The sequence below is a fragment of the Quercus robur genome, chromosome 10 (assembly GCF_932294415.1).
Source record: "Quercus robur chromosome 10, dhQueRobu3.1, whole genome shotgun sequence".
NCBI lineage: Eukaryota > Viridiplantae > Streptophyta > Magnoliopsida > Fagales > Fagaceae > Quercus > Quercus robur.
In genome coordinates, this window is record NC_065543.1 from 41,295,717 (window position 1) to 41,367,805 (window position 72,089).

General features: G+C 31.9%; 2 protein-coding genes and 1 long non-coding RNA gene across 3 annotated transcripts; 2 read left to right on the plus strand and 1 right to left on the minus strand.

The window, feature by feature from the left end:
* Positions 1–7,312: 7,312 nt before the first annotated feature.
* LOC126703386 (protein LURP-one-related 11-like) lies at positions 7,313–8,312 on the plus strand. The gene is made up of 3 exons (XM_050402343.1): positions 7,313–7,627; positions 7,716–7,946; positions 8,051–8,312. Exons 1-3 carry the CDS (start codon positions 7,367–7,369, stop codon positions 8,183–8,185), a joined length of 627 nt encoding a protein of 208 aa, XP_050258300.1. The 5' UTR covers positions 7,313–7,366; the 3' UTR covers positions 8,186–8,312.
* Positions 8,313–26,529: 18,217 nt separating this feature from the next.
* On the plus strand, positions 26,530–27,983 carry LOC126704166 (stromal 70 kDa heat shock-related protein, chloroplastic-like). Its single transcript, XM_050403191.1, has 4 exons — positions 26,530–26,643; positions 27,125–27,196; positions 27,283–27,646; positions 27,758–27,983. The coding sequence occupies exons 1-4, from the start codon at positions 26,530–26,532 to the stop codon at positions 27,904–27,906; spliced, it is 699 nt and encodes a 232-aa protein (XP_050259148.1). The 3' UTR covers positions 27,907–27,983.
* A 23,264-nt stretch (positions 27,984–51,247) lies between these two features.
* On the minus strand, positions 51,248–53,218 carry LOC126702038 (uncharacterized). The gene is made up of 2 exons (XR_007647638.1): positions 53,092–53,218; positions 51,248–51,550 (listed from the first exon to the last, which is right to left on the minus strand). It is a non-coding gene; the product is annotated as an uncharacterized LOC126702038 (long non-coding RNA).
* Between the last annotated feature and the right edge of the window lie 18,871 nt (positions 53,219–72,089).

Sequence of the window (72,089 nt, forward strand, 5' to 3'; positions counted from 1 at the left end):
GCTGGAGTACTACAGGACAAAACAGGACAACTGGCCATACGGTTAACTCGCGACTGGATCTCGCGACTTGGTCAAGCCGCGAGGTCAAGCCGCGAGCCACCCCTGTTTTGGAAAAACCTAACGTTTCACATTCCTCTTCACTCCAGTATAAATACCCTTTTAACCCACGATTGAAAGAGAGCTTCCAGAGAGAATTTTGAGAGAGAAACCCTAAAGAAAAACAAGATTGTTTCACACACAATCCCTACCTTAGAGTCTCATCAAATTCCCTCACTCTCTTCCTCTCCATTGTTAAATCCTTGAGAGGCATTATACCAAACCTGGTTCTCACCATCATCATCTCTGTGAGACAGTCGTTTGGAGTTCTGGGAAGCAGTTAGGAAGGAGCCAATATTCATTGGTTGATGCTACGGTCTAGTAGCGGAATCCGGGAAGCTAGAAAAGAAAAAGGTTCGGCGCAACCTCGTTGGAGCAAGAAGCTTGGAGGGCTTAGGTGCACTGGGTAGATTAGGCTTGGAGGGTCTATTGATGTCCTTGTATCCCAACTGTATTTTCTAGTGGATTGATTACCGCTTGGAGGGTGGCGGAAAGTTTTTTCGCTGAGGACTTCGGTTTCCTCTTCGATAACACATCGCGTGTTGTCTTTGTGTTTGCATCTTCCTTCCTCTCTATCTTTGCCTTTATTTTATCTGCTGTTGTTTTATTCTGTTATGGCTTAGATAGTTGTTTAACCTATTTCACATTATAGCATATGTTAAGTTTCCGCACACTTGTTGTTTGACATATTGCTTGTGTTGGTTAAGTTGGTTTTTGGGGGTCTAAACGTTCAAAAGTGTTTTTGTACACGTTTTTGAACTTTCAGCATCAATCTTGATGCTAGAGTTTAAATTGGTGAATGGTCATTGCTTAATACTGCCAAGTAAAATAGATTTGGCACTTAAGTTTTTGCTATAGGGAATTTCAAACTTTGGTCTATGTTATTTAACCTAACTTATGGTCATCTTTTTCTATTTCTCACAGATGACATATTTTTCTTTGACGTGATTGGCATTATTAAAACAAAGGCCTTGATAAAAGAAAGTTAGTTGTTGTACATCATGTTGAGTGTCTCACATATTATTAGCATCTTTTGGAACTTCAGGAAAATTGGGAGCATGTTAGAAAATTTTCTTTCCTATTTCAGTTTTGCATTTACATACTTTAATATTTACACTCATTTTTAGGCATTGTATTTCATAATCTTCACTTGATTATTTGTTGTCTCAGTGTACTGTTCAATCAAAATGCAGAATTTAAGTTTTGGGGCCATCAAAGCTGCTGGCATGGAAGGAACATATATTCCAATCCTTCATATGTAAGCATTGAACTCATTTCTAAATATTACATGTACGTTGACATATTTTTCTTTAATATTCTTGTAGGAACTTTATGCACTCCTTTCTCACCACCACATTCATTTTCTTCTTATGCAATCCTTATAGCAACATTTTGTTTGTTTTGTTGAAGGATTCATTAAGATGCTTCTACATTATTTTATTTTCCCCCCATCTTAGAGTTATGTGCAAGTGCAGTTCATGTGGGTCAAAGAAGTATACACCTAGAAGATCAAATTCTACTTGAATTGTTATTAGGAATTTTCATTTTCTATGTTTCGTTACTTTTTTATTTTTCAATTAGGTGGCACTCTCCATATCTATGTAAAGAGGTCAGTATTTTCTTTTAAGCCTTTGTGTTTTTGGCAATCTTTACACCAACCTTGACAATTCCATTAAGACAAAGAAACCAATGATGTTTCATAGTTATCAGAAGGACAAGATCACAAGGACTCATGTTGAAGGTTGAGCAAGCTTGGATTGTAGTTGTTGACTCAGGCAGAGAGGCAGAGTATAAGAATAGAGCTATGGAAGAATTGTAGTTGTGAATGTATAAAAGACAATGTTTATATTTAAAACAGCTATACTACCTGTACTTTACGATTAGTTTAATTCATAGCTATTAGAGCTATGGAAGAATTGTAGTTGTGAATGTATAAACGACAATGTTTATATTTAAAACAGCTATACTACCTGTACTTTACGATTAGTTTAATTCATAGCTATTAGAGCTATGGAAGAATTGTAGTTGTGAATGTATAAACGACAATGTTTATATTTAAAATAGCTATACTACCTGTACTTTACGATTAGTTTAATTCATAGCTATTATTTATATACACGTGTATTAATCTGATTGGTTGTAGAGGCTAGATTTGTATATTGTGGAGTTAGTAAAAAGTTAGTTACTCTCAGACTTTGTATAAATACTTGATGTACTTTTATTTTCTTTCAATGTAATATAAAATTCTCTCATCAAATTCTCATAATAGTTACTTTGTTGTCTCAAATGACATAGTGCCTCAATGGAAGAGCCAGCAAGATGCTCTAAAATATTGGCACCTGAAAAGCTCAAAATTCCATTTTTGACAATTTTGAGTCCAACCTTAGGAACAAACTCTGGCAGCCATGGTATGACTCCACCGTGCAGGTTAACCCTATCCTTTAAGAACTTTTCCGTGTATCGCATGGGTTAGTGACTAGTATATTTATAAATGTAAACAAAACTTTAATTTTTGTACCTGTGGCCCAAAAAAATTATGAGCGTCCTCCACTCAAAAAAAAAAAAAAAAATAAAAAAATAATGAAGGTGGGTCTTTTAATTCTTATATTCAAGAGGTTTTAAAATTTTTTTCTAGAAAGAAATTTTTTTCTCATAAACAAAGGTATAAGAATATTACAAAGGCAACACAATGTCGAACTCACCTAATTATTTTAGTATAAAAATTAAGTATTTAAAGAACTATAAACCAACACCACATGTATACTGTTTTTATTTTTATTTTTTATTTTTTTTATACTAAATTTCTTCTTTTGACTTTCTAGCATTAAAATTTAAAAGTTCTAATTGAATACTATCCTTTCATCTAAGATAGTATAAAGCTCAATAATGAAAAATTGTAATTAATTTTTTTTGGTATTTTCGTAAGCTTTCGAAGAGTGGGACAATGTACGTAGAAAATTTAAATGGTTTTTTATTATTTTATTTTTAAGCAAAAGTCACAAAAACAAAAGAGGGATAAAACGTATTTTTGTCCCGGCCGCCATGATTTTTTAAAATTCATGACACCCCGATTTTCTTTTTGTAAATCTCATGACTGTGGACCTGTGGTGTTAGTTGGAACTATTTAATACAGCTTTAAAGAAGTTAACAAAAGCATTTATATTTAATCAAATTGTAAGTTCCTCTTGGATGAACTGCCATGAGTATAGAATGATAGATGTATACTTAGCATTTTGGATGGTTCCAAAATCTAACAAGCATATTTTTTCCATGGTCAATCAAGGAAAGTAATTCATCTGAAAAATTAAAAAAAAAAAAATCACTTGCTTGAAATGAAAAAAATAAAAACAAATGCAGAGCAGTATGATATGATTGAACTTTAAGGATTAAAGAAAGCAAGAAGTGTTTTATATCGTTTGGATGGAGGCAGGGCACTTGCCATTACACTTAAGTCTTAATTTTTCACAAAATGATTTAATTATCAATATACCAACCAAAGTTAGATATACAAACCAAAGTTAGATATACCAACCAAAGTTTATAGGCATGGACACCAACCAATAGGATATGGATTTACTAGTATATCTAGATTTTTCACATTAGCAGTTAAATAAGTGACATATAGAAAAAAAAAAAAAGGATGGACCTTGTCATATTCTAGACTCTTGCACCTTTTCATATACAGGCCTGAAAATGAAGTTGAAATCGTTTTATTCTAGTGCATGAGTTGGTTTTGAATAAGATATGAGAGATGAGAATAAACAAAATACTTAATTCAGATAAGCCTGCAGCCGACTAAACCCCATCTTAATTATATATGATAGTTATCCAAACCCCCTGAAATGGGCCAAGGTGACGATCGATAAGAAAAACATTCCTTACTCTCCAGTGGTACTAGGAGATAATATATCAAAACATTGAGCTCTGAGAATCCCAATAAACGTACAATTGTCAAAGTGAAATAAAACTTAAAACTATATAAAAGATATAACTAGTGGTCTAGGATTGGTGTTAGATTCAACCTTAATCGGCCACCACAGAACTGGTCTATAATATTATTCTTTACTAAAATGCCGCCAGCACTCCAGAGAGAAAGTGAGAGATAGAAAGCACATTGTTTAAAAAAAAACCACCACAACACTTGTTAATGTCTTCATCGTTAGGATAGTTCTATATCATTTCATGTCACTGCTTGTTCATATCTTAACCATTTGTTAATAAATTCTAGCCACAGGTTTCTCCAAATCTGACCTTCGTCTACTGTCCACTAGGCTGTTAATTACGTACACTAATAAAGTCATTAATGTGCAATATTGTATGGACCTCATGGTGGAGGAATCCACGTAAGATTTAGGTTTTACAACCACGTCAAAGTTTTGTGCAAAATTTTAAGTTATAATAATTTTTTTTAAGTGATAGTTTCAATCTATGACATCCACTCTTAATAATTGTTCTTCGTTATCAAACCAAGATATACTAAATAGTTTATTTTTTAGTGTAAGTAGAAATCAAATTCTTAAACTTTTATTTGGCGACAATAAACTTTATCAATTAAGTTAACTACAGCAATAAGTTATAATAACTTAGATGGTAATTGATATGACAAACTCATCTAGCTAGGCAATTGGCAGAAAGCCATGATCCATTCTAGTATGCATCGGGGAATGTAGTTCATATTGGCCAATGATACAAGGCAATTCTTAATAAGGATTCCATTGTTTTAAGTATCTGATCATACAGAACATAACAAAAATAATGTTCATCAATCAAAATACATAATACCAAAAAAAAAAAAAAAAAAAAAATCAGAATACATAGGAAGTGAATGTATATCTTGTTGGAAAAACTGGTTTTACATCTCATACAAGACGCACAGCGGAAGCAACACAAATATCTTGTTTATTCATGTGAGATAACATGGAATATCTAGAATTTTAGAAACAAAGAATAGAAAAGCTTAGGTTATGTTTGATAACTGTTTTTTCTCCTTATTTTTTGTTTTCAAAAACAATTTTCTATTTTTGAAACTAGAAAACTTGTTTGGCAACTTAAAATTGATAGAAAACAAAAACTGTTTTCAAAACTCAATTTATGAAGGAAATTGAAAACAAGCAAAAGACTGTTTTCAGTTTCTAATGTTCAAAAATCAATGGAAATACACATTTAATTTAATGAATCTGTCTCATTTAATGAGTTGACATTAGAGTTCAAATCCTAGTAACAAAATATTTTAGTATTTTCTATTTTTTTCTTCAAAAAACTATTTTTTTTTTTAATTTCAACTAACCAAACATATTTTTGATTTCAAAAATACAAGAAAATTGTTGTTTCTTTATATTTTCAAAAACAAGTTTTTGAAAATAGAAAACAAAAACTGTTACCAAACATAACCTTACCTTGATGCAGTGAAATTCAAAATAAAAGAAGTTCGAACTTGGGAAGATCTTAAATTTTCATCTCAATTCCATAAATGTCCAAGATGTGTGGTCTCTCAATCAGTTATCTACGCACTTGTTCAAGAGAGAATATATTTTAAGAAAACTGTATATCTCTCTTTTAATCGTACATATGTTTTTTTAACTATCAAAAGGCAGCTACTTTATTTAATAACTCTTATTAAATAAACAACTGATTATCTAATTGGGTTAGCCCAATTGGGTTTTAGTGTGTGGCTTGGGATGGGACCAAAGGGACAAATAAAACTCTAACTCCAATGGGTTTTGGGCTTATCTGTCAACTCTTGACAAGTCCAAAGTTATCATTAATTATATTTAATACCATTATATAAATATAATTGCATTCTAGACTTTATTAATAAAATTAAATCCCAAGACTTTATTATCTAAATAATTAACCCCTTCATGAAAATATTCGTAGTAATACAAAATCATAATGTATAACTGCCACTTTGAAAATTACTACCTCTTGATCCTTGAATACTTGGTTTAATATTTTAAGTTATTCATATATATATATATATATTTATGAAATCAATTTTCATAAAATAAAAATTTTAGTAACTATTTACTAAAGTAGTCAGGTTTAACACTCTGAAAAACCAAACTCATTAAACTTATCTCAAAGAAGTATTTTATATCTCTACAAAGAGACTATGAATTCCATCTTGAGGATATGTGTTCCTTTAGCACTATGTGTGACTGCCCAACATACTAAAATTTTGACCATTGAATTAGATCTCACTCTTGATATATCAAGACAACTTACATTTCATGATTGAGTTCACTATTCTTTCAGGATTGAGAGTTTATGTAAATTAAAGTCGTGAGATTTATTATTCAGTTGACAGTCATTAATAGAATAATTAACCTTATAGCGGTCCAGTTCAATATGTCTTATACACTTAAGACACAACAACATATCAACTAAAAGTTTTCACTTCTATGATTAAGACAAACCATCTTAGTTGACATGTTATTGTCTTCACAGATGAAATGCCCAATTTCATCACCAACTACGAACTAAGATTTTGAGTTTACAAAGAACTTGTGATTTATATCTTCTGTGACTAAATCACATATTATGTATCTCAATGACTATATGATAATGTCCAAATATTCATGTCACCATTATTTTAGATAATAAAAAAATTTCATTATTTATAACATAATGTCATACATAATATCATACATAACATCATACAATAGGATTTTAGGCACTCATCCTAACCTATCTAACTATCTATATTGCATCAAGAATATGTGGAACTAAATGTGATGCATGTGCGCCTAAGAGAACTCCATAACAGGGCCACCAAGTTCCGACCTGACTAAAACTCCAGAATGTAAGTGTGAAAGTGCCTTATGACATGGGGCATGGTCACTAAAGTGATAAGGTTGTTTAAACACATTAATTAGTTCGTAAAAGTATGCACTTTTTTTTAATATTTCCCTTTTGGGTGTGTTTTTTTAATGCTAGGAACAAGTCATGAACTTAAACAATGAATGACCAAGGAATATACTGGCTCTCCCATATCAATGTTTTAAATACAATTCAACCAAAAAATGAAAAGGACTAGTGCCCCAGGCCATATTAAACAAAGTATAAAAGCATGACTATTGGATTTCTAAGTTCTCTTCTATATGTTGTAATTTTCTTTTTAAAAAATTACATTTTTAATTATCATTAGCTCAACAAAACTATTAAAAAAATAAAATTTCCATTACTTCAAAATATGCTCTATATATAAGACAACACAATTCCTAGCCAGTTAGCTCAGCTTTTGACATCTAGTTCTATAGTCTATCTGTCTATGAAAAGTAAAACCGACTTACTTATCATGGCAAAGGTTCATCCCCAAGCAATAATTCCCTCTACCTCCTGCTACCTCACTTCAAATCAAGAAACTTTTACAATATGGATGAAATCTCTAGTACTCAGTGGCAAAGGTTGCACTGTCTTTGATGCTAATGGTCAAATCGTGTATCGTGTTGATAACTACAACTGCAAGTGTAGTAATGAAGTTTATCTTATGGATATCAAGGGCAAAGTCCTCTTTACCATACTGAGAAAGGTACAAGTTTATTAAATATCAATATATCATCATTTTGAAAAGCTGGACTATAAATTTATTTTGCTCATAATTTGTGCTCTTTGTGTAGAGATTCAAGCTGTTCAGGTTTTGGGAGGGCTATAGATCCAGTGACAAAGAGACTGTTATAAAAAAGCCTTGTTTTCAAGTTAGAAAAAGCTTGAGGATTTCAAAAGGGGACTCACCATGTGAGGTTATTGTGGGGTTAGATGAGAATCAATCACATCATTATAAGATTCAAACCTGGAAGAGCAAGTCAGTGTGCAAAATAGTAGACCAATCCGGTGGGCTTGTTGCAGAGGTGATTTTAGTCTTATACCTTTTCTCATTCATTCATTCATATAGAACTTTGAGTTGAATATTGCATAAGTTTTGTGCTAACTTTGTCATGTTTTTCATGGACAGTTAAAGAGAAAGAAATCAACATATGGGGTGGATTTAGGCAGCGATGTTTTGACAATGGTAGTGGAGCCTAATATTGATCACTCTCTCATAATGGGTCTTTTTGTTGTGTATTGTCTTATTAACTGTAGAATGTGAAACTGTGGAAGCAATAGAACGATCATTTTGAATGTAAATATATATATAGCTATACTACACGAGAATGATTGTTCTTGTTTCACAACCATGTGAAAAATATCAATGAACTGCGTTGTTGAGTGATCAATTTGTTCTATAGTTAAGATCATATATTATATACAAGTTCTCTATAATTAGGACTTGAGATTCAGAAGTTTGGAACAATTAAATGCTTAAAAAACAAGCCAAAAGCTATTAAAAAAATAATAATACTACTCATCAAGCAATATTGGGATGAGAGATATGCAAGATAATTAATCAAGTTTGAATGGTTAGAAGTTTGGAGAGTTCAAAATGTGACCACAGACGTTTTAGCCTCTTGTATGGTGAATTATTTGCAAGTTTTAGTTCGATTGCACAAGGTCTTGCTCCTAATTACCAATCTCCTCCAAGTGTCAATCGCTTTAATTATCAGCTCAACTGCTTTGGATAGCAGTGTAATTAGATGATTGTTATGTGTAAAGTCGATCAACTGATTGATCATCCTCATCACCTGCCATATGTATGTCTATAAGGTACAGAGTACCGAGCAATTCGATTGGCTAAACTTGGGCCTAGAAATGGAAAATGAGAGGGAAGTTAAAGGTGAAGTGAATAAAATTTAGGGTAGGAATTGCAAAACGGTAAAACCATATAGCATGTATAGGACTCCATGCAAATATTACGTTACATTTCTGCTAGATACCAACCTCCATTTATCTTCCTCACGTAGCAGTTAAAGAACAGTACTTAAGACAAACATAACAAATTTCGGGGAAAAAAATGATGTTACTGTTAGCGTTGGGCTCCATTTTGTGGGTAGCTATTTGTAATTGGCAGAAGATGGCCTTGTAGGACTCGGATCATTTGGATATCAAGCCCAGATCTCACAACCCGTGGACAATTATTGGCTATCGTTCCACTTTGAGCCTGCAAAACAAAGCCCAAAACCCAAAAGAGAGCATCAACAGTAATGGGAATACTGGTTTATATTTAGCAATAAAATAAGGAAAATAATTCTAGGTACAGTGGTACCCACTTCTCTTCTTCTTTTTTATTTTATTTTAGAAGATGATACTCACCTAATTTCACAATATGCCAACATGTTAATGGTGTACAATAAGTTCATTTTTCATCAAGCACCTGTTGTGGTCCCATTGGTAAATAATATTGTAATCCAATCATAAGTTAACATACAAGCATATTGTTTTGAAATTGGATGTGAATTTGAGTGTGTTTGTAATAATACCAATTTAGCAATAAGATAACACAAAATATAAAATTTGTAGTTAAATGAGAATAAGCTTGAGTGAGGAAGATCGATAGAGAGTGAAAATTAGTGTGAGAAGCATGACCCAAGAATACTAGGTTAATGTGTCTTAATGTAGATACTCAACTGATAATATTTTACTTCGTAAATATAATATAAAGGATTTTATAATTTGAAGTTGCCACTTGATTATTTAAGATAAAATCAAGGAAACCAAAAATTGACAAAAATAAATTGTTATTCTAATGAATTTAAAATACACAGTCTTTGAAAAAAAAAAAAAATCGGACTCAAGTACAACATTGGCCCAAAAGGTTGGAGTTGTTTTTATTTTGGCCCTTTAAATTTTAAAATTTTAATTTTTATGAATGGATAAAATGAATGGCCAAATGAAATTTTGAAATGTAAAGGGTAAATAGAAAATTGAATCAAATATGAAAGAGAAAAATGAGAAATTTGAAACGAAAATGGTGAATATGAAAATAGAATTAAACATGAAGGCCTAAAAGGTGGTTTTCAATCAAGTAAAAGATTAACTTTGAGTGAGAATATTGTACAAAATATGGAGAGTTCTACATGTTAGGTTTTTAGATAGGAAAATTTCATGACTTTGTAATATTTTGTCGTCTATAATGTGTGTCATAGTCCAACTTAAAAAGACCAAAACCTAAAAGAAGATAGTTGTTCAAGATTTCGATATCCATTTGATTGATACTTAATTGATCGAACAAGTGATTTTCAATGGCTACTTGATCGTTGATTGATCGATCGATCGAAAGAAGAACTTCAACTGACCTTTGATTGAAGCTCGATTAATTGAAAATTTTGAAAAGCGAATTTGACATGTTTGTATTAAAGTAGGTTGGGGCCTAGGTTTCTGTGTCACGCATGCAAACATATAAAGGACCATTATAAACACGGCTACTTAGAGGTTTTTCCAAATTGCTGCCGTGCACTACATAAAGAGAAAATAGAATTGATCAACTTGTGGGGTTAGAAATCCATATACATAATGGAGTTGCTGTACTGGTGATTAATAGCTAAAACCATAGAGTTTATAATTCCAGTAAATGTTGATGCGAAGATCAAACATTCAGGGAGAGTCATTGGAGTTCATTAGTGGGCCTGATTGTGATTATAAACGAGGTTCATGAGAAGGGATTCATATACAAAGAGTTTAGATGGTCTAGAGCTGCTGTGGGGTCACGTTAAGAAGTTTATCTACCGAATAGATATGGTCTAAGGTCATGGGTATGCACTAGAATTTTATATAGTGGATTTTCTTATTAACGGTAGAGGTATCCTCAGAGTGTAGTTTATTTTGGAGTTAGTTTCCATTGGTTTTCATTTTGTCTGCAATTTAGGTGTTCTTATTGTTGGGAAAATTGGTTTTGCATCTCATACAAAAACACACAACAGAAGCAACATAAGGATCTACTTCATTCATGGAAGATAACATGGAATATCTAAAATTTTAGAAACAAAGAATAGAAAAGCGTACCTTGATGTAGTAAAATTCAAAACAAAAGAAGTTTGAACTTGGGAAGACCTTCAGTTTTCACCCCAATTCCACTTATGCCCAAGATGTGTGGTCTCTTAATCAGTTATGTACGCACTTGTTTAAGAGAGAATAAATTTAGAGAAAACTGTATTTTTTTTTCTTTTAATCATACTTACGTTTTTTTAACTATCAAAAGCAGTTACTTTATTTAATAACTCTTATTAAATAAACAACTCATTATCCAATTGAGCTAACATTTTGGGCCAGCCCAATTGGACTTTAGTGTGTGGCTTGGGATGGGACCCAAGGGATAAATAAAGCTCTAACTCCAATGGATTTCGGGCTTATCTATCAAAATTACCATTAATTATATTTAATACCACTATATAAATATAATTGCATTCTAGGCTTTATTAAATTAAATCCTAAAACTTTATTATCTAAACAATTAACCCCTTCATGAAAATATTCGTAGTAATACAAAGTCATAATATATAACTGCCACTTTGAAAATTACTACCTCTTGATCATTGAGTACCCGATTTAATTCTTTAAGTTATTCATATATATTTATGAAATCAAATTTCATAAAATATAAATTTTATTAACTCTTTACTAAAGTGGTTAGGCCTAACACTCTGAATAATCAAATTTATTAAACTTATCTCAAGGGAATATTTTATATTTCTACCAAGAGACAATAAATTTCATCTTGAGAATATGTGTTCTTTTAGCACTACGTGTAGCTGCCCAACATACTGAGATTTTGACCGTTAAATTAGATCTCACTCTTGATATCAAGGTAGTCGATACCGTGCCAGTATGTACCATATCGGTATCGAAACACCAGCATGTCGTACTGGTTTAAATACCGTCCGATTTCAGGCATTACCGGCAGATATAGAAAAAAGTTTTTTTTTTAAATTTTTTTTTTTTAAATTTGTAATTTTTGAATTTTTGTAAGTGTAGAATGATAACTTATTTGCATTAACTTATTAGTATTATTTGTTTTCTTAGCATGCAATGAACAATTAAACTTTCTATTTTTTATATTGTGTTTTTTTTTTCTTTCTTTTAATTGATGCTAAAGTCTAAAATCATGAATAATTTGTTTTGAATTGAAGTAATATTTTATGGTAAACTTTTATATTTATTAACACACACACACACACATATATATTTATAAATATAAAAAATAATGGTAAACCTGAAACAGTACACCGGTATTGACCAGTATCGAAATATATCGTTCTACTGGTCAAATCGGTACAGCCTCTGGTATAAGATTGTCTCCCTTGCCTGATATATCAAAGGATATCAAAGTAACCTACATTTCATGATCGAGTTCACTATCCTCTCAAAATTGAGAGTTATGTAAATTAAAGTCGTGAGATTTAATATTTAGTAGACAATCGTTGATAGAATAATTAATCTCACAGTAGTCTAGTTCAATGTCTTATACACATAAGACACATCAACTAGAAGTCTTCACTTCCATGATTAAGACAAACATCTTAGTTGACACGTTATAGTTTTCACAGATGAAATGCCCAATTTCATCACTGACTACGAACTAAGGTTTTGAGTTTATAAAGAACTTGTGATTTATATCTTTTGTGACTAAATCACATAAATTACATACTATGTATCTTAAGAACTATATGATAATGTTCAAATATTCATGTTACCTATTATTTTAGATAATAAAACAACTTCATTATTTATATCATAATGTCATACATAATATCATACACAGCATCGTATAATAGGATTTTAGGGCACTAATCCTAACACTTATGTTGTTTGCTTATTTTGTAAATTTGGTTTTTCATTATGACTATGGTTGTTTAATCCAAATTGTTTTCACCATATATTTCTTAATTAATCTGCATAATTAATGAATGGTATAAATTAGAACTTTCAATACATACATATGTAATTGAATTTGCATGAAAGAACGTTAACAAGTAGCTAACTTGACCCACCCTCCCTTAAAAGTTACCATTACTTTTGAGTGGAGTTGTGATATGTCTTTGTATTAGAATCCCTTTCCCTCTCCCTTGTGTGTGTGTGTGTGTGTTTGTTTCTCCAAAAAAAAAAAAAAAAAAAAAAATCTATCACAAAGGAAAATACCTAGTCACCATTATCTTCTATTCTATTTAGTGCTGAACTTACTCCAACCAAACATAATACTCTCTCTTTTTCATAATTTAGATAATAACTTTCATAATTTATCCTTTCCTTAAAAATTGAAAACCCGATTTTCATTTCAAATTATTAAGGCTAGTTTTAAAAAGGCGTATCTTTTTTAAAAAATTTACTTTCAAACCGGTTTAGAGGAAATTTCTTTTAATTTGATAGTTAAAAAAATTACACATGTATAATTTTAGTTGCATGACATTTTTAATGAGTCATGTGATTTGTTTAATTTAAACTAGTTGTTAACCCGTGCTATGCACGAAAATTTACTTATTTGTGAGGTAGACTAAAATAATTTTATAAAATCTTAAATTGATTAAGAAACTACACCATTGCATGATTTACTCTTGTATGACTTCAATTTGTGTTACAATTTGATGAAGAAGTCATTGTTTGAACGTGCAATGGCTTACAAGAAATTGGTCAGACAATTTCAGATACTATAAAAAAATAACTCAAAAATTTAGATATTAAAACTTCTGAAAGACAAAAAAATATTAAAGAATCAGATGATTTACTGCTTAGAAATTATTTGTTAGGTTCTAAGAAATTAGGAACTAATGTATTAGAACTTCAATATGTATAAGACTTTGATCTAAGAGTTGATCTTTGACCCTTGTTGTCATGGATTCTTGGAAGTTCTTATTGCTAAAATTCCAACTTGTCTACTTTTGGTTTGTGTCTCTTGTTGCATTTGTTAAGTCTTCCCTTGAGTATCTCGGTATAATTATATGTGATGATAATTATGTGTGCTACACTACTTTAACCGCCTTAAAGGCACGTGATTCTTGTCTTTGGTATTTGGATAGTGGTTGTTCTAGGCATATGACAGGAAATAAGGCTTTATTCAAGACACTTTTTGAAAGAAAGATTGTGGCTCTTGAATGTATCCCTACTGAACGTTAGAATGCTGACATTTTCACCAAACCTTTTGATAGAAGTAAGTTTGAGACACTTCATCAAGTAATTGGTGTGATTCTATGTCCCTAGATATATTTGGCTCTCATGGTCCTTGTGCTTCATCTCACTATTCTTTGTGACCATTCTTCTTTGTTATTTTTGTTTTCTTTGTTTTTAGGATTTGCATTGCATAACATTCATGCATTTCATGCTAGGTTGTTTTTGTTATTCTTTTCCCCCCCCCAAAAAAAAAGGAGGAAAAGGAAGGAAATGTGTTTTGCATTAATTCTCTTTGATTTGAAATTAAGGTTGGTCATACTATCTTTACATAACATGTTTGTGGAGTTCAAGTCTTCTATCCCACTTTTCCTGCTTCACTCTGTACTCCACCAATAAAAACTTGCCACGTGTTAACATAATTAATTAAATACTATCATTATTGACTTATTAATATTACCATTATTAATTAATGATAGTATTTAATTAATTATGTTAACACGTGATAAGATTTTATTGGTGGAGTATAGAGTGGAGCAGGAAAAGTGAGACAGAAGATTTAAACTCATGTTTGTGTACCTTGTTTAGCTTGGATGAGCATATTTTACTACACTTTACTAGTTTTAGCTTTGTAGTGCATGTTGTGTGGGAGTTGTTTATAGTTTTTGACTAAAAAATCCTAAGAGAAAGGTATAAATAACCATCTCACCATTGTTTACTAGCCAATCATGAACAACTTAGTGCATATCATATAATTTTGTGCTCGAGAAAGTGTAACACATGCACAAAAAGAACATAAGGTGTGGCCTCGGCTTATAATAATAAAATTGGTGTGTACATTATTAAGATATAATAAATTCAAATTGAAATAAAAATAGTGTGTACATTATAGGGCAAAACAAGAAACTTACATGATTGCAAGTTTGTTTTCTAGAAGATGTGAGAGTTATATGTTGTAACTCTTTAGGTGATAGTCACTTTCAAACTTATGCGATTAATTTTGTAGAAATTGTGATTGATTACAATCTACATATCATCTCACATGTATCTCAAGTTATTGCTAGTTACACACACTACACAAGTTATTCTTTGCTAAACTTAGTACATTATATTGTGTGTGATCTTGTTGTGGCCATTCAAGATTAAAAGTTCCTTGATTTTGATGTAAAACATGTTTTAATGTTTAAAGTCTTTGAGGACAAATTGATTGAAAATCTTGTTTTTGGAAGATCTAGATTGAATTCAAGTGTTTTTGAAAAACTTTACATCTCATACTCATGCATTTTATTCATAAAACAATGTGCTTTGAGGAGTTTTTGCATTAAAATGCTTTGTTTTTCAAAAAACTGATTTTTCCAGATTTTCGATTGATCAAACCTGTTGCTCGACCGATTGAAAATGTGATAAAAAATTAGGTTTGAATCTGCCTAGCTCGACCGGTTCTCGATTGAGCTGGATTGATTCAATGTGATTTTCGACCGATCGAAAATCGGTTAGAAAGTTTTTTAAAAAGCTTTTCTCATGTGTTCATCACACTATTCATACTTTTTCAAAAAGCTTTCTCTCTCTTCTTCTTCTTCGACCGATCCACTTCAAGTCAATTTTTGTCATTTTCTTCCAAATTTTTCTCAAGGTTTTTGTCTTCAAGTGCTGGTAAGACCTTTTCACCCCTTCTTTTTCATTTTATTTACATTTTTCATGCATTTTTCATGCATTTTAGGTGAAATTTTTTAACCTATAGATTTTTGGGGTTTTTGATTTTAGTTGGTTTCTTTCAAATTTGATCACTGGGTTTTTGTTCTTAGATGTTGTAAACATGTTTCCCATGCATTAAGTTGATCAATTTGGTGATTTGAGAACAATTTGAAATTCTAGGGCTTGAAACTACATGAAATTGAGGATTTTGTTCAATTGAGCTGTAATTCGTAAAATTGACTTATGTAATTGATTAATTATGTCATTATATGATGATTTCGATCTAGTGTAATGGTTAATTACTCAATTTGGTTAAATTTTTGAAATTGGATTTTTTAAAATTTGGGGTTTTTGTTCTAAAACTCTTGAACATGTGTCAAGTCAATTGTTGGTTCATAAAGTAAAATTGAACTGTTTTCAATGCATTAGAGCATGCATCATTTGTTCATTTAGTTCATGCATCATATAGATTGATATTTTCCATTGTGTTTGCTCTCTAACCCTGTCTGATGCAGTCTGCCCTTGTGTGTTTTTTTTTTCTTTGTTTCTTTTTTTTCCATTCTTTCCGATCCTTAGCATCATGGTTAGGAAGTCTAGAGCTTATAAGAAACCCTCCACCTCCTCTACCCCTGTTTTCCAAAGTGATAGGTTTCTTAGCTCAAAAAATCTGGAAACCTTTGAGAAATTGAATGTCTATAGAAAGGTGTGGGCTGAGCGGAAAGTGATTTTAGATGTGGTTGATCCTGAGATTCGTAGGAGTTTTGATCGTAGGGGTTGGTTGCCTCTTTTAGATGTAGGTCATCCTCTTCCGGCTGTTTTGATCAGGGAGTTCTATTTGAACCTCTCTGTTCACTCCACTTCATCCAACATTTAGTTTGTGAAGAGTTGGATAAGGGAAGAAGAGTATGTCATTACTCCTCAGGTAGTGGCCTCTACTCTTGGTGTACCTTTGGTACAACAACCTGTTTATCTTTATGATGAGACACCTCCTCTTGACAACATCATGTCACTCATCACTGGTAATACCATTCAGTGGGGTACTGATCCTTGTATCACCTCTCATGAGCTTACTGAGCTCAATTATATGTTTTTCCGGATTTCATGTCATTCCATTTGACCTATCTCTCATTTACATACTATTTCCATTGAGAGATGTGTTTTTTTGTATGCTCTTGTCACCGATGCTTCTATTTGTTTTTCCTCTTTGTTTATTATCACTTTAGTTGAGGTTTATAGGAGTAGCTTGAAAGGACATGGTCTTTTCTTTCCGGTTTTTATTCATAGAATTTTGTTAGATTTGGGTTTAGAGGATTTTCCTGCATCCGAGCTTGTTCATATCATCGTCCCCATAGGTGCCACCTTTCTTAGGCAAAGAGCGGCTCAGATAAAAGCTAGCTCTAAACTTCGTAGAGTTGAGTCTTCCACAGGTGATGCATCTTGGCCTCCTCCATCTGGTGATCCATTTGCTGAGGAGTTTGTCGATCCCACCGCCGTTGTTGATCCTCTGCCTTCTTCTTCCAGTGATGCTTCCATTCGGAGTATGTTGGAGACTGTCATGACCGTTCAGGCGGCGCATTGATAGATTTTGGTGGATGTGCTTGCTGAGCTTTAGGCTTTATGTGTAGATTTGGCAAGTGTTCGACATTCTTCCCTGCCTCCACCTTTTGATGATGAGTCTTGATTGCCCTCTGGCAATTTGTCACAAAAAGGGGGGTATTTATGCATGTTGATAGGGGGAGTTTTTGTTGATAGGGGGAGATTTAGATTGTATCTAGGTGCTTCATGGTGTATTCATTTTTTTTTTTTTTTGGCTCATGATGTATTTGTTTTATTAGTTATATATGTTAGGGGGAGACATTTGTGCTTTGCGTTTAGTATTTTTATTGTTTCCTGTTTCACATATGGTACAGTTGATTATTGATTTATATTTATGAGGTTATTCATGATATATGTCTTTTATTTTTCTGTTTTGTGAAATTAAGAATTTATTTTGGTTTTACTTGTATTTTCCACACATGCGTTTATGTGTTTGTTGATTGTTACAGAAATATACAAGTTGATTCAGTCGTGCTGTTGTTTACACTGGCAACTGATAGATAGTAGTTAAGTTGAATTGTTTTTGAGCATTTTGTTGTAATGAGCTGTTTTGTAACTTTGAGCATTTTTGTTTTGGTATGTGTTTTGTCATAGATTGCCAAAGGGGGAGTTTGTTAGGTTTTAAGAAATTAGGAACTAATGTATTAGAACTTCAATATGTATATGTTAGCAAACCATGATCAAAATGTTTAGTCTAGATTTAGGCTGCTCAAAGTATGGTTACGTGTAAAGTTGGAATCGAGTAATTGCAGGAAATTACTATTCAATTTCTGCAAGGCTTGATCAATCGAAAATTAAACTCGATTGATTGAAGCTCATGCAGATTGTTTTTTTGTAGAATTTTCCAACTCAGCCCAAGCCCATATGACATGTAGGGTTTTATGTTTTGCTTCAAGTATAAAGAGAAAAACCCTAGCCACGTTTTAAAGGTTGTTGATATACTGTGTGTGTGAATCTCTTGTGAGATTTAGAGGTGTTTACCTTCATACATACTTAGGGTTATCAAGATCAAGATTAATGTTGAGAGCTTGGTGATCTCTTCAGTTGCTGTTTCGAGGGCTTAGAGAAAAACACAAGTGAGAGTACTTGTGGTTGTTGTGGATTAAGGAAAGAAGTAGTCCGTGGATTCGGAGTTGTCACGTGGTCGTGATAGTAAGTTTTCTACTCGAGGTAGCAATAGGATGTTAGTGGTCTAAGTCGCTATTGCAAAACTTTAATTCTTTTATAGTGGATTTGTTTTATCTTGAGGATAGCTAGTGTTAGGTTCTAAATTTTTAGAACAATTGGCAAATCATAAACACAACCTTGTCTAGATATAAATCTTAGAGTCTATAGGTTTTATTAGACAATGCTCAATGTGATTCAAGTCAAGATTCAAGAACATACAAGCTGCAGGAAGAAAATTTCATAATCTGTCTGGTTCGATCAATCGAAAGACAGGCTCGATTGATCGAAAGTCGTATATGCAGAATTTTAATTAAACCCAAACAGCAGTTCAAGCCCATTAAGGATTAGGGTTTCTAATCTACTTCTCCCAGTATATAAAGGAAACTTTAAGCACGTTTTTATAGAGCTTTTCAGAGAGAAAAGAGTGTGCCTCTTTTGTATTTAGGGTTTTGTTCCTAAAAACCTCTCTTATATCTTCTACCGGTGCTATTCCTTGAAGAATCTCAAGATCCGATATTTTAGAAGTTGTTGCCTTCTCTTATCATCAAAAGTGTTGATGATCTAAACCTTCAAGGGTGGTATTGGAGTCACAAACAGGAGAGTTTGTGTTGCTAAACCTTTGAGTAGGATCTCAAAGTCACAAACGGGGGTGTTTGTGTTTTGCAAAGGTCAAAGAAAGAAGGAGTCCGTGGATTCGGAGCTTGCACGTGGTCGTGTCAGTAAGTTCTACTAGTTGGTAGCAATAAGAAGTCGAGCATGGGGGCTTGTAAGTCTTATTGTATGAATTTCGATTCTTTCTAGTGGATTTGCTTTTTACCTTGAGGATAGTTAGGTTAAATCCTCCCCAAGTTTTTTATCGGTTTGGTTTTCCTGGGTTATCATATCGTTTGTGTTATTTATCTTTCCGCTGCTATGCATGATATGATTGTTTGATTGTGATAACCTAGATTTGTAATTTGGACTAAGTAATTACTTGGCTAATTACCTAGGTTAATCTAATTGTGTTTTTAAGGGATCCAAAAACTAACAAGTGGTATCAGAGCGGGTTGCTCTTTTGTTTTAGATCTTTTGATTTAAGAGCTGATCCTTGACCCCTGTTGTCATGGATAATTTGAAGTGTCTTTCTGATCATGTTTCTGCTCATGCTTCTGTTGATTTTATTGATGCATGTGAAACTCTTCGTAAGGAATTATTGAAATCTATGAAAATTGCTAAGAAATTCAAGGAAGAGTTAAAATTGGCTAATCTTGAAAAAGAGGAATTGATTGTTAGATTAGATGAATCTAATAAAAAGAATGAATTTTTGAGAAATCAAATTTCCTCTCAAGATGAGAAGATGAAATGCTTGGAACAAGAGTTAGTTGAATCTAAAGCTAAAATTGAAAATTTGACTAGTACCAAGCCTGCTGTTGATAACAGAAGTGTTTCTATTTCTCTTAAGCCTAAAACTGAAAAAGTTTATATCCCTCATTTTAAGAGGAAGAATAAAGAAAAGACTTATTTTACTAGGTTAGACAAAGGTAAAAGTTCTTATGTTGACGCTGAAGTTTCTAAACGTAAGTCTAAACCTACTGTTAGAGAGCATAATAAATCTGTTTTTGTGCCTACCTGTCACCTTTGTGGTGTTGTTGGTCATATTAGACCAAATTGTTTTTTGTCGAGGCAAGAATCAAAGCCTGTGACCGGAAACCCCACTAGGAATACTGATGTTCCTAAATTTGTTCCTGTCTGCCATTTTTGTGGTGTCCGTGGTCACATTCGTCCTAATTGTCATAAACTGAAATTTAAGCATTCTATATTTCAGTCTAGGATTTGTGATGATATTTCTCCTGCCATAAGTCCATATAAATTGTTTCATATTTTTTTGAAAAATTTGAGCTTGTTGGCTTGTGAAAGGAATTTGCAGAATTTTAGTCTCTCTCAGAAGGTTGGTGTAATCCCTCAAATACACTCTGCTTCTCATGGATTTTCACCTACAAAGCCGAAGACTCGTGCTATATGGGTGAGAAAAATTTCTCTAAGGTGAGTGTTGCTGACTTGTCCCTGATTTAATTCTTTCAATTGTTTGTGGACATGTTTTGTTTTTGTTGTTTTGTTTTTTAGTTTTTTTTTTTATAAAAAAAAAAAATCCAAAAACATTGAAAATTTTCAAAAAGACAAAAATATTTTATTTTGTGTCTAGTTTTATTTTTCTTGAGGATTACATGAGTTATGATATCTCTCTCTTGATTTAGAACATGCTTGACATTGTGGAGAAACTTGAATAGTATGTGTTAAATAAGTGCTAAGTTATTTATGATTTTGTGTGAGTATGTACTAGTTTGTACATGTACTCAAGCGTTAATTAAGAAATTGATATTTCTTGTTTGTGTACCCTCTATAGCTTAGTTAAGCACTGTCATGCATTGCATTTGCATTATTCATTTAGCATAATGTGTGTTTTTTGTTTTTGGTCATAAATATTTTTAAAACCAAAAAGATTTTTGTGTTTTGTATTTCACATCTTGGATTTATAATCAAGGATTGGCCATATTATCTTTACATAACAAGTTTATGTACATTGTTTAGCTTAGATGAGCTTATTTTATTGCACTTTACTAGTTTGAGTTTTGTAGTGCATGTTGTGTGGGAGATGTTTATAGTTTTGATCACTTTGTTTTGATCTTGAAGTCACATGTTTTTGACTGTCGGACTTGAACCTTTTGAGAAATGCATAAATAACCATCTCACCACTGTTTACTAGCCAATCATGAACACCTTAGTGCATATCATAAGATTTTGTGCTCGAAAAAGTGTAGCACATGCACAAAAAGAACATAAGGTGAAATCTCGGTTTAATTGCTTAATACTTAAAATTGGTGTGTACTATTAGACTTGATGCCAAATCACATAATTAAAATTGGTGTGTATATTATGAGGCATAAAATCAAGAAATTTACATGATTGCAAGCTTGTTTTCTAGGAGATGTGAGAGTTATATGATGTAACTCTTTAGGTGATAGTCTCTTTTAAATTCAACGTGATGAATTTTGTAGACTTTGTGATTGATTGCTATTCACATATCACCTCACATGTCTCTCAAGCCTTTACTAGTTACACACACTACACAAGTTACTCTTTACTAAACTTGGTACATTATATTGTGTGTGATCTTGTTGTGGCCATCCAAGATTAAAGTTTCTTGATTTTAATGCAAAATGTGTTTAATGTTTGCGCTTTGAGGACAAATTGATTGAAAATCTTGATTTTGGAAGATCTAAGTTGAATTCAAGTGTTTTTGAAAAATTTTTAATCTCATACTCATGCATTTCATTCATGAAATATTATGTTTTGAGGAGTTTCTGCATTAAATTGCTCTGTTTTTTCAAAAATTTGATTTTTCCATGCATCATTTATGTTTAGGATTCACATGCATTGCACTGTTTTTGTATCCATCTTGCAGTTTTGCAGTCGTATCTCTCATTTTTTTCACACATAACATGCATACACTTTGCTAAATTAGGTACTCAACTTGATTTAAAAATTGATTGATTAATTTTTGAGTTATGTACTTTCTAGTATATGCTATTTTTATGTGTGAATTGTAGAAAATTATTTTCTTAAGCGATATGATGGATAGTTAATGTGCAAATATTTTCTCTACTCATGCAACTGTTTATGGGTCACATAGTGCCATGTTTGCATTTTATTGAAAGAGAGAATATTTTTTCTTCATGTGTATCCTCAACTTCATTTTTTTTAAAACTTGGTTTGTGTCTTTTTATTTATCCCCAGCCCCTTTATTTTTCCCCGAAATTGTTTTTCCCAAAACTTGTTTTGTTTTTCCTATTTTTATAGGGGGAGAAATTTTTTTTAACCTTTGTGGTTCTTAGGGGGAGTTGTTGCTCTTCATAGGGGGAGTTGTCTCTATTTTCTCTTACTCTGTTGCGTATGTTTTCTGTCTACCTTTTGATTAGGTAGTCTTTGTCAATACGTGACAAAAAGGGGGAGACATAGATGACCTGTTTGTTTTGTTTAGGGGGAGAATATAAAATTTTTTTTGTTGTATCTAACTTAGGGGGAGAGTTAGTTTATTTTTATTTTTTATTTTTTATATTCTGTTTCATATTATTGTTTATATGTCTTTCTTTCCACACATGCGGTGATGTGTTTGTTGAGTGTTTCAGGAAAGGCAGGTGCATTCTGATCAAGACCTTCTACCTCTTCTTGCAACTTCTAGGTTAGGAGTCTTAGATTGGGATTTGTGATGTAATTGGGCATTTTATTGTATTGGTTTGTTCTTGTATTTGAGCATTTCATTTTGTATGAAAGTTTTGTCACGAATTGCTAAATGGGGAATTTGTTAGGTTCTAAATGTTTAGAACAATTGGCAAATCGTGAACACAAACTTGTCTAGATATAGATCTTAGAGTCTATAGGTTTTATTAAACAATGCTCAATGTGATTCAAGTCAAGATTTAAGAACATACAAGCTGCAGGAAGAAGATTTCATAATCTGTCCGGTTCAATCGATCGAAAGACAGGCTCGATCGATTGAAAGTCGTATCTGTAGAATTTTAATTAAACCCAAACAGCAGTTCAAGCCCATTAAGGATTACGGTTTCTAATCTACTTCTCCCAGTATATAAAGGAAACCCTAAGCACGTTTTTATAGGGCTTTTCAGAGAGAAAAGAGTGTGCCTCTTTTGTATTTAGGGTAAAAAGCTCTCTTATATCTTCTATCGGTGCTATTCCTTGAAGAATCTCAAGATCCGATATTGTAGAAGTTGCTGCCTTCTCTTATCATCAAAGGTGTTGATGATCTAAACCTTCAAGGGTGGTCTTGGAGTCACAAACAGGAGAGTTTATGTTGCTAAACCTTTGAGTGGGATCTCAAAGTCACAAACGGGGGTGTTTGTGTTTTGCAAAGGCCAAAGAAAGAAGGAGTCCGTGGATTCGGAGCTTGCACGTGGTCGTGTCAGTAAGTTCTACTAGTTGGTAGCAATAAGAAGTCGAACGTGGGGGCTTGTAAGTCTTATTGTATGAATTTCGATTCTTTCTAGTGGATTTGCTTTTTACCTTGAGGATAGCTAGGTTAAATCCTCCCCATGTTTTTTACCGGTTTGGTTTTCTTGGATTATCATATCGTTGTGTTATTTATCTTTTCGCTGCTATGTATGATATGATTTTTTGATTGTGATAACCTAGACTTGTAATTTGGACTAAGTAATCACTTGGCTAATTACCTAGGTTAATCTAATTGTGTTTTTAAGGGGTCTAAAAACTATCAGCTAGGTTAAATCCTCCCCAGGTTTTTTACCGGTTTGGTTTTTCTGGGTTATCATATCGTTGTGTTCTTTATTTTCCGCATTGTTTACATGATATGATTTACTTGTGTTAACCTAGATTTGAATAATTTACCTAAGTAATCACTTGGCTAAATAACTAGGTTTAATAACTTGTGTTTTAAAGGGTCTAAAAACGTACATTATTGAAACAGAAAAAAAATATATGTCTAAACAATAGAGAAATATAAAATAAAATGGGTTACATTCAAAAGAATAATTTCAATTATTGCAAGCTTTTTTATCTTGGAAAAAACGGCCAAAGAGAGTTTTGTGGTTCATGTACGAAAATCACTTTTTTAAAAATACATGAAAAACCATAACATAAGAAGAGCTCATACCTTTACTTGGCTTTAAAAAAATATATTGGGGTTTGCATTGCTTTTATAGTGTTCATGATTAACCTCGCAAATTTAGAGATAAATTATCAACGTTTGAGTTTGAATTTAAGTTGGACTTGTTAGAGAAATAGAGTTTCACTCCTTGTTAAGTTTGGATTAATTTAAAAAAAAAAAAAAAAAAATTAATGATGAGTTTGAGTTTAAGTTAGCTAGACTTGTTAGAGAGATAGAGTTTCACTCCTTGTTAAGTTTGGACTAAACAAAAATAATTTTATTTAAATATTGTGCTGACGTGGAAAATTGTGAGAGTTTCAGAGGATTCGGTTATATATATAGATAATACACATAAATAGTCTATTATATTGACACATAGTGGATTAGAGGACGTTCCTTCTAAAACCTTGCTAGCTTTTTTAAAAACATGATCAACAGTATGAGACTGAGAGATAAATAAATCATGATCTTAGCTCATTACTTTATCTTTCTTGACATCCACACCAAGGCTAATCTGTTAGAGCATTCACATTAAAGCTCTCAAATGCTAAAAATGCTATTTTTTACCATTTTTGAGATAAAAACACATCTACATTAAAGTTGCTAAATCTTAAAATTTTTAAGATTTAGCTACAGTACAATCTCATATTTGAGACCGCATTGTAGCTGAATTGTAAAAGAAAAATTCTTTTTTATTCACTTCAATGGCTCTCTCTCTTCTATCTTTCTCTTTCCTCTCTTACTTCTTTCTTTTCTCTTCTCTCTCTGTGCTTCGCCGATGTGGTTTGTTGATGATTGTGCTCCAGCATTGGTCGTGGGTCGTGGTCTGATGTGCTCCGACGATTTTGTGGGTTTGGGTTTGTGGGTCTGAGTTCATGGTTCTGGGTTCATGGGTTTGGGTTCGTGAGTCTGCGTTCGTGGATCATCAACGTGACTGGCATGGATCGTTGAGTTGACTGGCGTGGACCGTTGACTTAATCGGTCTCATTGGCGTGGGTCATCGACATGGGTCTCATCAGCGTGGGTCTCTGATCGTTGTGATGGTCGTTGGAATTGTGGTGGCTAGTGGTCGGTGGTGGGTATGATTGTTGGGTTGAGACAATGAGACCGAGAGGGAGAGAGGGAGAGACAGTGAGACTGAGAGGGAGAGAAGGAGAGAGAGAGAGAGACAGTGAGACCAGAGAGAGAGGATGAAAAAAATAAAAACAAAAAAGGAATAAAAAATTATAAAGAAATAATATTTAGATGAAGTTGTAAAAAAAATAGAAGTTTTGATGTTTAGTATATTGTAAAATGAGGTGTTAAAATTGTAAAAGTAGTGTTTTGAGATTGTAAATGCTAAAATTTTTACAATTGCAATGGAAAGTACATGATATCAAGTTCAAAACTTCAAACCAATTAATAAACATATTGAATCTGATAGAATATAATGTGTTAAAAAATTACACATTTGTTAGAATATAATATGTGTTAGAAGATTTCACGTCAAAGTCTATTTGTATTTGGACCCATTACGTATATATTTGTTAGAACATAATATGTGTTAGAATATTTTATGTCAAAGTCCATTTATTAGACCCATTGCACCGTCTATTTGTATTTTTAAAGGTAAAACGATAGACTAATTTTACTCTCATTAGTAAAAGATTACAGTAAGTTCCTCGTCCTTTCATGTGCATACAATAAACATACTTGGCTACATGTGATCCATTTTTTTAGTCAGCTATTTGGAGAGTTTCAGACACTTACCCACAGGAAATAAAAAATTGATCAATACCGAATATGAACCTATGCTCAGTCATTTGTGTTCTTTAATAAATCTGATAAGATTTGAGCATATGACATCCATTTTACTCTTATAATGGTTGTTCGTTCTCAATAGTTCAACACATTGATAGTCTGTTTGGATTAAGGGGGAGGGAAGGAGAGTTGGCTGAAAATTACTCTAATTTTTGGACAACTCTACTCTACTCTTCTTCACTCCCCCTCCCCTTCTTAATTCCAACAAACCATAATTGATATTTATTTTTTTATACATCAAATTTTATAAGAATATTTCAACAGGATTTTTGAACGGCGAGTGAGGGTATTTTGGGAATTTTATATGAGAGAGAGAGAGAGAGAGAGAGAATGTGTGTATGTGTGTGTGTGTGAGAGTGAGTGTAATTTCGAATTACCACTCCTCCTCGGTATTTCGGGAAGCTCAATTTGGCTTCTGTTTCCTCCAAAGCGTTTTTCTTTGGACACAAAATGGCAGCGTTTTACCCGAAGCTAAGAGCAAAGAGTGTGGAGTAGTGAATGAGAAAGTGGATGGGATCGATTTAGGGGCAACGAATTCGGCGATGGAAGGAAGGAAGCCAAACGCTGAGTTTTTTCTGAATATGTTAAAGAATGATGGTCTAGTGATGGGTCTGTTGTTTGATGCGCATCTTACGCTTGAGGAGATTTGTGCTCTGGTATGAGGGAATTGGAATTATGAATTTTGTTTTTGTTTTGCATTTTTTGGTAATGGGTTTGTCAAATTTTTTGTTTTGTTTTGTTTTTTTTCGGTTTTGGAAATTGTGATTTGTGACATTGAAAATTGAAATTGTTTTGAGAGAAGAAGGAAATTAGAACTGGGGTTCTCGGTTGGGTTTTGGTTTTGTGTTTTGGGTAATGGGTTTGTGAAAGTTTTTACCTTTTGGAAATTGTGACATTTTAGAATTTAGAAATCCGGTGATGGGTTTTGTTTGGTTTTGTGTTTTTGGTAATGGGTTTGTTAAAAGTTTTTGTCTTTGTTTAAGCAAGAGCTTTATTAATTAATTAATTTTTATTGGTTTAATATGACGTTATTTGGTTTGTGAATGCGGTATTTGTGCTTTGGTCTCTAGTTTTTGGTAATGGGTTCTTGTTGAAGTAATTGTTTTTGGGCTATGTTTGGTTGGTTAGTAAATGTAGGAGAAGGAGATGAAAGAGGAAAAAAACTTAAATGATAGTTTTGGGGTTTTGGATATGGGAAACTTTGGTCAGGTGTGGACTGGATTGTTAAATTCTCTTTGATATTGTGTAAATAACTTTGTTGTTTGTTTGATTCATCTGTGACAATTTATTTTTAGTGTGGTATCGTGTTGGATGTTTCACCATTGTCACTAGGTCTTGAAACACTAGGTGGTGTAATGACAAAGATCATCCCAAGAAATACTACTTTGTCGACCTCCAAGTCAGAGGTGTTCTCCATAGCCACAGATGGGCAGATTAGTGTTGATATTAATGTTTTCCAAGGAGAGAGAGAATTCGTTAGGGACAACAGATATCTACGCAGCTTTTGTATGGATGGTATCCCACCTGCACCTCATGGGATTCCTCAAATTGAAGTGAAGTTTTGCATATTTTTGAATGGTATTCTTTTGGTCACTGCGGTTGACAAGGGCATAGGGAAGAAGCAAGGCATTACCATTATAAATTTGCCCAATGATTATGAGGTATGTTAAAATATATAGGGTTTGGATAAATGTTTGATCTTTATTTCAGTTTTTAGCATTAGGTCAAAAGATGAAAAGGAACAAAGCTAAATGTGTCAAAATATGCTGATGCAAAGGATGGTTAATGAAGCAGAGAGGTTTGCAAAGGATTACAAGGAGAAGAGAGGTGCCATTGACACAAAGAACCAAGCTGAATCTATTGTCTACCAGACAAAGAAACAGCTCAAGGAACTTGGAGAGACAAGGTTCATGCCCTAGAAAGAGAACCAAGTTGAATCATTGACACTCATGTATTTTTTTTTTTTTTACCTTGTAACAACACTTATTTTTTCTTGAGCACCTCTAGTATATCTTATTGTTAATTAAGATTAGGCAAAAATGCACTTTTGGTCCCTATATTTTGGGTCAATTCTTATTTTGGTCTCAAAATTGATTTCGTTACTAATGTCATTCCTAAAAAATGAAAATCGTTTTTAAAATGGTCCTTGCCATCAGTCAACTAACGGAAAAATCCTACGTGTCTAACGGAATGTCCTGCTTGCTGACATGGCACTGATGTGGCCATTAAAATATTATCAAAAAAGATTATTTGGCATTTTTAAATGCCATGACAGCATTTAAATTAATAAAAAAAGCCACATCAGAGTATTTAAACTAACGCTGTGTTTGGTTTGTGTAAAAGCATTTCCGGAAAATATTCCATTTTCTGGAAATGCTATTTTCCGAAAAGGAAAATGTTTTCATGTGTTTGGTTGCATTTCAAAAAGTTTTTCGAAAAATATTTTCTGGTGTTTGGTTGTGTTCTTGAAAATACCATAGAAAACACATTTTCTACTTGTTGCTCATATTTTCTCACATTTTCTCGGTTGCCAAACGAATATATAATCCCATTTCTCAATTGATAAACACTGAAACAAAACCCAATAAAAAAAAATTCATCAAATCCGGTCAAATTCATCAAAACCCAACCATTTCTCAATTGCGATTCGAAGTCGAAGTCGAACGGCGAAGTTGAAGTCGAAGGGTGCGAAGTCGAAGGGCTCTGGGTTCATCGACGAAGTTGAACGATGAAGTGGGCTTTGGGTTGCGATCTGGGCTTTGGGTTCGCCGACGAAGTCGAATGTTTGGTTGGATCGGCGTTTGGCTGGATCGGCGTTTGGCTGAGCTCTCGTTCTTTCTCTCGCTCTCTCTCTCTTTTGCGCATGACCCGGAAATGATTTGAAGTGAAAATGAAAGTGTAAAATCATTTTCGGGTCAATGGAGTAAATTTTGGTCAACAGAAAATGATTTTCCAGAAAATTTCATTTTCCGTTGCTGCCAAACACGCGGGTTTGGGGGAAAATGATTTCCTGAAATCATTTTCCCCCAAAACAAATGCACCAGGAAATCATTTTCAAATCATTTTCCCCCAAAACAAACGCACCAGGAAATCATTTTCCCCAAAAACAAACGCACCCTAAATTAAAAACAAACCTTAAATCTAATTAAAAGATCATATTCTAGACTGTGTAAAAAGAAAAAAAGAACGAGGAAGCCGATTTCTTCTTCTTCTTATAGGTGAGGAGTTTGGTTTGTGTTGTAGGTGAATCTAATTCCATATTTGTTCTTTACAGTATAATAATAGAAGAAGAAGAAGAAGAAGAAGAAGAAGAAGTAGTATTGGATTTGAGTACATAAAATTAAAAAATGTCAAAACCCTTTTCTTCCACCTTCGCCAGATTGATCCGAGGTCTTCTTCTGAGGAGGCTCCAATATAATCTTCATCTGCCTCAGCCAAATCACCCCTTTTCTAATTGTACATCTACTATTCCGAATGTCCCTTCTTACTCAGCTATTCGTAATTTCTCATCATCATTCTCTTCCGAAACCAAAACCTCCTTGATCTCCCAATTTTAACATTCTAAACCAAAACCCTCTTTCTCAAACACTTTCACTTTCAAACCACCTCATAACCCCAATTTCTCTTTCTCATCAACTGGGTTTAGGTTCTTCTCTTATATATGTCAACAATGCTAACTTTTCCAAAAAGGTCTTCGACAAGCTAGCCACAGCTCTTTCTTCCGCTTTGGCCATGGGTTTCTGGGTTTGGAGCTTGGTGTCTTTGGCCATGGGTGTCTGGGTATGGAGTAGATCAAAGAGAAATCTAAGAGACAGAGAGTGAGAGAACAATGGGTAGAGAGAGGGATTAAATTGATGCTGTGATGTTGATGTTGGGTTGGGTAACTTGGGTTCGTGGGGTTGGGATTGGGGTTTGGTGCAGAGGATTGTGATAAAAAATTTTAAAACTGAGAATTGAGAAATTAAAATTTCAGTTTAAATCAAATTTGTATTTTCAGTTTAAATTAAAATTAAGAAATTAAAGGTTTGTTTTTTAATTAGATTTAGGGTTTGTTTTTTAATTTAGTATAAATACTCTGATGTGGCTTATTTATTTATTAATTTAAATGCTAACATGGCATTTAAAAATGCCAAATAATCTTTTTTAATAATATTTTAATGGCCATGTCAACAAGTAGAGCATTTCGTTAGACACGTAGGATTTTTCTGCTGGTTGGCTGACGGCAAGGACCATTTTAAAAACAATTTTCTTTTTTTAGGGATGACATTAGTAACGAAATCAATTTTGGGACCAAAATGGGAATTGACCCAAAATATAGGGGCCAAAAGTGCATTTTCGCCTTAAGGTTATCCTTCTGATAGTGAGTAAAGATTGACTAAGAAATGTTTAATTGGAGGAGGGTTGAATTATGTGGCAGCATAAATTGTGAAATTTGTTTAATTTATTTTCTCACATGAATGGCTGATATTAGACTTTGCTTTTATCATTCTCTATCACTAATATTTTATTCTATTGCATCTATGCTTAAACCTTGATGGAAATAGGAGCAACATCACAGAGAAAGCTCATTCTACAACAAAAAGACGATCTTGTCAACTTTGTGGAGGTTATGGTCATAATTGTCTTACTTTTAAAAAATATAATGGCGAAGGAAGTGATTACCAAGATGAAGAAAACATGACAGCGTTTGATGACAATAATATTGATGATTTAGCATAAATTGAGTTTTTTCATTACATTTTTTTAGTCCTTTTAAAAAAAAAAATTTAATTGTAATAATATATATCTCATGTTTCAAATTTATTTATACCTTTTTTTTTCTACTTTAGGTACATGTGGCTGAAGAGAATCACAAAATGAGCTTCACTTGGTGGAATTGAGATACATATTGAGTCCAAGTAGCTTAGAATATAAATGTTTAAGGACCTATGTTGTTAATTATGATGAAACAATACATTTTGGTTTTTTGATTTGTTTTTCTACTAAGAACCTTAGCTATTAGTAGCAATGCAGCCATAGTTTGGTTATAGCTACTGATTTGCTTTTGCTTTAATTTAATGTCATTACTGGTGTGTTTATGACTTTTTTTTTTCCAGAAATTCTATACTCTTTGTTTTATCCTATATTCATTTTGTAATATAAATATAAGTTTTTCGTGTGGTCATGGTTGGAAATAGGAGCAACATCACAGAGGAAGCTTGATATGTTCTTCCCTGTGTTTACCGTTTTACCATTTCTGAGCAAGTTTTTTGGGAAGAAAATGGTTATGATTTAAAATGCTACCATTGAAAGACAGCCATTAGAAGGCAAGTAGTACACCTGAATTGGTTCAGAGTTCACATTTTTTTCCCTTATAAACTACTATTTAGTGTTGTTAAAAAATATGGTAGAAATGTAAGTCAATTTGTTTTTACAAGTTAAAAGATAGAAATCAAGTTCAATTGAGTAATTTGCTGTTGAAATTTTCCTAAGGTATCAGGAACTCTTTGAGTTTGATTAAAACTCTTGAAAGTAACCACGTAAAGTAGTAGTTAAAAATATGAATTGTGATGTATTGCGTTGTCACAGCATGCTCTTTAAGCTTGTAACAGAAACCAAGCCATTGCTACCAAAATATAAAGAGATGAATAGTTGAAACCACATCATTGCCAGAAACCAAGCCATTGCTACCAAAATTAATCTTGCTTGTAACATTTGAATTCTTTGTGGGAACTAAATAATAAGAAAATTTTCCACCGATAGACTTGTTTAGTTGAGAGGCTAGAGAAAGAGGGACCCTTCCTAGGCCAATTATGCCTGATCCTGCCTCACCAAATGTACCATCATTATTGTGCCCACACCCAAACACAATCTTTGCAGGCATTGTGATTTGATGGCTAGTAGTTGAGCCAATGGTTAACGTTTCAACAACAAGATCACCATTAGCAAATGATTGGTCTCCATATGAATAACCATACTGCCAGGTGTTTTTATCATGCCACAAGAGGCCATGTCTAATGCCTTGCAAGGACTTGAAATTGTTAGAATATAATGTGTTAGAAAATTTCACGTCAAAGTCTATTTGTGTTTGAACCCATTACGTATATATTTGTTAGATCATAATATGTGTTAAGAATATTTTTTGTCAAAAAGTCTATTTATTAGACCCATTGCACCGTCTATTTGTATTTTTTTAAGGTAAAAAGATAGACTAATTTTACTCTCTTTAGTAAAAGATTACAGCTGTAAGTTCACCGTCCTTTCATGTGCAATACAATAAACATACTTGGCTACATGTGATCCATATTTCTAGTCAGCCATTTGAAGAGTTTATGACACCCACCCACAGGGGGAAAAACCCCTTAAAATTTATCAATACCGAATATGAACTCTTTTTTTTGATGGAATACCGAATATGAACTCAGGCTCAGTCATTTGTGTTCCTTAATAAATCCGATAAGATTTGAGCATATGACATCCATTTTACTTCTATAATGATTGTTCGTTCTCATTAATTAGTTCAAGACATTAATGGTCTGTTTGGATTAAAATGGAGGGAAAGGGGGTAGGGTAAAGTTGGCCAAAAATTATCCTAATTTTTGGCAAACTCTACTCTATTCTACTCCTCTCCACTCTCCTCCCCTTCCCAATCTGAACGAATCATAATTGATCTTTATTTTTTTATACATCTAATTTTTTAAGAATATTTCAATAGGATTTTAGGATGGCTGTGTTTTCGTCTATGAATATCTTTCTTTTTGAATCGTATAATTTTTAGTCAACTCTACACTACTCTTTCTATTCTCTCTCTCCCTTCAATCCAAAACGGACCATAATTGATCTTTATTTTTTTTATACAATTTTACAGAAATATTTCAACAAGATTATTGGATGGCTGTACGTGTTTTCATCTATCAATATCTTCCACTTTGAATCGTATTACAAGGTGGATAAAAATTAAAGACCTTGTTCACTACACAAAAATATGAAAAAAGTCTGGCTTGAACGTGTTCCCCAAGGCCTTGACATATACAAGTCAAGAAGAACGTGTTGATCAATGAAAAAAGAAAGGGAACGCTTCAACGTGTATTTGATATGCATGTTTTGTAAAATGATTTGACCGTCGGTTTCCCTATTTTGTCAAAGGGAACACAAATATAAATATTTGACTCCTTTTCTGCTTTTTCCCAGCTTTTGCACTATTACTTGCTCAACGAGGAAAAGTAAACGTCTTTATCAATAAGATAAACGAAAAAGTAAACGTTGGTGCTTAATTTATATAATTTGGGGGGGCTTGGTCTGAATATTCAACCAAGCATACTCTGCTGTCATTCACATACTAATTTTCTCTAACATTTTTCTTTGTTTTTGACTAACTAAATGCACATAACTCTTCCACGTTCCGCCACATTTTTATGAATGTTAGGCGATCAAGCTACGGCGTTTGATCCATTCCAGCTCAGTTCAACCTTTCAAACCGTGTCACAGTCAAACAAGGAAACCATGGTAAACTGTTGTTAACATTGTAGGAACTAGTCAACGTTTAACATAGGGAAACAAGAGCTATATAAACTAGCACTCTTCTACCTTTCTAAAGCCATCTTTATAAACTGATTTCCTTTCAAACTTCAAAGTAACTCGGCTCCAAAACTCACAAATCAAAACACAGAATACAATCAAACATTTCCTTTATTTTTTTTTTGTTTTTTTTATACACAAAGATGGGTTTCTCTCACATCTGCAAAAAAGTTATGACAGTGCTGCTTTTTGTTACTATGTTATTTGCTTCTTCACAAGTTGGTGCAATGAGGCCATTAGAAGGAGAACAATGGTTGAAGAAAGAAAGCCTTTTGCTTCAGTCTGTTCAAAGGGGTCCTGTCACTGGCTCTGGTACCAATCCATGCACTTACATCCCTGGTCAGAGCAAGGGCATTTGCCACTAGCGGCTCTCTCTGCCATCAAAACTTTTGACCAAGATTAGAGTTCATGACTAAATATATATATATTCATATAGGAAACCATGGTGAACTTAAAGTTCTTGTGGACTTTTGCTTTTTTTATGTAACTTTTTTTATTTTTCTTGCTTGGGAACAACCATATCAAGGAAGTTTGGTTGTGAAGCTATGTAAATGATGTAAACTTCATAATATTTTGAAATATATCGATTCATTTATTTATACTAGCTATTACTTTGGAGAGAGAGAGAGAGAGATTTTATTTTATGTAAACAATTTCCAAGTTCAATAATTTTCGTTACAGAAGAATACATACTAAAAAAAAAAAAAGAATACATACTTTTACGCTAAAAAGATGGCTTGTATTGTCCTATATTATTGTCAAACTTTTGACCCACAGCAAAGTTTTATCCGTTGATTTGCTTTTCTTTCAAATCACAAATTTCAAAGCTTCACAAAAATGTTTATCTCATTTTAAATTGTGTAACAACATAAAATATTTTTGGTTAACTGGGAAAATCCACTTCTTACAAGTGGAAAATGTTTTATGCTCAAGGTTGGACGTAAACCATTTTCCAAAACAGGCTCGAACCTCTCTCCCTTCGCTAACCCCTTACCCACCCACCTCAGTGTTGTGGTCGAGCCACCCACACTACGTTGTGGTCGAGCGTCTCACACCATTCTTGCCCACCAACCCATTAGCCGATCTCTACTTTTTTAGTGAGGCATTTGATTTTCTTTTGAAATATTTGGTAGAATTTTATTTCAAATAGGCAAGAAATGAGTGGATAATGTGTATGAATGTGAAATACTTGAAATATTTGTTAGATTTTATATGAAATAAGTGATATGTATGTTTGATTTTTTGTTAAAGGTTATTTGTGATTTTATTTTGGTTCGTTGTGGTATTGATGACCTTTTTGTTGTGGTATGATTGGTAAGAAAGTCAGTTTTTTTTTTCATATAAGTCAAAGGTAAGAATTAAAAAAAAAAAAAAAGAGAATTTCCAAGAATGTAACCAAATAGACCAAAATATAAGTAGTTAGTTTTTCCAGAAAAGTTATATATAAAAAAATGGGTTTAACTTACTTTTGGTACTTTTTAATTGGAATTTTTTTTTTAATAAGAAACTGTCACATCATCTACTAATTAAATAAAAAGGTGGAGAATTGAAAATTAAAACCTACTACCACTTGTCATTGTGTTTTTAAAATAAAAAGAGACTTACGGATAAAAAAGTACTAGAGATAAACCAAACCCATAAAAAAATTACGTTAAAACAAATGAAGTTTTAATAGGTAAATCATTCATTATTAAGAGAATAACAAACCTCAAATTTGTTGCACATACTTTTTTTTTTTCTTTTTATGATGACAAGAATTCATTTTTCTTTTCTTGATTCTTGCACATCTCAATTTAATGCATTGTTCCATCCCAGCAAATTTTTATCCTTATGTAATACTATCTTTATTTCTTTAGCATTGATTATTTATGAATAATGAATTGAAACACAAATTTTTTCACAAATTTTTCGATAACTTAAATTTTGATTGAAGGGGACCTCTCACAAGTTTGTGGACCCCACAAGCATGGGACCTTAATTCTGTGGAGTGGGTTTAGATGGTGCTTATTTCTCATTTCTTCAGTTGTTGGATGCAAGAAGTGATTTTATCTATGATTTTTGCCTAGTTGGAATCACGATTTCATCTTGGAGGGGTCAAAGATTTTTTTTTTTTTTTTTTTTTTTTGTTTTTAAATCACCATCTAAAAGTAAGACATATACTAAGATCCAAAATAAAATTAACATGAAAATCCAAAATTGCATATATTTAGAATTACCAATATACATACATACATACATACACACACACACACATATATATATATATATATATGTATATATATAGGGCATACAAATAAAATGTTTCTTCATTAATACATTTCTACTCAACCTAAATCCTAAAATACATTTAGGATTAATCAACGCACAATCCTAATCAAGACCAAAGTCTGTAATATAACTCTAGTTCAACCTAAATCCAAAAATACATTTAGGATTAATCAAAGCTTAATCCTAATCAAGACCAAAGTTTGTAATATAACTCTAGTTCAGGGTGTCATTGTATCTAATCCTATTTGTGGTTAAAGAATTGCAACATTAGTTTGTTTATTGTTAGTAAATGATTTAGCCGTAAATACCATTTAATGAGTTTATTCTAATTTTATTTTATTTTTTAAAAATGCTTGATAGTCAAACTGTAGTTTTCAAAATTAAGATTCCCATGGTGGATATAGGCCTAATTTCTTGTGTTTTGACTCATTCTCTTTTTCTCCCTTTGCCTTCTTGATATTTTCTCATACATATTATCATAAAGTCTGTCATATAACTCTAGTCTAGGTCATTAATTGTATCACATCAAACTTAGAGTGTAAGCTAAGTAATTAGTTCTAGTTCTACTTGTATTTCAAGTATTGTAATATTGGTTTATTTATTGTTAGTCAATAATTCAATGGGTTCATTCTAATATATATATATATATATATATATTTTAAAATTTAATGGTAAAGCTGTAGTCATCAAAAGATTTTGGGTTTGGTTTACTTTTAATATTTTTTTAACTGGATATGTTATTTTATTTTAAATATACAATGACAAGTGGTAGTAAGTTTTAATCTCCATATTTTATTTAGTTAGTGGGTGATGTGACAGTCTCTCATTAAAATAAAAGGAAATTTCAATTAAAAAAGTACTGGAAGTAAGCTACACCTAAATATTTCTATTATAGACATAAGCTCTTAAGGCAGTCAAACCACGTTAATTTATTGTGTTTTGACTCATTTTCTTTTTCTCTATTCATCTTCTTTATATCTTCCATATTTATTATCATAATATTATAGCTATGTCATATCTTCCATATATATTATCATAATATTATAGCAATGTCTCGCATTTTATATATGTTAATTAGAATTATGTTTTATATAAACAATAGCTAAATTTCTACATGTTTGGATTTCCTGTAAGTTGAATTATTGATCGTTTAACTGCAAAGTTGCAGCCAAAATGACTACGGATGGTCATTTTCACTTTCATTTTTTCTTCTTTGGCTAATCAAATGCCAGGGAATTCCATCCTTAGAAATTTAGAAGTAAACCTACAAAAGGAGACGTTTAATTTGATCCTTTCCAATTCAGTTCAACCTTCAAACCATGGCTTAGTCAAGCAAGGGAATCGTAGTAAACCGTTGTTGGCACCAGTTAAAACGTTTATCCAAAGAAACAGTATTGAGAATCGAACTATATAACTAGCTCTCTTTCACCTTTCTGAAGCCATCTTTATAAACTGATTTCCTTTCAAAGTTAATTAGCTCAAAACTCACAAATCAAAACACAGAATATAAACACCATCTCCTTCATTTTTTATTTGTTTGTATAAAGATGGGGTTCTCTCACATCTGGAAAAATGTTTTGACAGTGCTGCTTTTTGTTACCATTATATTTGCTTCTTCACAAGTTGGTGCAATGAGGCCATTAGAAGGAGCACAATGGTTGAAGAAAGAAAGCCTTTTGCTTCAGTCTGTTCAACGGGGTCCTGTCACTGGCTCAGGTCCCAATCCATGCACTTACATCCCTGGTCGGAACAAGGGCAATTGCCACTAGCAGCTTTCTCTGCCAACAAAACTCTTGAACAAGATTAGAGTTCATGACTATATATTCACATTTAATATTCAGTAAAATATATAGGAGATAATAATGGCGAAATTAAAGTTCTTGTGGCCTTTTGCTTTATTTATGTAATTTTTTTTTTCTTGCTTGTGAACAACTATATCAAGTAAGTTTGGTTGTGAAGCCATTTAAATGATGTAAACCTCATAATATTTTGAAATCTATTGACTCATTTATTTTTATGTATAATGAAGTTTTTGTTTTCCTTCTGTTAAAGATATATTAGCCCATTAGTATAGGCCCAAGTCTAATTATACTTTGTGTGCAAGCCAAGTCTCCTACTTGTACTAGAAGTCTATTAGTCTAGGGTTTAGTCTATTATATATACACATGTTATGACTCATTATAACACAGGATTTGTATTACACTATAATATATTATTGATGTAGTCCTTTAGAGTTTCCTCCGTGGATGTAGGCCGTTAGGCTGAACCACGTAACTCTCGTGTGTTACTATGTTTTATACTTTATGCTTTCGCTTCCGCATCTATACTAACATATTCAACATGGTGTATCAATGCTAATATTTAACATGGTATCAGAGCCACCTTCCTTTGACCATGATTTTCTGTCCTTACGGTATATTTAAGAGCAATATTTGTCTTCCTCGGTGTTTTTTTTTTTCGCTGCGTTCATCTTCTTTGGTTTCCTACTGCTGCCGTCAAAACTCTCCGGTATAGTCAAGCCATTGTTAGAAGTCGCATCAACATTGTAAGACCATTGCCTTCCTCAAACTACCGTCACAGAGCCAAACTTCATTTAAGGGATCTTCTCAACCTTATCAAATCTCAAGATTTCATCAAACTTCCATCTTAAATTTGAGAGGTGGTGTTAAAGATATATTAGCCCATTAGTATAGGCCCAAGCCTAATTCTACTTTGTGTGCAAGCCAAGTCTTCTACTTGTACTAGAAGTCTATTAGTATAGGGTTTAGTTTATTATATATACACATGTTATGATTCATTGTAACAAAGGATTTGTATTACACTATAATATATTATTGATGTAGTCCTTTAGGGTTTCCTCCGTGGATGTAGGCCGTTAGGCTGAACCACGTAACTCTCGTGTGTTACTATGTTTTATACTTTATGCTTTCACTTCCGCATCTATACTAGCATATTCAACATGATGTATCAATGCTAATATTTAACATGGTATCAGAGCCACCTTCCTTTGGCCATGCTTTTCTGTCCTTACGGTATATTTAAGAGCAATATTTGTCTTCCTCGGTGTTTTTTTTTTCGCTGCGTTCATCTTCTTTGGCTTCCTCCTACTGCCGTCAAAACTCTTCGGTATAGTCAAGCCATTGTTAGAAGTCGCATCAACACTGCAAGACCATTGCCTTCCTCAAACTACCGTCACAGAGCCAAACTTCATTTAAGGGATCTTCTCAACCTTATCAAATCTCAAGATTTCATCAAACTTCCATCTTGAGTTTGAGAGGGGGTGTTAAAGATATATTAGCCCATTAGTATAGGCCCAAACCTAATTCTATTTTGTGTGCAAGCCAAGTCTCCTACTTGTACTAGAAGTCTATTAGTCTAGGGTTTATTCTATTATATATACACATGTTATGATTCATTGTAACAAATGATTTGTATTACACTATAATATATTATTGATATAGCCTTTTAGGGTTTCTTCCGTGGATGTAGACCGTTAGGCTGAACCACGTAATTCTCGTGTGTTATTATGTTTTATACTTTATGCTTTCGCTTCCGCATCTATACTAGCATATTCAACATGGTATATCAATGCTAATATTTAACATGGTATCAGAGCCACCTTCCTTTGGCCATGATTTTCTGTCCTTACGGTATATTTAAGAGCAATATTTGTCTTCCTCGGTTCAAATGAGGGATTGGGATTTGCCTACTTTTTCCCATATGAAAAATCCAGGTTCATATATTATTAAGCTGTTTCCAATATTTTATGCACCTATTACTTGAGAGAGAGAGAGAGAGAGAGAGAGAGAGAGAGAGAGAGAGAGAGAGAGAGAGAGAGAGAGAGAGAGAGAGAGAGAGAGAGAGAGAGAGAGAGAGAGAGAGAGAGAGAGAGAGAGAGAGAGAGAGAGAGAGAGAGAGAGAGAGAGAGATTTTATATAGGAGAAAATGGGCTTTTATTTAGGAGAAAGAGATTAACATACGTTAAATTTCTTGGACATTTTACTTTTTTATTATGATAACAAGAATTTCTTTTCTGTTCTTGATTCTTTTAACTTTTGTAGAGCTTTGATGCTTAATTTGAAGCATCATTCCTTCCAAGCAGATTTTTGTCTTTATGTAATCCTATTTCTATTTTTTTTTTCCCAGCAAAATGACTATATATAAATAATGTTGAAACACAAATTTTTTCACAACTTTTTTAATTACTTAAGTTTTGATTGAAGTAGACATCTCACAAGTTTATGGACCCCATAGGCATGAGACCTTCATTTTGTGGAGTGGGTTTAGGAGATACTATCTATAATTTTTGCAAGGTTGGAATTAGGATTTCATCTTTCTGGTGGGGGCTCAAAGAATGAAAACCAAATTTCACCATTTAAAAAGAAAAAAAAAGATGCTAATATTAAAAACTAAATAAATAGTGAAAATTCAAACTAGTATATATTTAATATTAACAAAATACATATAAAAGATAGGACATAAAAATAAATGTTTCTTAATACATTTCTACTCAACCTAAATTCCAAAATAAATTTATGAATTATGATTGTATCAAGGCACAATCCCAATCAAGACAAAAGTTTGTTATATAACTTGATAGTTTTTAGACCTCTTAAAACCACAATTGGATTAACCTAAGTAATTAGCCAAGTTGTTACTTAGTCCAATTTAACAAATCTAGGTTATTACAATCGAAACAATCATATCATGCAAAGCAGCGGAAAGATAAATAACACAATGATATGATCACCTAGGAAACCAAACCGGTAAAAACTTGGAGAGGATTTAACCTAGCTGTCCTCAAGGTAAACCTGAATCCACTATGAAAGAATTGAAGTTGTTCAGCAGGACTTAGACCACTAACATCCTATCGCTACCCACCAGTAGAAACTTCCTGACATGATCATGTGTAAGCTCCGAAACCACAGATTCCTTCTTTTTTGGATTCTCCAGCAAGTACAAACATACTTGCTTGTGTTTCTTTAAGTTCTTATGACAGCAATTGAATGATCATCAAGCTCTTGAAGAAATCTCCTTCTTGATAATCCTAAACTTGTGTAAAGGAAATCTCCTTATAGATCTCACAAGAGATTTACACAAACAGCAATATGAGCAATAATAAAATGTGGCTAGGGTTTGCCTTTTATACCTAGGGCAAATTAGAAAATCTTAAACGTTTTAAAACAAAACTAGAGCTGATTGGAATTCTGAATAAAAACGCCTCTAACCCGATTTTCGATTGATTGAGCCTGAGCTTCGATCAATCGAACCAGGCCGAGAAGCATAAATAACTTCTGCAACAGCTTATTCCAACTTTACATAAATGAACCAACTTTGAGCAAGTCTAAAACACGACTAACCAACATGTTTTGATCATGGTTTGCCAACAATACACATTAGAGTTCTAAATACATAAAATCCTAAGTCTTTAGAACCTAACATAACTTTAGTCCAGGTCATTGAATCTAATTCTACTTAAAGTACAAGAAAAGTAATTCTAGTTCTATATGTAGTTCAAGAATATTGTAACATTGGTTTATTTATTGTTAGTCAATGATTTCATGGGTTCATTCTAATTAAAAAACCAAAAAAAGAAGGAGAAGAAGTTTAAGCCGTATGTACCATGGACATTAATATATTGTGTTTTAACTCATTCTCTTTTTCTCTCTTTGCCTTCTTTATATATGTTAATTAGAATTATGTTTTATATAAACAATAGCTAAATTTCTACATGTTTGGATTTCCTGTATATTGATCGTTTGGCTACAAAGTTGGCCTCAAAACTACGGATGGCTAGTCATTTTCATTTTTTCTTTGTTGGCTAATTGTATGCCAGGGGATTCTACCCTTAGAAATTTAGAAGTAAACCTACAAAAGGAGAGTTTTAACTGATTTTGATCCTTTCCAACTCAGTTCATCCTTCAAACCATGGCTCAGTCAAGCAAGAGAATCGTAGTACCATTTTATTTGCTTCTTCAGAAGTTGGTGCAATGAGACCATTGGAAGGAGAGCAATGGTTGAAGAAAGAAAGTCTTTTGCGTCAGTCTGTTCAACGGGGTTGGTCCAAATCCATGCACTTACATCCCTGGTCGCAGCAAGGCACGTACCACAACAAATTTGACTTTTTTCAAGGGTCAAAACCCTTGACAAAAGTATTAAAAAACAAACAAAGTTTCCCTCCAAATTAGTTTGGATAGAAACCCTTCAAACTTATCCTATATTTCTTTTTCGGGTGTGAATTTTGAAAATCTAACCGTTGAATTTCATGTTTCTTATGTTCTTAACATGTATATCAAATTTCGTTCAAATCGGATTTTATTTATTATTTGATCAATGAACTTATTTTTTATACACAATTTTAGATTACAAAAACTTGAAATTTTAACATTTGTTTGATGACATAGCAATTGATCTTTGATCTTCTTGAAATTTTGCAAGTATAAAGGATATAATAAGAATATGCAATCCAACAGTTAGATTTTCAAATTTCACACTCAATATAAAAATATATGATAAGTTTGAGATGATATGTATGATAACCTTAATATATACAATTGTTGAGAGAGAGACATGCACAAAAATTTACAATTGTTGAGATGATATGCTATGATATTGATGTATTGCAAAAGTAATATCAATGGTCTCAAAAGTGATATGTCAATTATTGTTTAAGAGAAAAGATATCAACAACCACACTACTGTACAAAGACCAAATCTATCCAAGAGTTAAAAGTTTTGATACATTTTATTATTCATCATCATCTACAAAGCAAAGAAGTTATCAGCTAGGGCACGTGCGACTAGTGTGGCATGTAGCCGTGCACAACCTACATAATTTCTTAACTCTGTTGCTGTGGCTTTCTCTGCCATTAAAAAGCTCTTGACTGTATTCACATTTAATGTTCAGCAAAATATATAGGAAACCATGTTGAACTTAAAGTTCATGTGGCCTTTACTTTATGTAAATTAAATTTTCTTTTTCTTGGTTGGGGAACAACCGTATCAAGTAAGTTTGGTTGTGAACCAATGTAGCTGATGTAAGCTTCAAAATACTTTGAAATATATTGATTCATATATATATATATATATATATATTTATATCATTAAGGTTATTTTTTATTTTTATCTTTTTTGAACAAGTGGGGGATGGAGATTGACTAGCTCTTCCCATATGAAGAATCCGGGTTCATTTATAAAATTAATTTTTCCAATTAATATTTTATGCATTGCGTGCATTGTTACTTTTGAGAGACAGAGAGAGAATACATAATTATTATTTTTTCTTTTGTTGACTCTTTTAATTTTCATAGAGCTTTAACGCTTCATGTCATATCAATTTGAAGCATTGTTCCATCTAAAGTAGATTTTTCCCTTATGTAATCCTATCACAAATTTTGCAATATGAGTAATGTTGAAACATAACTATTTTTTTTCACAGCCTTTTCAATACTTTAAGTTGCGATTGAAACAGAACTCTCACAAGTTTATGGGCCCCACAAGCATGAGATCTTCATTTTTTGGAGCAGATTTAGGAGATACTTTCTCATCTCATTTGTTGTTGGATATGCATGATGTGATTGTATCTACGATTCTTGTAGGGTGAATCAAGATTTCATCTTGGGGTGGTTAAAGTATAGAAAACTTTTTTGACCATTTAAACTAGCATATATTTAGTATTAACAAAATATATATAAAAGATAGGACATAAATATAAATGTTTCTTAATTAATACATTTCTACTCAAACTACTTGTAGTTCAAATATTGGAATACAAATCAGACACAGGGCACACCATAAGCGGTAGAGCACATATAAAAATGGCACATAAAAAATGGGGACTAAGAATTTGTATTCATAAGGTGGAACATAAAAAGTGAGACAAAAGGATTTTTATTCCAAATATTTTAACATTGGTTTGTTTATTGTCCGTCAACGATTTAGCTTACTAAATATACCATTTAATGGGTTTATTTTATTTTTTTTTATTATTAAAAAAGCTTAATAGTAAGGCTGTCATTTAGGGTTGTAAACGAGTCAAGTTTTGTCGAGTAGTACATGTTTGGGTTTGGTTCGTTAGTAAAAATCAAATGCTCAAACTTTGCTCGAGCTTGAAACAAGTCTAAAAACAATGTTTGAACTCGAGCTCGTGAGAATGCCAAAAAGCTTGAGCTTGAGCTCGGCTTGGCTTGACTTGATTAATTAGTCAAGCCAAGCTCGAGCTTAATATCAAGCTCAAACCCGAGTTCAAGTCAAGCTTTTTAGCTTGAGATCCAAAATATTTTCCTTATCAATGCTTATATCTCCAAAAATCAAGTAAACAAAAAAAGGAAAAGAAAATAATATACTCATTTTATCCTGCTTCTAATTCCACTTGTGATTAGAAATTGTTCAAATTAAAATTTTATATTATTAAATCCATCCATTCGTCATTCATTGTCTATAACTTGATAAATTGTTCAAAATATAATTTTTACATCCACATTTGTCATTTGTGCAACTATAATCTTCACAAATTTAAATAAATTAACATTCCAAAACATATATGAATAAACAAGAAATCAAATTTAATATCCAAAAACACATAGCTAACCATAGAGAACTCTGCACCTCAAGAAAAGAAAAGAAAAGAAAAGCACAACCCCATTCTATTCTACATATCAAACTCCCACAACCACAATCAACTAATTACAAAGCTAAGTTATTATCAAACAAATACAACTAACAAGATTTTTCTAAGTTATACAGAAATTTCATAAACAACCATAACCTAGAAATCAAGATGATTTTGCAATATCAAACAAATTACAGTTTAAAACAACTATAAAGTTTTTCCAAATATGGAAACCTACGGTGAGTGAAGATTGTGAACGTCTTGGAGGTAGAGAGTAAAGATGGTAGTGATGCCAAATACAATGTCAAATCTAGAGCCATTGCTAGAGCTCTTTGCACACCCACTAGAACCCTTAGATTACATGGTGATTCGGTGAACACTGGACTCTAAATCCCCTTCACTAGAATTAAACTCATCAAAATCTAGGACTCATTCACCAATAGATGAGGTTGCAAAGAGATCTAGGGCAGATTTGGTGGAATTTTTGACTGAGAAAGAGAGAGAGAGAGAGAACTGGATTCTTCTTTGTGAAAAAATGGGAAAAGAAACTGACGAAAGAAGAGATAGGTTAAGGCTTCTCAAAGAAGTTCGGTTTTCTCAAAGTAGCCTAGAGTTTAGGCTGTAGAAGATAGACATTGAACAGAGACATTGAGGGTGACAAGTAAGAATCTAAGTTTTAATAGAATTGGGTTGTGAAGTTTTATAGTTTTGATAGAATTGGATTGTGAAGTTAGGCAAAGACTAGAAGTCTAGAAAAACTTATATTTGTAACTGAATGGGAAAGGCTTACATAGTAACATATTTCATAAATTTACAAAGATTGTGGGTGGGGGAAAAGCCATACGTGGGCCTATAGACACCGCATTTTATACCTCTTAACTAGGGCCCTCGTTCCCTAATGATGTTGAACTTCTAAGACCCAAGGTTGGTTTAGGACCTAATTAGATTTTAAATTGACTTGAGAAATGTTAAAATAAAAAATTTAACTTTTTATGAGCAAATAAATCTATTTTTAGAAGGCCAAGGAAACCTTCAGCCGGCGTACGCATACACGCGTATGCGTACACAGGATTGATGCATGCGTACACAGGCACAGACTTGTGTATGCAACTAGGGTTCCAGAGAGCTATGAAAGACAAGTTCTCTGCATTAAAGCTGAGGTTTAGAATGAATCCTACATCTTCTAGGAGCCATTTCAAACCCCAATTTTTCAACTATATAAAACCTTACATGGTATATTTCAAAAACATACAAAAAATCTTAAGGGAAAACATAAAATTCACTAGAAATAGTGAATCAAAGAGGGAGTTTTTCATAAAACATCTTCAAGTCAATATTTTATGATTGAGGCCTTTTGTGGTCTTGATCTTTGAGTTTTAAGATTACTAACCACTTCTTTGTTTGATTGTGAATAGATTTGACTGAGGGGAATGATCAAAATCAAGCCTAGGAGCTTTTGTTTGGAGGTATTAAGTTCTAAAATCTTTTCTTTCATTTCTACTTTAATCTTGTTTCCTTGCTTTGTTTATGTTCTAATATGCTTGTTTAGTTTAGTTTTATGTAGTTTGTATGTTTTAAAGCATGTTAGATTGTTAGTTTTATTGTTTTAAGTCCTAGTTTGTTTTATGTGTTCATGAGTTTCTGGGTTAGGGTTCATCAGGTGTGTTTGCATACGCATGATTCCATATGCTCACACAGACTCGTAGTAAACGTACACATACAATTGGCTTGCGTACACAAGCCTATGTATGCGCGCACATACTTGTACCCAAAAACCCTAATTTGAGTCTTCTGTTTTTGTTTCTTTGTTTCTTTTACATCATATTCCTCTCTTTGGTTCATTTTTATGCCTTTTAGGTCTTTGTTCCTCTATTTAATTACTTATTTGCCTTTAACATGCTAGATTTGGGTTTCTTTTTACTTCTTGCTTTAATGCTATGAACACGCATTCATATGACCATCCATTGATGCATAGGTGCTGAAATGCAGTAAGATAAGTGAGGTAAGTTATGCATTCACATGAACATGCATTTTATGATGAATATGTTTGTTTGATGCTTGGATGTCATGCTTAGACATTTGGATTATATTCGATGTTAACACTTTGCTGCCATGTCTATATTTTTGCCCCCTTATTCTGCCATGATTTGTTTTGCTGCCTTGGATGAGATAATATGATATGCATGATAGATGTATGCCAAGTTTGATATGAGTTGCCATGATAGATGTATGTTAAGGTTTAGGGATGATTGATGTTATGTTGAGTGTTATATGTATGCTAGTATGTGTGTGTGTGAGTTTAGAAAAACAATATTGAATATGCCTTTAATGAGATTAAGATGTAAGACACAATGAGTGGAAGCTAACCCATAGGTCGAGCGGTTTTAGGTGCCTAACACCTTCCCAAGCCGTACCTAAACTCCGAACCCATACTCTGGTAGTAAGATCAGTCCTTCCACGTAAAGATGCTATATACATGGTTCCTAGACCATAAAACTAGGTGGTGACTCCAAATCTTTTCTCTGCCCTGGTCCACTTGGCCGAGGCGTACTCCCTTCTTCCTCCAAGGAGGAAGACCCCGCGCTTGCACCCACAAGGCCCACTTGGATTAAAAAAATATGTCACTTAAGTCTAAAAGTGTTCCATGTTCAGCTTAGAGGGAGTGTTAAAAAAATTAGAGGAAAGAAGAAAAATTAATGGATAGTGGTAAGTGGTTTCATGTGAACTATGTTATTATTAAGATATGTGTAATTTCACAATAATGAGTTTATTTAGTAAATATATATCAAACCTTTTATCAAGCTATAAACGAGTCTAAACTCGGCTTGTTTTGTATCAAGCCCTATTGTTCACAAGCTTATTCACGAACAATTTTTTTTTTTTTTTTGGCTTTAGCTCGGCTTTTTTATCAAATAAGTCTAAAACTAAAGCTCAAACTTGGCTTATTTATAAACAAATGAACATGAACGAGTTTTTTATTGAGTCGAGCTTGAGTTGTTCATGAATGGTTTGGTTTGTTTACAGCCCTAGTCGTTATCAAAAGATTTCCATTGTAGGTCTAATTTCTTATGTTTTGACTCATTCTCTTTTTCTATCGTTGTCTTTCTTTATTTTCTTCCTTATATTTTTCCATATATATTATCATAATATCATAGCTATGTCTCACATTTTTTTTCTTATTATTAGAGTTGTGCTGTATATATACTAATAGCTGAATTGCTGTAAATGTAGGATATTATTTAGCGTTATAACTACTTTAGCCGAACTCAGTTATCAGTCAATTTCCAAGGCCTATTAAAGTTCTGATTATTATGTTAGATTTCCTGTATACTGCTTGTTTAGCCACAAAGTTTCAAAACTACAGATAGTCTTTTTTTTTTTTTTTTTTTTTCCTTTTCTGGCTAATCGTATGCCAGCGGATTCCACCCTCAGAAATTTAGAAGTAAACCCACGAAAGGAGACGTTTAACTGAATTTAATCCTTTCCAACTCAGTTCAACCTTCAAACCATGGCTCAGTCAAGCAAGGGAATCGTAGTAAACCGTTGTAGGCAACAGTCAAAACGTTTACATAAAGAAAAACATTGAGACTCAAGCTATATAACTAGTTCTCTTCCACTCTTTGAAACCATCTTAATAAACTGATTTCTCTCCAAAGTAACTTAGCTCAAAACTCACAAAACAAAACACAGAATATAAGCACAATTTCCGTCATTTTTTGTTTGTTTGTACAATTAAAGATGGGTTTCTCTCACATCCGGAATAATGTTTTGATAGTGCTGCTTTTTGTTACCATTTTATTTGCTTCTTCACAAGTTGGTGCAATGAGGTCATTGGGAGGAGAACAATGGTTGAAGAAAGAAAGCCTTTTGCTTCAGTCTGTTCAACGGGGTCCTGTTACTCCCTCTGGTCCCAATCCATGCACTTACATCCCTGGTCGGAGCAAGGGCATTTGCCACTAGCAAGCCATGTTGCCATGCACACTCTAACTCTGTTGCGGGTGTTGCTGTGGCTTTCTATGCTATTGAAGTTCTTGACCAAGATTAGAGGCGCTCATAACTGTTTTCACAATTAATGTTTAGCAAAATATATAGGAGACCATGGTGAACTTAAAGTTCTTGTGGCCTTTGCTTTATTTATGTAAAATTTTCTTTTTCTTGCTTGGAAACAACCATGTCAAGTAAGTTTGGTTGTGAACCAATGTAACTAATGTAAACTTCAAAATACTTTGAAATATTTTGATCATTATTTAATAAATATAATTAACGCTTATTTACTTTTTCTTTTTCTTTTTCTTTTTTTTCATTTTTGAACAAGTGGGGAATGGAGATTGATTGCCTAGTTCTTTCCACGTGAAGAATCCGTGTTCAATTATAAAATTAATTGTTTCCAATATTTTATGCATTGCGTACATGGTTGTTACTTTGGAGAGAGAGAGAGAGATAGAGTTTGTTTGCATACATGGTTATTTTCTTTTCTTGATTTTATTAACTTTTGTAGAGCTTTGACGTGATGTCGTATCAATTTGAAGCATCGTTCCATCCAAGTAGAATTTTCCCTTATGTAATCTTATCGCAATTTCTTCAGCACTGATTATTTTTTAGTAATGTTGAAACATATATAACTTTTTTTCACAACATTTTTGATAGCGGAAGTTGTGATTGAAGTGATTGTGGACACCACAAGCGAGCGGATTTAGGAGATACGTTCTCATTTCATTTGTTGTTGGATGCATGATATGATTTTATCTATGATTCTTGAAGGATTGAAATCAGGATTTCATCTTGCGGGGTCCAAGTATGAAAAAACAAATTACACCATTTACAAATAAGACATATACCAAAATTGAAAATTAAGTTAATACATGAAAATTCAAACTAGCATATATTTAGTTTTAACAATATTATATAAAAAATATAGGACATAAAAATAAATGTTTCTTAATTAATACATTTATGATTGTATCAAGGCTCAAAACTAGTCGAGATTCAAAATCAAAGTCTCTAATATAATTAATCCTGCTTACTTAGAGTACGAGCAAAATAATTATAATTCTACTTCTTGTTTAAATATAAGAATACAAATTATATACACAACATACTACAATTGGTGGAATATAAAGTGGTACACAAAATATTGGGACAAAGAATTTATATTCAAAGTGGAACATAAAAAATAAGACAAAGGATTTCTATTAAAAATATAGTAACATTTGTTTTTTTATTGATAGTCAATGATTTAGCTTATTATTTAGATACCATTTAATGGGTTTATTGTAATATTTTTAAAAATGCTTAATAATGAAGCTGTAGCCATCAAAAGATTTTCATTAGATATAACGTAAGTTTGTGCTTTGACTCATTCTGGTTTAGCTTATTATTTAGATACCATTTAATGGGTTTATTGTAATATTTTTAAATATGCTTAATAATGAAGCTGTAGCCATCAAAAGATTTTCATTAGATATAACGTAAGTTTGTGCTTTGACTCATTCTTTTTTCTCTGTCCCTTCTTTATTTTTTTCTTTATATTTTTCCATAGAGTTTAAATTCTGTCCGGATGTGGCGTAAACCAAGGGGTTTACGCCACCAATAATATAACGCCACGTCAACACCTAATTAAAAATCTCATTAAAATATGAAAAAAAAAAAAAAACCAACAAAACAATGAACTTTCTGTGTTGATATTAGCAATGGTGATGTCATCGGAGGCACAAAGAAGTGAAGAAGTCACAACCAACAGCAATTTTTTTTTTTTTTTTTTTGGAAAATGAATATTCATTCATAAAAGAAAGAAACGTTAGAGCCAAAAACAAAGCAAGAGGAAAGAACAGAGGAAGAGCAGGACACAAGCACCAAAAGAGAAAATGAACAAAGACACTAGCCAAGAGGACTGGAGATTTGAGAAGCTGGGTTGGAACAACTCCAGAGATAGTTAATGACCTGCTATGTACAAAGACACCATGAGCAGGTCAATGATTTGGTCATCTCTCTTCCTCCTTCTAAATTTTATTTTACCAAACCTTAAAAACAAAAACAAACCCCACAAGGCCACAACCACAATAGACCAAGAACCCAGGTTCCAAAACACATATGCAAAAGCAAAATCTTCAAAATTTAATCACCTACAAACAGCGGAGACACCAAATCCTTGTCTTCCCCCACCAAAATCCACACCTTTATTCCATATGCAAATCTTGAGCCAAACCCACAAACTTGCACATAACCCAGATGGGATATATATCTTAAAAAGATTGTACTTTGGATAATGAAAATTGGGAAAAAGAAAAAATAAATCGAGAAAAAGGAAACTTAGGTCAGTAGTGACTTCTCTAGAGGCTTTTGGGCAGCATCTCCGACGGCAGGGGCTGTGTCTTAGCTGGCTTGGAGGTTTGGTTGGTTCTGACTTTTGAGGAAGATACAATTTTGGTATATAAATTTTTAGAGGCAAGATTATGTGTGATAAGTTTTATTCTTTAGTTTGCAGTCAGCTGATGTGGCGCATTATGATTGATGGGCGTAAAACTGGGGTTTTACGCCCCATCCGGACAGAATTTAAACTCTTTTCCATATATATTATCATAATATCATAGCTATGTCTCACATTTTCTATATCTTATTAGAGTTATGTTTTATCTTTTCTAATAGCTAAATTGCTGTAAATGTAGGATCATATTTGGCTTTACAAATACTTTAGCCGAACTCAGTTATCTGTCACGCCCCAAACCCAAAAGGACCCAAAGCATGAGAAAAACATCTCAAAGGTACCTGTAGATTTTGTTCCTTTCGACAATTCAATCCAAATAAAATTGTATCAAGTACCAACATCAAGAATTATCATAATAATTCTATTAAATATACTCCAAAAGTAAGTCAAAACTCTATGCAATAAATACAATGACCATTGGTCACAAAAGAATGAAGGTCTGAATAAAATAATTACATAACATCAACTTGTCCCATTAGTGAAAATAAAGTCATAATCACTATTAGATACAAAAGAATTGAATCAAGCCTACTCTAAGTTATACATCATCATTTATCTTCATCACAAAAGTCAGCCTCCATCAGCAACTAACCTAACTACTGCTAGCCACCAAAAAGCTGTCTCAAAATGATAGTTGCCTACTCTGAAAAAGTTTGTAAAATAATAGAATGAGACAAAACCCAATAAGTAGCATAATTAATGGGGATAAGGGAAATGCAAGTTTCACGATAATAACAATTTACAAATCATGTTTTAGTTTGGGAATTTCCAAATAATTTTTACAAAACCATTTCCAAAAATAAATAAAATGACAGGTCACAAAGCTTCTCAAAATGCTCTCATGAAATTACATATATAATATTCCTCAATATATCTCAACATGAAACTACGTACTATACACTGTGAGCAATAACAACACCATTCCAAAACCAGAAAATCTAACCCAAGGCCACATGACAATCGACGACACAAAGCCAGAACTCATCACCGACACAAAGCCGGAACTCATAACCATCACAAAGATGGGAGCTAAGATACCAATGTCACACAGACTATAGTATCTAGTTGGGTAATCACATGTCATGGCCTAAGGGTAAAACATAAAGAGCTCACAGTTTACAGGAATTCAAAACACAGTTTAAATTTCAAGTAGTTTCACAAAAACCTTTGAAATATCCAAAATATTCACAAAGTTCTCAAAGCCTTCAAACTCATTTCTTGTCAAGAAGATTTTGTATCAATTTTCCCAAATATCAAAGCATCTTTAATTTTGCAAATAATGCAATAAGAAATAAAACCCACTCTCAAGAATTTAATCAAAGATGCTACTCTTTTCCATGCTAACAAATCATGCATTTCCCCATATGCATTGCCAAATATGATGTCATTTTTTATAAATAGTCATATACAATAAGGTCACAACACAATACTTTTTAAGAAAATATAATCCCACAAATAATTTTCCAAAATGTGTTTGACCCAAAAATGACGTTTATGCAACATGATTATTTTGCAAAAATATCCCATTAAAAAACTACTTACCTTGTAACCTGCAAAAACCTAATTTTCCAAGCTCCAAATAAAATTAATTAAAACCTAAACAATACCAAGCAAACCTATCACAATAAGCAAAAAGCTTGAAATAGTATCTAGCTATATATTAGGAATTGCCAAATAAGCACTATATTAAGTAGGCCTAGACTTAATATTTTTCACTTCCAAAGTTCCTCAACCAATTACTTTACAAGGCATAAACTCCCATTATATTCATAAATCATTCAAAGTATTATCTCTAACATCAAAACCTCAATAATTTATGAGTAGTTTTCACAAGATTTTCACAACATCAGACCCATGACATCAAAATCACAATATCCTTTAAAACAAACAATTTAAATCTTTACTAGCTCCAAATAAACTATAAAAATTATATTCACCATTTATTTCACATGATATATCTCAAAACCCTTAAATTTTCACCATTCACAAACCTTAGTTAGCCACCACTAGTAAGACCATAAACCCACTCATCAAATTAGTCGACCAAATCAAAAATCCATATACAAAATTACAAGAATATCACCCAAGAAGATCATAAATCTCAAGAACATCATTATTAAAGCTTGGGTAAAAATAACCTCAAACAAGAACAAAATACCAATAAAAAGAGATTAGAAATTTTACCTCAAACAACTTATGTGAAGGTGTGATGTTCTTAAGGGTTTTCCAGTGATCTTGCCGAAAAAAACATGGTGGAGGTGATGAGGAGTGTACTGGAGGGAGAGTGAGGGAGAGGAGTGTTTGAATGTGTGTTGTGTAGAGTGAAAAAGATAAAGAAAGGAAGAATTGTGTGAGATATGTGGTGGGGGAGGATGGGTTAGGTGGGGGCACGTGTGGGCCTTAAAAATCTGACATCCTCTCTCTTTTTTTTTTTTTTTTTTTTTAATTTTTTTTTTATTGGGCGGGGCTGTTACATTATCAGTCCATTTCCAAGGCCTATTAATGTTCTGATTTTGTTGGATTTCCTGTATACTGTATACTAATCGTTTAGCCACAAAATGGGTTTCAAAAGTACAGAATGTCAATTTCTTTTTCTTATTTTTGCTAATCGTATGCGAGGGGTTTAATTTCAACACGTATACGTGGAAATATGAAAGGAAGAACAAGAATGAGAGTGTGTACGTGGGAGAGTGAGGGAGAGGAGCGTGTGTATGTGTGTTGTGTTTAGTGAAAATGAAAAAGAAAAAGAAAGGAAGAACAAAAATGAGAGTGACCGGCCAACTATAGAAAAGAGAGAATTGTGTGAGATATGTGGTGGGGGAGGATGGGTTAGGTGGGGCATGTGTGGGCCTTAAAAATCTGACTTCCTCTCTTCTCTTCTTCTTCTTCTTCTTCTTCTTCTTCTTCTTCTTCTTTTTTTTTTTTTTTTTTTTTTTTTTTTTTTTTTTTCTATTGGGCTGGGCTGTTACATTATCAGCCCATTTCCAAGGCCTATTGATGTTCTGATTTTGTTGGATTTCCTGTATAATAATCGTTTAGCCACAAAATGGGTTTCGAAAGTACAGACTGTCAATTTCTTTTTCTTATTTTTGCTAATCGTATGCGAGGGGTTTAATTTCAACTCGTATACGTGGAAATATGAAAGTATACCTACGAAAGAGGGCATTTACTGAATTTGATCCATTCCAACTCAGTTCAACCTTCAAACCGTGGCTAAGTCAAACAAAGGAAACCATAGTAAAACGTTGTGGCCATTATATAGTCAATGTTTACCCAAAGGAAAAACATAGAGAAACAAACCATATACTATATAAGTAGCTCTTCTCCACCTTTCTGAAGCCATCTTAAAAAACTTACTTCTTTCCAAAGTACCTTAATTAGCTCAAAACAAAGAATATAGACAAACTTTCCTTCATAATATTTTGTTGTTGTTGTTGTTGTTGTTGTTTTTACGAAGATGGGTTTCTCTCACGTCTGGAAAATTGTTTTGACAGTTCTGCTTATTGTTCCCATTTTATTTGCTTCTCCACAAGTTGGTGCAACAAGGCCATTGGAAGGAGAACAATGGTTGAAGAAAGAAAGCCTTTTGCTTCAGTCTTTTCAACGGGGTCCTGTCACTCCCTCTGGTCCCAATCCATGCACTAACATCCCTGGTCGGAACAAGGGCATTTGCCCCTAGCGGCTTTCTCTGCCATCAAAACTCTTGACCAAGATTAGAGTTCATGACTATATTCACATTTAATATTCAGCAAAATATATAGGAGATAACCATGGTGAACTTAAAGTTCATGTGGCTCCTTAATTTATTTATGTAAAATTTCCTTTTTATTGCTTGGGGAACAACCATATCAAGTAAGTTTGGTTGTGAACCCCCATGTAACTAATGTAAACTTCACAATACATTGAATAATATTGATTCATTATTTTATTTATAATTAAGGGTTTTTTTTTTTTTTTTTGAACAAGCGGGGGATGGGGATTGCCTAGTTCTTCATATATGAAGAATCCGGGGTTCATATATATAAAATTATTCTGTTTCCAATATTTTATGCATCAGTTGAATACATAACTATTACTTTGGAGAAAGAGAGAGAGAAAAAGATTTTATGTAAACAACTTGCAAGTTTAATAATTTTCGTTAGAAAAGAATACATACTTTACGTTGAAAAGAATTAATAAACAATAACAATGTAAAGAAAAGGTGGCTTGTATTGTCCCATGTTATTGTCAAACTATTGACCCACAACAAAATTTATCAGTTGAAATGCTTTCTTTAAAACCACAAATTTCAAGGCTATTTAGCATGACGTAAAACATCCTCAAGACAAATATTTTCTCTGTTTTTGAGCGGGCAACAATGTAAAATCTTGGTCAAACCAAAAAATTATCAAGCAATATATTTTATGCTGAAACAAATGGAGCCTTAATTGGCTTAATTGGCTTAATAGGCTTTGCAGTAACTCATTCATAATTAGGAGAATGACAAACTTCATCTTTGATTTTCTTTTGAAATATTTGGTAGAATTTTATTTCAAATAGGCAAGAAATGAGTGGATAATGTGTATGAATGTGAAATACTTGAAATATTTGTTGGATTTTATATGAAATAAGTGATATGTATGTTTGATTTTTCGTTAAAGGTTCTTTGGGGTTTTATTTTGTTTCGTTGTGGTATATATTGATGACCTTTTTGTTGTACAAAGTTGGTAAGAAAATCAGTTGTTTTTCATATAGGTCAAAGGTAAGAATTTTTTTAGAAAGAGTTTTTCCAAGAATGTAACAAAATAGACCAAAATATAAGTGGTTAGTTAACTTAGTTTTTCCAGAAAAGTTATATAAAAAAAAATTACGCTGAAACTAATGAAGTTTTAATAGGTAAATCATTCATTATTAAGAGAAAAACAAACCTCAAATTCATTGCACATACCTTCACTTTTTTTTTTTTCTTTTTATGATGACAAGAATTCATTTATCTTTTCTTGATTCTTGCGCATCTCAATTTAATGCATTGTTCCATCCCAGCAAATTTTTATCCTTATGTAATACTATCTTTATTTTCTTTAGCACTGATTATTTATGAATAATGAATTGAAACAAATTTTTTGATAACTTAAATTTTGATTGAAGTGGACCTCTCACAAGTTTGTAGACTCCACAAGCATGGAACCTTAATTCTGTGGAGTGGGTTTAGAAGATGCTTATTTCTCATTTCTTCAGTTGTTGGATGCAAGAAGTGATTTTATCTATGATTTTTGCCTAGTTGGAATCAGGATTTCATCTTGGAGGGGTCAAAGTATAAAATAAAAAAAATAAAAAATAAAATAAAAATTCACTATCTAAAAGTAAGACATATACTAAGATCCAAAATAAAATTAACATGAAAATCCAAAATTGCATATATTTAGTATTACCAATATATATATATATATATATATATATAATATATAGGGCATACAAATAAAATGTTTCTTAATTAATACATTTTTACTCAACCTAAATCCTAAAATACATTTAGGATTAATCAAAGCACAATCCTAATCATACTTAGTTCTAGTTCTACTTGTATTTCAAGTATTGTAATATTGGTTTATTTATTGTTAGTCAATAATTCAATGGGTTCATTCTAATATATATATATATATATATATATATATATTAAATTTAATGGTAATGCTGTAGTCATCAAAAGATTTCTATTCTGGATATAGGCTCCTAATAGGCAGTCAAACCATGTTAATTTATTGTGTTTTGACTCATTTTCTTTTTCTATATTCATCTTCTTTATATCTTCCATAACTATTATCATGATATTATAGCTATGTCATATCTTCCATATATATTATCATAATATTATAGCAATGTCTTGCATTTTATATATGTTAATTAGAATTATGCTTTATATAAACAATAGCTAAATTTCTACATGTTTGGATTTCCTGTATGTTGAATTGTTGATCGTTTAACTGCAAAGTTGCAGCCAAAATGACTACGGATGCTAGTCATTTTCATTCTTTCTTCTTTGGCTAATCGAATGCCAGGGAATTCCACCCTTAGAAATTTAGAAGTAGACCTACAAAATGAGAAGTTTAACTAAATTTGATCTTTTCCAACTTAGTTCAACCTTCAAACCATGGCACAGTCAAGCAAGGGAATCGTAGTAAACCGTTGTTGGGACCAGTCAAAACGTTTATCCAAAGAAACAGCATTGAGAATCGAATTATATAACTAGGCAACTAGCTCTCTTCCACCTTTCTGAAGCCATCTTTATATACTGATTTCCTTTCAAAGTTACATAGCTCAAAACTCACAAATCAAAACACAGAATATAAACACCATTTCCTTCATTTTTTTTATTTGTTTGTATAAAGATGGGGTTCTCTCACATCTGGAAAAATGTTTTGACAGTGCTGCTTTTTGTTACCATTATATTTGCTTCTTCACAAGTTGGTGCAATGAGGCCATTAGAAGGAGCACAATGGTTGAAGAAAGAAAGCCTTTTGCTTCAGTCTGTTCAACGGGGTCCTGTCACTGGCTCAGGTCCCAATCCATGCACTTACATCCCTGGTCGGAACAAGGGCAATTACCACTAGTGGCTTTCTCTGCCATCAAAACTCTTGAACAAGATTAGAGTTCATGACTATATTCACATTTAATATTCAACAAAATATATAGGAGATAACCATGGTGAACTTAAAGTTCTTGTGGCCTTTTGCTTTATTTATGTAATTTTTTTTTTCTTGCTTGGGAACAACCATATCAAGTAAGTTTGGTTGTGAAGCCACGTAAATAATATAAACCTCATAATATTTTGAAATCTATTGATTCATTTATTTTTATGTATAATGAAGTTTTTGTTTTCCTTCCTTTTCTGAACAAACGAGGGATGGGAATTTGCATACTTTTTCCCAGATTCAGATTCTCTAGATTTCCTAGGGTACTCTACTAATAAATTTCCTTAAATCTTAACCACTCTTTAATGATGTAATGATCTAGATTTTACCATGTCAACATTCCACTAACAATATATATATATATATATATATATATATATATATTTTTGAGAAACCACTAACAATATTCTTAAGATAATAAAATAACGTTGCAAACAAAACAATTAAGATTATTGTTAGTAGAATGCTGATATAATAGAGTCTAGATCATTAAATTATTAAAGAATGACTAAGATTTAAAGAAATCTATTTAGTAGAGTATCCTAAGAAGCCTAGAGGATCTGAATCCCTTTTTCCCATATGAAAAATCCTCACTCATATATAATTAAGCTGTTTCCAATATTTTATGCACCTATTACTTGAGAGAGAGAGAGAGAGAGAGAGAGAGAGAGAGAGAGAGAGAGAGAGAGAGAGAGAGAGAGAGAGAGAGAGAGAGAGAGAGAGAGAGAGAGAGAGAGAGAGAGAGAGAGAGAGAGAGAGAGAGAGAGAGATTTTATTTATGTAAACAACTTCCAAGTTTGACAATTTTCGTTACAGCGCATTGAAAAGATGGCTTGTATTGGCTTCTCTGTTATTGTCAAACTTATGACCCACAACACAATTTTACTAGTTGATTTGCTTTCTTTCATATCACTAATTTTAAGGCCACATTTGGCACGACTCATAACATCTTCATGAAAATGTTTTCCTCGTTTTTGAGTGTGCAACAACGTAATATCTCGATAAAACTAGAAAATATTTTTGGTTGATCAGGAAAATCCCCTTGTGAAAAGCGTAAAATGTTTTACCCTTAAGGTTGGACGTAAACCATTTTCCAAAGCAGTCTCAGATTCCTCACCCTTCGCTTGCCCATGCACCCACCTCAATCTTATTGTGGTCAAGCCACCCACACTATGTGGTCGAGTGTCTCCAACCATCGTGGTGATGCCCTCGACCATTGATCCGCCAACCCATCTGCCTTTCTCTACTTTTACAATTCTTTGAAATATTTGGTAGAATTTTATTTCAAATAGGCTAGAAATGCATAGACAATGTGTGTGAATGTGAAATATTTGTAGGATTTTATTATTTTATATGAAATAGGTGATATTTGTTTGATTTTTTTAAAGGTTATTTGGAATTTGATGTTGGTTTGTAGTATTATTGACAACTTATTACATGTAGTATGATTGATAAGAAAATTAGTAATTTTTTTTATTAACTCAAAAGCTAGAAAATATTTTTAAAGCATTTCTAAGAACACTAATTAAAAATATTTTAAGTAGTTTATATTCTCTAAAAATGTTCAAACAAAATATTTTATGTTGAAACAAATGAAGTCTTAATATAGGTTACTCATTCATAATTAAGAGATTAACATGCGTTAAATTTCTTGGACTTTTTACTTTTTTTTTATTATAATAACAAGAATTTCTTTTCTGTTCTTGATTCTTTTAACTTTGTAGAGCTTTGATGCTTCATATCAATTTGAAGCATCATTCCTTCCAAGTAGATTTTTGTCTTTATGTAATCCTATTTCTATTTTTCTAGCAAAATGACCATATATGAATAATATTGAAACACAACTTTTTTAATTATTTAGGTTGTGATTGAAGTGGACATCTCACAAGTTTATGGACCCCATAGGCATGAGACCTTCATTTTGTGGAGTGAGTTTAGGAGATACTATCTATAATTTTTGCAAGGTTGGAATTAGGAGATACTATTTGTAATACTATCTCCTTTCGTAGTTTTTCATCTTTCTGGGCTCAGAGAATGAAAAACAAATTTCACCATTAAAAAAGACAAAATCAATATATTGAAAAGACAAAATCACTAAAATGTTCCTCAAAACAAAAATAAAAAATTACTAATGGAGTAATTACAGTAAGTATTTTAAAAGGAAAATTAATTAGAATTTAATGAATTGGAATTTTTTTAAAAATACTACAAAACAAAAATTATCACACGTTCAATCTTATTATAAATTAAAAAAAAATGATCATAGCTATTATTAAATTTATGTAAAAATTTTAATATGTGACTAACTACGTTTACTTTTTTAGAAGAATAATATGATTAATTGGATAGTCAGATTAAGAGAACATAATGATACAAGTACACAACACATATCCATCACGCATCATACTTAGATTTGAAATCTAACCGTTGGATTTGAAGAGTGTAATGAAAGGTTAATTATGGTAAATTATGGTTACAATTAAACGATTGGATTCAGTCAAAGTTTATTCGAAGTTAGTCAAATCCGGTCAAACTTAATAGATGGTCCCGAGATCACTGGACTTGGTGAAATTCATATTCAAATCTTGATCATTAGGATTGAAGAGAATGATGACATATTGGTGTTGGTAAAATTTGAGACCAATTGGATGGTCAGATTGAGAGAATATATATAGCCAAATAGGTATACAACACATATACATCATGTGCCATTCTTAGATTTGAAATCTAACCGTTGGATTTGAAGAATGTAATGAAAGGTTCATTCTGGTAAATTATGGTAACAATTAAACGGTTGGTTTTAAAGGCGTAGACAAAGTTTAGTCAAAGTTGGTCAAACCCGATCAAACTTAATAGATGGTCCCAATACTACTAGATTTGGTGACATTCATATTAAAATCTTGATCATTAGAATTGAAGAGTATGGTGACATATTGGTGTAATTTACCATTTGATCTTTAAACTAATCTTTTATGCGTTATTTTAAACTACAAAAATTTGAATTTAAACAATTGATTGATGACATGGCTATTAATCTTTGATCACCTTAAAATTTTATAAGTATGAAAAATATATGACGATATGTAATCTAATGGTAGATTTATCAAAATTCACATTAAATTAAGAAATATAGGGTTGGGTTCAAATTACATCTCATGTAGCTCTAAAATATGTTACACCGACCAATAACTTATTATTAAATTCATATTTTGAAAATCCAACCGTTGGGTTACATGTTCTATATGTTTTTAACATGCATGCCAATTTTCATATCAATTGGGTGTAATTTACAATTTGATCTTTAAACTAATCTTTTATGCGTTATTTTCAACTGTAAAAACATGAATTTAAACAATTGATTGATGACATGACTATTAATCTTTAATCACCTTGAAATTTTGAAAGCATGAAAAATATATGAAAATAATGTAATCTAACGGTATATTTGTAAAAATCCACCTTGAATTAAAAAAATATAGGGCTGGGTTCAAGTTACACATGATATAAATTTAAAAAATGTTATACCAACCAATAACTTATCATTGAATTCATATTTTGAAAATCCAACCATTGAATCACATGTTTTATAATTTCTTAACGTGCTTGCCAATTTTAATGCCAATCGAGTGTAATTTACAATTTGATATTTAAACTCATTATTTATGCGTTATTTTAAACTATAAAAATTTGAATTTAAATAATAGATTGATGACATGACTATTAATCTTTGATCACCTTGAAATTTTGTAAGCATGAAAAATATATGAAGATAATGTAATCTAACAGTAGATTTGTCAAAATTCACATTGAATTAAGAAATATAGGGTTGGATTCAAGTTATTCCTGATGTAATTTTAAAAAATGTTACACCAACCAATAACTTATTATTGAATACATATTTTGAAAATCCAATAATTAGATCACATGTTCTCTATGTTCTTAACATGCCTTCCAATTTTCATGCCAATCGGGTGTAATTTACAATTTGATCTTTAAACTCATCTTTTATGCATTATTTTAAACTACAAAAACTAGAATTTAAACAATTGTTTGATGACATGGCTATTAATCTTTGATCACCTTGAAATTTTGTAAGTATGAAAAATATATGAAGATAATGTAATCTAACGGTAGATTTTTCAAAATTCACATTGAATTTAATTAGAAATATAGAGTTGGGTTTAAGTTATAACTGATGTAACTTTGAAAAATGTTACACCAACCAATAACTTATTATTGAATTTATATTTTGAAAATCCAACCATTGGATCACATGTTCTATTTGTTCTTAACGTGCTTGCTAATTTTCATGCCAATCGGGTGTAATTTACAATTTGATCTTTAAACTCATCTTTTATGCATTATTTTAAATTATAAAAACTTGAATTTAAACAACTGATTGATGACATGACAATTAATTTTCGATCACCTCGAAATTTGGTAAGCATGAAAAATATATGAAGATAATGTATTCTAAATGTAGATTTGTCAAAATTCACATTAAAATAAGAAATATAGGGTTGGGTTCAAGTTATACCTGATGTAATTTTAAAAAATGTTACACCAACCAATAACTTATTATTGAATACATATTTTGAAAATCTAATAATTAGATCACATGTTCTATATGTTCTTAACATGCCTTCCAATTTTCATGCCAATCGGGTGTAATTTACAATTTGATCTTTAAACTCATCTTTTATGCATTATTTTAAACTACAAAAACTAGAATTTAAACAATTGTTTGATGACATGGCTATTAATCTTTGATCACCTTGAAATTTTGTAAGTATGAAAAATATATGAAGATAATGTAATCTAACGGTAGATTTTTCAAAATTCACATTGAATTTAGAAATATAGAGTTGGGTTTAAGTTATAACTGATATAACTTTGAAAAATGTTACATCAACCAATAACTTATTATTGAATTTATATTTTGAAAATCCAACCATTGGATCACATGTTCTATTTGTTCTTAACGTGCTTGCTAATTTCCATGCCAATCGGGTGTAATTTACAATTTGAACTTTAAACTCATCTTTTATGCGTTATTTTAAACTACAAAAACTTGAATTTGAACAATTGATTGATAATATGACTATTAATCTTTGATCACCTTGAAATTTTGTAAGAATGAAAAATATATGAAGATAATGTAATTTAACGGTAGATTTGCCAAAATTTACATTGAATTAAGAAATATAGGGTTGGGTTCAAGTTACACCTCATGTAACTCTAAAATATATTACACCAAAAAATAACTTATTATTAAATTCATATTTTAAAAATCCAACCGTTGGATTACATGTTCTATATGATCTTAACATGCATACCAATTTTCATACAAATCAGGTGTAATTTACAATTTGATCTTTAAACTTATCTTTTATGCGTTATTTTCAACTACAAAAACTTGAATTTAAACAATTGATTGATGACATGCTATTAATTTTTTATCACCTTAAAATTTTTTAAGCATAAAAAATATATGAAGATAATGTAATCTAACGATATATTTGTAATAATTCACATTGAATTAAGAAATATAGGGCTGAGTTCAAGTTACACCTGATGTAACTCTAAAAAATGTTACACCAACCAATAACTTATTATTGAATTCATATTTTGAAAATTCAATCATTGGATCATATGTTCTATTTTTCTTAACGTGCCTGCCAATTTTCATGCCAATCGGGGGTAATTTACAATTTGATATTTAAACTCATCTTTTATGCGTTATTTTAAACTACAAAAACTTGAATTTAAACAATTGATTGATGACATGATTATTAATCTTTGATTACCTTTAAATTTTGTAAGCATGATAAATATATGAAGATAATGTAATCTAACGGTAGATTTATTAAAATTCACATTGAATTAGAAAATATAGGGTTGGATTTAAGTTACACCAGACGTAACTCTAAAAAATGATACACCAAAAAAAAATTATTATTGAATTCATATTTTGAAAATACAGCCATTGAATTACATTTTCTATATGTTCTTAACATGCATGCCAATTTTCATGTGAATCGGATGTAATTTTCCACATGATCTTTAAATTCATCTTTTATGCGTTATTTTAAACTATAAAAACTTGAATTTAAACAATTGATTGATGACATGATTATTAATCTTTGATCACCTTGAAATTTTGTTAGCATGAAAAATATATGAAGATAATGTAATCTAATGATAAATTTGTCAAAATTCCCATCGAATTTAGAAATATAGGGTTGGGTTCAAGTTACACCTGATGTAACTTTAAAAAATATTACACCAAAAAATAAATTATTATTGAATTCATATTTTGAAAATCCAACCATTGGATCACATGTTCTATATGTTCTGAATGTGCAAGCCAATTTTCATGCCAATCGGGTGTAATTTACAAATAGATCTTTAAACTCATATTTTATGCGTTATTTTAATCTACAAAAACTTGAATTTAAACAGTTGATTGGTGGCATGACTATAATCTTTGATCATCTTGAAATTTTGTAAGCATGAAAAATATATGTAGATAATGTAATCTAACGGTAGATTTGTCAAAATTCACATTGAATTTAGAAATATAGGGTTAGGTTCAAGTTACACTTGATGTAACACTAAAAAATGTTACACCAACCAATAACTTAGTGTTGAATTTATATTTTGAAAATCCAAGCGTTGAATCACATTTTCTCTATGTTCTTAACGTGCATGCCAATTTTCATGCCCATCAGATGTAATTTATCATTTGATCTTTAAACTCATCTTTTATGCGTTATTTTAAATTACAAAAACTTCAATTTAAACAATTGTTTGATGACATGACTTTTAATCTTTGATCACCTTGAAATTTTGTATGTAGGAAAAATATATGAAGATAATGTAATCTAACGGAAAATTTGTCAAAATTCACATTAAATTAAGAAATATAGGGTTGGGTTCAAGTTGCAATCGATGTAATACTAAAAAATGTTACACAAACCAATAAATTATTATTGCATTGATATTTTTAAAATCCAACCGTTGGATTACATGTTCTATATGTTCTTAACATGCATGCCAATTTTCATATCAATCAGGTGTAATTTACTATTTGATCTTTAAACTCATCTTTTATGTATTATTTTAAACTACAGAAACTTGAATTTAAACAAATGATTGATGACATGACTATTAATCTTTGATCACTTTGAAATTTTATAAGTATGAAATATATATGATGATATGTAATCTAACAATAGATTTGTCAAAATTCAAATTGAATTAAGAAATACAGGATTGGGCTCAAGTTACATATCATGTAACTCTAAAATATGTTACACCAACCAATAACTTATTATTAAATTCATATTTTGAAAATACAACCGTTGGATTACATGCTCTATATGTTCTTAACATGCATACTAATTTTCATACCAATCGGGTGTAATTTACAATTTGATCTTTAAACTCATCTTTTATGCGTTATTTTAAACTACAAAAACTTGAATTTAAATAATTGATTGATTACATGGCTATTAATCTTTGATCACCCTGAAATTTTGTAAACATGGAAAATATATGAAGATAATGTAATCTAACGATAGATTTGTAAAAATTCACATTGAATTAAGAAATATAGGGCTGGGTTCAAATTACACCTGATGTAACTCTAAAAAATGTTACACCAACCAATAACTTATTATTGAATTCATATTTAGAAAATCCTACCATTGGATCACATGTTCTATATGTTCTTAACATGCTTGCCAATTTTCATGCCAATCGAGTGTAATTTACAATTTAATTTTTAAACTCATTTTTTATGCATTATTTTAAACTATAAAAACTTGAATTTAAACAATTGATTGAAGACTTGGCTATTAATCTTTGATCACCTTGAAATTTTGTAAACATGAAAAATATATGAAGATGATGTAATCTAATGGTAGATTTTTCAAATTTTTCAAATTTTACATTGAATTAAGAAATATAGAGTTGGGTTCAAGTTACACATGATGTAACTCTAAAAATTGTTACACCAACCAATAACTTATTATCGAATTCATATTTTGAAAATCCAACCATTGGATCACATGTTTTATATATTTTTAATGTGCATGCCAATTTTCATGCCAATCGGTTGTAATTTACAATTTTATCTTTAAACTCATCTTTTATGCGTTATTTTAAACTACAAAAACTTGAATTTAAACAATTGATTGATGACATGACTATTAATTTTTTATCACCTTAAAATTTTGTAAGCATGAAAAATATATGAAGATAATGTAATCTAACTGTAGATTTGTCAAAATTCCTATTGAATTTGGAAATATAGGATTATGTTCAAGTTACACCTGATGTAACTTTAGAAAATATAACACCAAAAAATAAATTATTATTGAATTCATATTTTGAAAATCCAACTATTGGATTATATGTTCTATATGTTCTTAATGTGCATGCCAGTTTTCGTGTCAATCGGATTAATTTATAATTTGATCTTTAAACTCATCTTTTATGTGTTATTTTAAACTACAAAAACTTGAATTTAAACAATTGATTGATGACATGGCTATTAATTTTTGATCACCTTAAAATTTTGTAAGCATGAAAAATATATGAAGATAATGTAATCTAACAGTAGATTTGTCAAAATTCCCATTGAATTTAGAAATATAAGGTTGTGTTCAAGTTACACCTGATGTAACACTATAAAATGTTACACCAACCAATAACTTATTGTTGAATTCATATTTTGAAAATCCAATCGTTAGATCACATTTTCTTTATGTTCTTGACATACATGCCAATTTTCATGCCAATTGGATGTAATTTATAATTTGATCTTTAAACTCATCTTTTATGCGTTATTTTAAACTACAAAAACTTGAATTTAAACAATTTATTGATGAAATAGCTATTAATATTTGATCACCTAGAAATTTTGTAAGCATGAAAAATATATGAAGATAATATAATCTAACGGTAGATTTGTCAAAATTCACATTGAATTTAGAAATATAGAGTTGGATTCAAGTTACACTTGATGTAACTTTAAAAAATGTTACACCAAAAAATAAATTATTGTTGAATTCATATTTTTAAAATCCAACCGTTGGATTACATGTTTTATATGTTCTTAACGTGCATGCCAAATTTCATGCCAATCGGGTGTAATTTACAATTTGATCTTTAAACTCATCTTTTATGCGTTATTTTATACTACAAAAACTTGAATTTAAACAATTGATTGATGACTTGACTATTAATCTTTGATCGCCTTGAAATTTGGTAAGCATGAAAAATATTTAAAGATAATGTAATCTAGCGGTAGATTTATCAAAATTCACATGGAATTGAGAAATATAGGGTTGGGTTCAAGTTACACTTGATGTAACTCTAAAAAATATTACATCAACCAATTACTTATTATTGCATTCATATTTTGAAAATCTAACCGTTGGATTACATGTTCTATATGTTCTTAACATGCATGCCAATTTTCATGTCAATTGGGTGTAATTTACCTTTTGATCTTTAAGTGGGATGACAAATAAACAAAGGGAAATTTTGGGGCTGGGAAATTTAAAGGTCTATTGTGACGGTGTAACCCACCGCTATAACTAAGAAAAGGCACCGCAAAAGGATCCCTATTGCGGCAATCATACAAAACACCGCTACATCTCGCATATTGCGTTTTTCTCTACCGCCACTATAGCACTTGCTCAAAATGATATATTCATTGCGTCACGGTTTTTAGAGCGCCACTATATCTCAGTTACCGCCGCTAAAATAGGTCTATTGTGGTGGTAACTTGTCTTGCTGCTGTAGGACGCCACAAAAAACCCTACCTATAGTGGCGGTCACAAAAAACGCCGCAATAAATCTCATGTACAACGGCAGGCCAAAAACCCGCCGCAATAGGTGACATATAGCGGCAGTTTTCGCACCTGCCACAATAAGCCCTCTGCAATAACTCGTTTTTCTTGTAGTGAAAATAAGCGGTTATAAGTAAAGGAATCGTAGTATCTTATACCAACTTACAGTTAAACCCTTACCGCAATACCCAATTGGACTTGTTCTGTAGTAACAATCTCTCCTTGTAATGCACGACTCCCAGTATGTGACTATCCAATTTCGTGGATCCTAGTACGTGACTTCAATCATCAACTAGAGAAGGTTGTTGGCTGTAAAGTTCTTTAGTTCATCACACGATAAAGATCGAGAAGCTCATTGGTTACAAAACTCTACGATGCACAAACACAGCAGCTTCTTCATAAAAAAGATGAACTAGGATAAATTCTGTCTCCGGTCATAATTTGCTTGAACAAACTTTGTTCAACACTTGTGCAACTTGCTCCACCTTTGACGGCCCTTAAAATAGTCCTTTTATATGTCTAGGGTTATGAGAAAAGAAAGCCCAAACATACAATCACGGATTGGAGTCAAAACAGAACTGAAAGTCTATTTTTCATAAACCTCGACAAATGCCTATTTGTCGAGTTGTTGTTGAGGCACGGGCTAGAATAGCTCTTCAAGGCTCGATAGATGGCTAGCTGTTGAGCATTAATGAGCAGTATTTTCTGCACTTGAATCTTGGACAGACTTGCATGACTTTAACATTTTAACTTGAAACAAGGTTTCTTAAAGTATTAAACACATCCTAGATCTACCCAATTATAAGTAAAGTGCATTTTATCAAAGAATTAGCCAATTACATAAAATAGTAACATATGTTCCTAACAATTGAATCACATATGTCCTAACAGGCTTTACATACAAGATTTGGTAGTTCAACTTATGATGATCCGATGGAAGCACTGGCCAAGTTAAGGCAAACTAGGTCTAATTGGGTTGATGCCCATTTAACCCAACTAATAATTGGGTGGGTTTGGGTTCAATTAGGGTGGGTGAGTTTGGGTGGGCAAATGGGTTTAAACTTATTTTGTCACCCCTAGGTAATTAAGAAACTGATTGAAAATAAAATGGGGAACAAGTTGAGTCGTTGAGATGGTTACGGGTCATATTTTCCTGGTAACCAAGTAAAACTCAATTTTAATGCCGTTCATGTTATTATTATTATTATGAGAAATAAGGCCATTCATGTGATTGGTTGAAATGGGTTGACTTTTGATTTTGATTTGCGTTGGGGGTAGTCTAATGTAATGTACTAATGCGAGACTTGGAATGTTAACATTTTTTCAACTAAAGTATTCACAAAGTGTGAACAAATTGAATTGGGGTTCTTAGGGGTCCCCTTCTCAAAAAAAAAAAAAAAAAAAAAAAGTTGTGGTCTATCACAATTTTTGCGTTGTCACATTATGCAAAATTGCAATTCATTGTGGGTGTGCGGGCTAATTCTTTGTCATTATTGGTTATAGATGGTCGGGACATCCAAGAATTTCCAAAAGAAGAAGAGGTGCTTAGCTGCAATGGTGTCAGACTTGGAGGACTCATACAGTGGTAGCAGCCATGGATGAGAGAAGAGCAAGGTTCAAGGCTTCACTCCCTTAACACCATCCCAGCTTTGGTTAATTACCGAACAAAACGAAGAAAGGGAATCCCCCATCGTGCCCCAATGGGATGACTAATCATATACTAGAAGCACTTATACCCCCGTTCATTACTGTTTGTAAAGTCCTTGTACCCATTGGCGAAGCTTTTTTTTTTTTTTTTTTTTTTGTGGGGAGGGGGGGGGGGGGAGGGGGACGATGGGGGATTCCCTTTCTTTATTTTGCACAATATATATATATATATATATATATATATATATATATATATATATATATATATATTTATATATTTATTGCAATAAGGGGGACGATGGGGGATTCCCTTTCTTCATTTTGCACTATATATATATATATATATACATATATTGCAATATGAAACATATATATATATATATATATATATATATATATATATTTATATATATATTGCAATATGAAATATATAGAGTAGTTGACCATTCCTCTTTAGCTCTATACTGGCTAGAATGTCTTTTAGGAGGAGTCAAGGACAGTTACCTATCGTTCTCACTTCCCAGTTTGACACGTTTCATGCACCCTGATCGGGTCGGCTAGTACTCAATTGTGCAGCATCTCTTGTAGGATACTGGGACGGCACGGGGCCAACTGAACCACGTTATTATCAAATTCTTAAGTATAGCCACTTGTTTTCCCTTTTGATTATTTTATTTATTTAAGATCAATGCTTTCCAATATTCTAAAACATCTATTTGAGGCTTGAGCCATGCAAGTATGCAACACCCATTCGAGTCTTTCACAATTATAATCTAGAGTTTTTGAAGGTAGTGAACTAATGATAACCCGTTTATCTATTTTTCATTGGTCTTTTATGCGTATTTCACTAAATTCATATAAGATAAGGTTACTGCATTGGACACTGTAAATAGTCCCTCCAACCCCAAATTAAACCATATATGACCATTCCTTTCTTAGGTTCTCTTTGTGCACAAAGCACTTAAAGATCTAGAAAAAATTTTCAAATTATATGATTAGTAGCATATTATAACTATTTTAACAAAAAAGGAAAAAAAAAAAAAAATCTAAAACTAGACAATGTGTAATAATTAATCAATTATTAGAGTGAGTTTTGCTACTGCCAATGCCAATGCAATTCATTTAGAACTTTTATTTATAATAAGTAATGCAATATATGTCCATAAATAATTCATACAAAATTCACATATATCTACAACTATAACCCAATTTCAAAATCAAAGATAGAAAGTTCGAAGCCGTATGAATTTCATGTTACTAATTAGTTCATATAAGCATTACTTATAATTACATGTTCAAATTCTTGATTAACCACTAGCATTAGTCATTGTACGAATTTCATTTTTGAAGGATGAAAAGTCAAGAACCAAACTAAACTTAGGATTATTATTTAGAGCCATATTTTGGTTGTAAAAACAAGTAAAAATCGGGTTGTAAAACTTAGTACTTTTATTCCACCTTTGATGTATTAAGTCAATCTAGTATGACTTTTGTTTTTTTTGTTAATATTAAAAACAGAAACAAATTAGCTTGTTTTTTTATAGGTTCAAAAAAACCCCTTACCCATATTAGTTTTCTATCTTTGGGGTTTGGGTGGATTAACAAGTCAGGATCCAATTTTGTCAACTCAATCAAAAGCTGACATGGATCCCACCAATTTAGTGACAATGGATTATTTAGCAATTTGATTGAATTTTTAAATTTAATTAGATTTAAAAGAAAAATAGATCTAAAATTAAATTGGGTTGTAAGACCTAAGACTCTTATTTGACCTTTGCAATCTCCACAATTTTACACCTCATTTTAATTTTTTGAATAAAAACAGTGAAATTCACCTTTTAAAACTCAACTACATGTTTTGCTATTTTGTTTTTAAAAAACTCCAAACTGAAAACCTGATACCCGAACTTTGACTATTTGTTGACCTCTTAAGGGTGTGCCACCTCAATTTTGCAGCCTCCTCAATTTTATACCTCATTTTAATTTTTGAAATTATTTAATTTTTTGAATAAAAACGGCAAAATTCACCTTTGAAATCCCAACTACATGTTTTGGTACTTTGTTTATGAAAAACCCCAAACTGAAAACCTAAGACCTGTATAACCACACACATAAAAGCTGAATACTTGGCCACCCTTGCAAATTGGACCTTACTCACAAGCCATAGCTCCCACCATTCGGCCTTCCCATGCTTATCAATGGTCTTCATTCTATTTTTTGAGTACTCTTGCTTTTCCTCTTATCTTTTCTCTAAATTTAAGTTTTTGTTTCTATCTTTCTTCACCCTTCTGACTTCATCTGCTGATTTTCACTAGGTTTTAATCTTTTTGTTCTTCTGTTTTTTTTTTTTTTTCCAAAATATATAGGCCCATTTGGTAACAGTTTCGCTATTTAAACACCACAACACGTATTTCTACAACACTTAAACAACGTTATTAGAAATCTCTTACTAAACGTTGCTAATTGGGATTAGATTCTCTTCAAAAGCATGCATGCTCTTTCCATTACTATTATATTATCATTTGGGATTCCAACAAACATATAAACCAAGTGTTTGATAAAATGTGTAAGTACGCTCTTTTGCTATTGGTCTATGTGGGTAACTCTTTTTCTCTTTTTCTTTTATGTTTTTGGGTTGGAATCGAATTGTAGTAGTAAATACGAATTTTGATAGTTATATATATATATATATATATATATATATATATCCACCTTTTGAAGGGTATGAAAGGAGTGTGGGCAGTTTTTGTTTTGTTTTTTTGTTTTTTTTATAGGTTTTCTAGCTCTTTCATATTAGAGTTTATTGCATTGATTTTAGCAATGTTCATGAATTTTTTGGGGGGAGGTTTGTTTATAACATGACTAATAAAACTCCTCAACAAAGAAATGGTATTGGTTAACACAGTGGCAAACTCAGAAATTTTTTTTAGGAGAGACCAAGCTAAATATAAAAAATTTATTTAGGAACTATCCAAAACCTAAACAGTTGCACAATATATAAAAC

Coding starts and splice junctions, on each gene's coding strand:
- LOC126703386 (XM_050402343.1), top strand. CDS start 7,367: ATGAAAAGTAAAACCGACTTACTTATCATGGCAAAGGTTCATCCCCAA. Junction 7,628..7,715: donor TCTTTACCATACTGAGAAAG/GTACAAGTTTAT, acceptor CTCTTTGTGTAG/AGATTCAAGCTGTTCAGGTT. Junction 7,947..8,050: donor CCGGTGGGCTTGTTGCAGAG/GTGATTTTAGTC, acceptor TTTCATGGACAG/TTAAAGAGAAAGAAATCAAC.
- LOC126704166 (XM_050403191.1), top strand. CDS start 26,530: ATGGAAGGAAGGAAGCCAAACGCTGAGTTTTTTCTGAATATGTTAAAG. Junction 27,197..27,282: donor ATATGGGAAACTTTGGTCAG/GTGTGGACTGGA, acceptor ATTTATTTTTAG/TGTGGTATCGTGTTGGATGT. Junction 27,647..27,757: donor AAATTTGCCCAATGATTATG/AGGTATGTTAAA, acceptor AAAATATGCTGA/TGCAAAGGATGGTTAATGAA.